Source organism: Pinus tabuliformis, chromosome 8 (assembly GCF_031772625.1).
Source record: "Pinus tabuliformis cultivar Carrire ecotype Pingquan chromosome 8, CPIR1, whole genome shotgun sequence".
Classification (NCBI taxonomy): Eukaryota; Viridiplantae; Streptophyta; class Pinopsida; order Pinales; family Pinaceae; genus Pinus; species Pinus tabuliformis.
In genome coordinates this window covers 1,624,833,398-1,624,905,486 of record NC_142294.1, presented here as the reverse complement: position 1 = coordinate 1,624,905,486, position 72,089 = coordinate 1,624,833,398, and positions in this window count along the sequence as shown.

Genomic DNA, 72,089 nt, shown 5'->3' with positions numbered 1-72,089 from the left:
CCATACAATCCTCTAATCACAAATCTGTTGGGCCCACTCTTGGTTCCCATTTCATGTTTACCTCCTTTGTCTTTAGTTGGAACACTTCCACCCATCCTGTCGACGACTAACAGGTCATGGGACTTTTTAGACACTTTTGGTTCCCCACCACTTCCCTAATCGACAGTCAATACCACACCTTTGATCATGAACCATGCTAACCCATTTGTCCCAGGTACAACCCCTAACATGACACCCTCCACGAGTGGAACCCAATCTGTTCTGGGTTCCGCCCCTTTAGTGTCAAACTCTATACCTTTGACAAGTGCTACATATAGTGCTCCTTATAACGCTTAATATAGCACAGTTAGTGTGGGTCCCTTCAACAAACAATATGGTTGGAATCCATTGTATAGTTCTAACTCCTAGATTCAAGTATCTAGGGGCACTCCCAATATGCATATATCGGTCGGGAACGTAATAGTTCCCCCTCCGTTTTCAGGCATGCATGGTTAGTCACTGATTGACATGAGCACTCCTTATGCTAGTAAAGGACTTATGGTTAGTTTTTTCATGAGTGGGAATCCTCAAAGAGGTCCCAATCAATCCATGGGGGCACCCTAATCACAACCTCAAATGAGTCAAGGGGGCATTGCTTATCCTGGGGGAAACTCTATACCCTAGCCTGACAATTCCTATGGAAATCCACATTACAATACCATACCCCAAGACACCTACTATACCATGCAACCTGTGTATAATATTGGGAATCACACAATGGGAGGACTGCAAGGATCCTCATGTCATATGTCATCGCCTCGTTCTGATTTGGGGGCATCACACACTCTACCTTTCTTGGCAACACTTGATATCCCCAACTTGTACAAACTTACAAATGACCCCATCTATCATAACTTACTTTGGCTACCAATCCCACATAAAATACTGACACACATCCCTAATTTTGAAGGGAAACAAGGGGAGGGCCCAGGTACACATATCACCACCTATCATCTTTGGTGTGTTTCTAACTCCATGGTGGATGATAGTATCCGGTTACATATTTTTCCCTGCACCATTACTAGAAACACAGCAAAGTGGTACATCGAGTTACCACGCACGTCAGTCAATACATTTGATGCTCTAGCAATGGAATTCTTAAAGCACTTCCAACTACCCATCTTCTATGAAACTGTGATGGGACTCCTCACTTCATTACCTCAGGATATCGCCACCCACATCTCTACTCATATACATGAATGGAGACATAGGCGGAGGTTAGTCAAAGCTCCCCTCCTAGACTATCTATTAGCGAATTGGTTCTGCAAGTCTCTACTCCCCCAAATCACTAAGGGTGTTACCTTAGGTGGTTCGAACGCAGAAGACTAATCCATACATCGTGCCCAACACTTAGATCTGATATATTCGTAGTCTAACACTCTATATGATGTAATTCCCAATGCCCCTTGAAACTCCAATGCTCCTGCTACTCAACAACCCAGAGTGCATGCCGATGGGATTATCGGTGGAACCTCTGGGGCTTCTGTAAAACAACTCAACGGTCACATTACCCAGATGTCAGTGGACCCCTCTACCAAATCGACCACTCTTCCTACCACCACGATCAACTCTATGTAGTCTACGAAAAAACCTGGTGGTAAGAACAAGAAAAACAAGCAAAAGACAACTCCTTCTGAAGAGCAATCAACAGAGTAGAAAAACCCAAAGTAGAAGGCTGTTGCACCCCCTAACGATGGAAAGGATGAACCCACCAGATTCCCTTGAAAAATCGGTGCTAAAGAGCACATGACCTATCACTGCCTGTGTCTTCAAGGATGCACAAATTCCATTGAAATAGCATACTGGTAGGACCCCTGCTGTCGTGAATAATCCTTTCCCTACTCAGTAGTAGCATCACCTTATCGAAAACCAACCGCACGCCCCGCAAGGAGGCAACAGTGGTTCATAACATCCTTCAACTGGTGAAGGACTCTCTACCGTTTACACCTTTGAAATGGTAGATCTACAGACCAGAGCCAAATCTTATGGAGCTCCTGTCACTCATGTAGAGGAACCCTCATCAAGTCAAAACCCACCACTGCCTAACAATCTTTATATCGAAAGGCCAATTGCTAACCTTGTGATTCACCCCCTAAAGGGGCACTTAGATGCACAACGCACAATATATCTGCACGTGCCGCCCAAAAAATACAACATTGTAGAAGACTTGGTGCAAGCATTGTCAACTATGTCAGTGCTGAAAGTATTACAAACATGTCCAGCACAAAGGAAAGATCTGCTTTTGGCCATTGGTGGTATCAACCGTCAAGATTCCATGCTTGCAATTTTCAACATGGAAAAGTGTAAACCTCCCCTTTCTCACTAGCTTGCATTTTAGGTGCAAATATTTTCGAAAGGTAAGGCATACATAGAACTGTCATTGACGAAGGTGCTTCTACCTGCACAATGTTGGCTTCATGTTGGCTCGCTTTGGGTTCTCCAACCCTATCCCTACCGTCAAATTCCCTTAAAGCTTTTGACGACCACGCTTTCATCCAAATAGGTTACCTAGCTAGCTACCCCATCACCTTGCATGAGAAAATGGTAATGGTGGACATCGAAGTTGTAGATAGAAAGCTCAACTATAATCTACTTTTGGGTTGCAGTTGGACTTATGCCATGAATGCCATTGTGTCTACTATCTTTCAAATCATCCTATTTCCATTGGATGGAAAGATAGTCATAATGGACCAGCTGTCCTTTTGCACCCCCGATTATTCCCCGTTACCCAGCGGCTCTGTACCCTTAGTGGGTGGTGTACCTGAATCCTATGTCAGTATCGATACTGGTCTACTGAAGGGCTCTTCCCTAATGGGTTGTTTCTCTTGTTGGCATTATGGTTCAAGTGTTGTCCTTGATGGCAACTCACTCAGTGGATGGTACAGGTGCTCAAAGGTTAGTACAGGTGATGACAACTTAATCAGAAGACAAATCTCAGTACAGCATGGCAAGAAAGCTCATACACGCTGTTTCGTTAAGCCCAAGTCGCGTGTACACGCAAGTTCGATTCAGAAAAAGCGCGTGTATGTGGAAAGGTTCCCTTGGTTCATGGTGGTTAGACCTTGGAAGTTGTGCCTATGATTTCGGACCATTATGTCTCGACGGGCGTGTCGATCCCTAGTTTTAAAGTTGATGGTATTGTGTTACTATGGTTTTGGCTCTTGGTATTGAGAAAGGCCTAAGGCTATATAAGGAGAAGAAGATCATTAGGCAAAGATTATCTTTCGACAAGGCATGAATATCTAAGAGAGAAAGAGATCTGATATGCAGGTTCTGAGTTGGTTGATCTGAGCTAAGGAGAGATCTCATCGGTTGATGGAGAACTAGATCTAAGGAGAGATCGGGATCAAATGGTTTGAAATGCACTATCATGATATGGTTGATTATGCGTATTTCTAGATCTGCATATTGTCTCAATGTTACGTTCTGAGTCCAACTAATATCTGGTACAGCTGCAAATTTAGAAAAGTTTATTTTTAGATCTGTACGCAGGTTGGCTTCGGTAAAAGCGCGTGTATACGCGGTTTTTGCTCATTAAAGTAGCGTATATCTTTTGAAGCTTGATTTGGGTTTACAGTGGGGTCTGACTGTTATTACAGAGTTCTGTAGTCTGCTCTGTGTTCTGGTAACTGGTGATTGACAGGGTTCAGTGGTTCAGTGATTTAAAGTTGGGTTGTTTTGTACTTCAATGATCTGTTGTGAAAATTGAATGAATTGTGGTCTTCAGATTGTAATGTTGTGCTTCAGGAATATCCAAGTCTGAAAATGTATGAAAAGTGATACCTGGAAGAAGAAAGATTGTAGGTCAGCACCTACATACTAGTATCTTGGCTAGTACAAAAGCAAAGGGGGTTGGAGCTCCCTTCCAAGGAAGTTTGGAGAACGAGAGAAGGTTGAAGCCTTCTGCAGGTTGTAGCCTGCGTACTGGTATAAGGCTGCACCAGTACAAAAGATTGTAAACTGAAGTTTCATATTAAGAAAGATAGAGACAACTTGCAGCAGGTGGTTTTCACCCACATTGGGTTTCCACCTTATATCTTGGTGTTCATGTGTGTGGCTTTTTATCTGTTCTGTTATACTGCACATGCTTACTGTTAATATGATGAATAATGTCCTGATGCACTTAATTGAAGAATAAGCCAGCTAAATTGAGAGTTTTCTGCTTATACGCTGTTTTACTTCATCACAGTAGCGTGTACACGCTGGTTCACTTAACTGAAGTAGCGTATATGTTTTTGGGTATTTAAAAGTTTGATTAATCTGATAATACTGATTCACCCCCCCTCTCAGTATTATTTCCAACAATTGGTATCAGAGCAGGTCCTTCAGAGAAGCTTGATCGCTTGAAGGAAGATCATTCATCATGAGCAACTACGAGAAAGAAGCATCAATCAGGCCACCGGTTTTTGATGGAACAAATTTCAATTATTGGAAGGTAAGAGTTACTGCATATCTTCAATCTCTTGGTACAGAAGTTTGGGACATTGTAGAAAAAGGCTATGCTTTTCCTTCAGCTACTCCTACAGATCCAGATGAGAAAAGGGCATATGAAACAAATGCAAAAGCAGTCGCTACCCTATTAGGAAGTATATCTCAAACAGAATTCATGAAGGTCATGCACTTCAAATCAGCAAAAGAAATATGGGACAAAATGATCACTAGCTATGAAGGAGATGAACAGGTAAAGGAAGCTAAACTTCAAACACTCAGGATTCAATATGAGACTCTCAGGATGTATAATGATGAAAGTGTGGCTAATTATTTTCTCCGGGTAGATGAGATTGTTAATTGTATGAAAAATTTGGGTGAAGAAGTAAAAGAAACTATAGTTGTTCAAAAGGTTCTAAGATCTTTATCTCCCAAGTTTGAATCTAAAGTATCTGCAATAGAAGAAAAAGAAAATCTCCGTGTTCTCACTATGTCTCAGCTACATGGAATTCTAACCGCTTATGAAATGAGAAAGGGAGGTCCATCTGACAGAAGGGAAGCTGCTTTTAAGGCATCAGGAAAAGAAGATTACTATGAAGCAAGACAAGTTCCAGAAGAAGAGGAAGAAGAATCAAATTTTGTCAGAAATCTTCAAAGGGGTTCTGGAAGGTTCAGAGGTAAGCTACCTTTCAAATGTTTTGCTTGTGGGAAAGTAGGTCATTATGCTGCAAAATGTCCTTATAAGGAAAAAGGAAAAGAACCTGCTAGATGGAACAAGAAACAAAGTGCAAATAGGAAAAGCTACTACACACATGAAGATAGTGATGGCTTATCAAACAGTGATGAAGATGAACAAGGTAATAAATATAAGCTGTTAATGGCATTTGAAGATGATGATTATGAGGATGCTATAGATGTGGATAATCTCTATAATGAAATCACTAGACTCAAGAGAAGCATAGAAGAAAGGAATGTGATTATTGATACTTTGCAATTTCAGATTGATGAAAAGGAAAAACATCTTGAAAAACTAGAAGGTGAAATTGTTGGTCTCAGAAAAGAAATTGAGAAAACAAAAACTATTAATCTTAAATTTGTCAAAGGATCTGAAACCTTGGATGAGATTATTAGTGTGCAGCGGTCTCCTCTAAACAAAACAGGTTTGGGCTATAATGGAGAAACCTCTCAAGCATCCACCTCAAAAAGTTATCTTGATGCAGCAAGAGGAAATGAGCGGAAGAACAATGAAGATAATCAGGTAAAGCAGGGACGAGTTACAAACAGAAACTACCAGGGACAATCCTCCTTAAGGATGAACAAAAGCTACAACCAACCACAGGTAAAATCTTCTCAGTTTGGCTCAAGAATAGATGAAAATAGAAATTACAATCAGTTGGCTGGTAGATTCAATAACCGCAGAAGCTTCTTCAATGGACAATGCTTTTCTTGCCACAACTTTGGTCACAGAGCAGCTCAATGTGTTGCATATAAAACAATCATGACTAGGGAAGCTCAAAAACAAAGAAGTACGACAGGGATTACAAAAGGGACCTATAACAACTTTTCGGTGCTTGAAAATGAAGTTGAATGTTCTATTTGCAATAATTTTGGTCATAAAGACTCTGAATGCAGGAGCAGGTTTCAGGAGAAAAAGGAACAAGCCACAAGCACCAAAACATGGAGAATAAAGGAACCTCAAACAGAAAGATGTGGGATAGCATTTTATGCAGAAGGACAAGAAAATCTATGGTACATTGACAGTGGATGTTCGAAACATATGACAGGTGATAAAGAAAAACTTGAATCTTATTCTACTTTAGAAAAGGGAAAGAAAGTCTCGTTTGGAAATGATACTCCTGCAACTATAAAAGGAAAAGGTATTGCTCCTTTAAAAGAAAAAGTCAAGGCTGGAAATGTTTTGTATGTTGATGGATTGAAACATAATCTTCTAAGTGTCAGCCAGATGTGTGATCAAAAAACAGAGGTTATTTTCAGATCGAATGGATGTCTTGTTCGTGATCTTGATACAGGTGAAACAATTCTCAAAGGCAAAAGAACTCCAAATAATCTGTACATATTTGAAGAAGAACAACAACAATGCTATCTTAGCAAGGATGAAGAGCACTGGTTATGGCATCGAAGGTTGGGACATCTAAGCTTCTCACAAATAAGGAAAGCATGCAAATATCAGGCAGTTCGCGATCTTCCAGATATCAAAATTCCAGACAACACCATATGCAAATCTTGTCAGTTTGGAAAGCAGACCAGAACTAACTTTCCAGAGAAGGAAGGATCAGCTAGCTTGCCTCTTGAGCTAGTCCATACAGATGTATGTGGTCCATTTAGGAAAAGGTCACCTCGAGGAGAAGAATATCTGATATTATTCATTGATGATTTCTCAAGGTTTGTTTGGTTAGGGCTTATGAAGCACAAAGATGAAGCATTCGAAAAATTCAAATCCTTCAAAGCATTGGCCGAAAATGAATCAGGACACAAAATCAAGTGCCTCAGATCTGACAGAGGTGGGGAGTTCACATCAAATGAATTTTTTGATTTCTGTGATGAACATGGGATAAGAAGAGAATTCTCTACAGCTAGAACTCCTCAGCAAAATGGGGTTGTGGAAAGAATGAACAGAACTATCCAACAAATGGCTCGTGCTATGCTCGATGAATCAGGTACTCCTGCAACCTTCTGGGGAGAAGCCGCACATGCTGCTGTTATCATTCTTAACAAAACAAATGTCCGAGTAAACAGCACTCAAACACCTCATGAGCTTTGGAGTGGTAAAACTCCTTCCGTGAAGCATTTCAAAATCTTTGGGAGCAAATGTTATATTAAGAACACTGAAGAGCAACTTGGCAAACTTGAACCTAGAGCAGATGAGGGCATCCTTCTTGGTTATTCTCCACATAGCAAAGCATACAAGTGCTACAATAAAAGACTTGGCAGAATTGTTGACAGTATTGATATAGTGGTTGATGAGAAGGGATATATTCCTAGGCAAGTTCATCATGAAGAAGATGAAGGTTACTCTCAAAGGAGAAATGATGAAGAAGAAGAACCTCAAGAAGAAGAAGAATCTCAAGAAGAACCAGAGGAGCAGACAAGAATAGAAGAGAAGACTCCATCCAGATATGTCCAAAAGAATCATCCAGAAACTCAGATTGTGGGGCAGAAAGAAGCAGGAGTACAAACAAGAAGGACACTTGCAGAAGCTTCAAGCTACTTGGCTCTACTCTCCTCCATTGAACCACAAAATGTGAAAGAAGCATGCAAAGATGAATATTGGGTCAAAGCAATGGATGAAGAACTTGAGCAAATCGAAAGGAACAACACTTGGGAATTAGTTCCTAGACCAAAAGATAAGAATGTAATAGGAACAAAATGGGTCTTCAAGAATAAGTTAAATGAAAATGGAGAAGTAATTAGAAACAAGGCCAGACTTGTTTGTAAAGGGTATGCACAGCAAGAAGGAATAGATTTTGAAGAGACCTTTGCTCCTGTGGCAAGACTAGAGGCCATCCGAATGTTCCTTGCTCTCTCAAGCTTTCAAAACTTCAAGGTATTTCAAATGGACGTGAAATCAGCCTTCCTGAATGGAGACTTAGAAGAAGAAGTATATATTGAACAGCCAGATGGGTTCATTCTTGGGAATGATCCAAACCTTGTATGCAGATTGAAAAAGGCTCTCTATGGGCTCAAACAAGCCCCAAGGGCTTGGTACTATCGGTTGGACAAATATCTTCACCAACAAGGCTTTTCAAAAGGATCAGCAGATAGCAATCTCTATATAAAAGTTGAAAATAACAAATTGCTAATTCTTGTTGTTTATGTAGATGATATTATTTTTGGCAGCAATGAAGAAACTATGAGTCAAAACTTTGCCTTGGTTATGCAGAAAGAGTTCGAAATGTCACTTCTTGGAGAATTGACATATTTTCTTGGATTGCAAATCCAACAAAATGAAGGAGGTATCTTCTTGTCTCAAACCAAATACCTCAAGCAGATCTTGAAGAAGTATGGCATGGAAGAATCAAAACCAGTATGTACACCCATGGTTACAGGATGCAGCCTCAGTGCAAATGATGAATCAGCAGCAGTTCACCAACCCACTTATAGATCCATGATTGGGAGTTTGCTTTATTTGGCAGGTACTCGACCAGATATTACTCATGCAGTAGGGATGGTTGGAAGATTTCAAGCCAACCCAAAGGAAACCCATCTTCAGGCAGTCAAAAGAATCTTCAAATATCTTCAAGGGACCCAAAACTATGGCTTATGGTATCCTAGAAATACAGATCTCACTCTTCATGCTTACACAGATGCAGATTGGGCTGGAAGTGTGGATGATAGGAAAAGCACAAGTGGAGGTGCTTTCTTCATGGGTTCCAGATTAGTGTCTTGGTTCAGCAAAAAGCAAAGTTCGATTGCCTTATCTACAGCTGAAGCAGAATATGTGGCTGCAGCATCTTGTTGCACACAACTTCTTTGGATGATGCAGACCTTGCAGGACTTTCAAATCACTTGCACTCCACCTGTCTCTATCTTATGTGATAATACAAGTGCAATCAGCATTTCAAAGAATCCAGTCATGCACTCAAAGACCAAGCACATACCAATCAAGTACCATTTTCTTCGGGAACAAGTGCTTGAGCAGAAGGTCAAATTGGAGTATGTTCCTTCTAAGGAGCAAGTTGCTGATATTCTCACAAAACCACTGCCCAGGGAAACTTTTGAATATCTCAGACAAAAACTGGGAGTAGTTGATGCTTCATCCTGTTGTTGAAATTTGTTTGTTCTACAGAAAAGTTGGTATACGCAGGTTACTGAAGGGATATGTGCGTATACACGCGGATTTATGGTGAGTAAGTCGCGTGTATGATGGACGCTTGTTGCAGAAAGAATATCCGCGTACATACGCTGTTTTATACAGGATAAAACGTGTATATGAAGTTCTGAACAGCAAAGGAAAACTCTGAAGTTCTGAACAGCAATAGGAATGTCAGAAGTTTTCAGGCTCAGTTTCAGGGAGTGCAACAGGCACAGGTTCAGGGGGAGCAGCTCCAAAGTCTCATAAAGCATTGTTGGCATTCAGATGTTTTGGTTGATTGGTTTAAGAAGGAGCTCAAAAAGAAGTTGCTGATCTAAAAAGATGATTATTAGATGCTGCTGATGTCTTTTCTAAGTCTTGGTCTAGATCTGTTATCTCTATGTCATGTATCTCTCTTGTCTCTTTTATGGTGTCAAGGTCATGTAACGGCCTTTGTTGGTTTCCCCACTATGCCTGGGATGAATGATGAAATGTTCATGTATTATCATGGTTAGGTGGATGAGTCTATATTGATGTATCCCCACTTGGTTGGGTGGATGAGTCATTTTTTTTTGAATATCCTCACTTAGTTGAAAGATGGATGTATGTATGAGTCTTTGGTGATAGGACGGTCTTTTATGATGTATAGAGTCATGTTCTTCTTGAAGAACATCTTTTGCAGATCTTGCCTACAGTCAGGAAGAGCATGAACGGCACACTTCAGCAGCACAGAGATTCAGCATGTACTCCGAGGGAGCATGGACAGATTGGTACACCTTGGCATATACAAAGGGGGAGTTTATTCAGAGATTTTAGCAGGTACTCAGGGGGAGTATGGACAGAGGAATGATTCAGCAAAGGAAGAAAATATCTTGGTCCACCCTTTGCCCTTGATGTCAAAGGGGGAGAGTGATTTGGTGTTGTTGCCATCAAGTCCAAAGGGGGAGATTGTTGGCATTATGGTTCAAGTGTTGTCCTTGATGGCAACTCACTCAGTGGATGGTACAGGTGCTCAAAGGTTAGTACAGGTGATGACAACTTAATCAGAAGACAGATCTCAGTACAGCATGGCAAGAAAGCTCATACACGCTGTTTCGTTAAGCCCAAGTCGCGTGTACACGCAAGTTCGATTCAGAAAAAGCGCGTGTATGTGGAAAGGTTCCCTTGGTTCATGGTGGTTAGACCTTGGAAGTTGTGCCTATGATTTCGGACCATTATGTCTCGACGGGCGTGTCGATCCCTAGTTTTAAAGTTGATGGTATTGTGTTACTATGGTTTTGGCTCTTGGTATTGAGAAAGGCCTAAGGCTATATAAGGAGAAGAAGATCATTAGGCAAAGATTATCTTTCGACAAGGCATGAATATCTAAGAGAGAAAGAGATCTGATATGCAGGTTCTGAGTTGGTTGATCTGAGCTAAGGAGAGATCTCATCGGTTGATGGAGAACTAGATCTAAGGAGAGATCGGGATCAAATGGTTTGAAATGCACTATCATGATATGGTTGATTATGCGTATTTCTAGATCTGCATATTGTCGCAATGTTACGTTCTGAGTCCAACTAATATCTGGTACAGCTGCAAATTTAGAAAAGTTTATTTTTAGATCTGTACGCAGGTTGGCTTCGGTAAAAGCGCGTGTATACGCGGTTTTTGCTCATTAAAGTAGCGTATATCTTTTGAAGCTTGATTTGGGTTTACAGTGGGGTCTGACTGTTATTACAGAGTTCTGTAGTCTGCTCTGTGTTCTGGTAACTGGTGATTGACAGGGTTCAGTGGTTCAGTGATTCAAAGTTGGGTTGTTTTGTACTTCAATGATCTGTTGTGAAAATTGAATGAATTGTGGTCTTCAGATTGTAATGTTGTGCTTCAGGAATATCCAAGTCTGAAAATGTATGAAAAGTGATACCTGGAAGAAGAAAGATTGTAGGTCAGCACCTACATACTAGTATCTTGGCTAGTACAAAAGCAAAGGGGGTTGGAGCTCCCTTCCAAGGAAGTTTGGAGAACGAGAGAAGGTTGAAGCCTTCTGCAGGTTGCAGCCTGCGTACTGGTATAAGGCTGCACCAGTACAAAAGATTGTAAACTGAAGTTTCATATTAAGAAAGATAGAGACAACTTGCAGCAGGTGGTTTTCACCCACATTGGGTTTCCACCTTATATCTTGGTGTTCATGTGTGTGGCTTTTTATCTGTTCTGTTATACTGCACATGCTTACTGTTAATGTGATGAATAATGTCCTGATGCACTTAATTGAAGAATAAGCCAGCTAAATTGAGAGTTTTCTGCTTATACGCTGTTTTACTTCATCACAGTAGCGTGTACACGCTGGTTCACTTAACTGAAGTAGCGTATATGTTTTTGGGTATTTAAAAGTTTGATTAATCTGATAATACTGATTCACCCCCCCCTCTCAGTATTATTTCCAACATCTCTCTTCTGACTCCAAAAGTTCCAAAGATAGTCAATATGTTCTCATCCATTCCTCACAATCCGACTGATCCTTGGATCCTATTGGGACCTTCAGACATTGACACTTACGAAGAACAAATGTCGTTGTCACTAGCTCAATTGGCCTACCAAGCCATTCTACCTGCATCTGAGTCTTCAGTCACTTTGGTCATGACGAATGGTACCACTAGCCCTCCCATAATTGCTCCTTGTTTCAATCCCCTCAATCAAGTCCTACCTATGGACGAAGCTATTAGAAAGATCATGAGCTTCGAATAGTGACCTTGGGAGGACTCACACCATCGCGTTTCGATATCTAATTCAGACATGATGTATCTTCAAATCCTGTCACCTGATGCACCTAAAATCATTTCCTCATCATATACGACTATCCAAACTTTTGGCTCGAAAGGAAACATGGGAAATATTTCAAAAACATTGCTCATCGATATTTCTGTCACAACAGGCATCGTGGAAAATATACAGATTGGAGCCAACTACAATCCTAAGAAAATTGCCAGCTTCACCTACCCATTTAAATATTTCCACGATGTTTTCCCTTGGTCTTATGAGGAAATGCATGGCATATACCCCTCTATTGTCAAGCATGAGATCAAGAAGTGTTGACCATTCGTTTTACGGTTTTTTTCTTGCTTGTTAATTCAAAAAATCCTTGAGTCTCCTTCTTCAGGCTTGTTAAACTACCACGAAGAAGAATGAGCATTCTTTTTATCGTATTTTTCTTGCTCAATAATCCAAAAAACCTCGAGTCTCCCTCTTTGGGCTCATTAAAATACTACAAAGAAGATATGAGCATAATCTTTTATGGGATCTTTTCTCGCTCTAAAACTGAAAAAATCCCTGATTTTTTCATCGTTGCGCTCATTAAACACATATGACAATGGTTTAAGCAACTCTTTTTCGCTCTTTTTCTAGCTCATTAAACTGAAAAAGATCATTTGAACATTCTTTTTAGGTGCTTTTTTCTCGCTCATAAAACTGAAAAAATACCAAGTTCCTTCTTCAGACTCGTTAAACACTTATGAAGAAGCTGCAAGCATTCTTTTAGGTACATTTCTTGCTCATTAAACCAAAAAATCTCGAGTTTTAGTCACTGGACTCGTTAAAAATCTATGCCAACAACAACAGAACTTGCTTTTTCGGGACCATTTCTCGCTCTTAAAATCGAAAAATCCCCAAGTTTTTCCCTTCTTCGGGCTCGTCAAATCTGCGAAGAAGGAATGAGTAGTTCTTTTGCCTCTTTTTCCTTGATCACTAAACTGAAAAAGATACCTTGAGTTTTCTTCATTTGACTTGTTAAAATTCGATGAAGGTATTGAGTTTATCATCGCGTGACTCATTAAAAATTCACGACGAATATCGAGCTTAGTCCGTATCCTCGTACTTGTAAGAAAATGAGGTCAACATCTATTGAGAATAGGTTTCTGTTCATCCAGACTCAATAGATTAACTCATGGAAAAGTAATCGTTCCAGGTATACTGTTAAACTTTTGTCACACCCGATTAAAAACTATGACAAAGGGACCATCGTGGAGTCATTCTTCACAATCTTTTCAGACTCTATAAATATGAAAAGATCACCGAGCTGTCTTGTCTGGACTCATTAAATTACACAGATAAGGTATAAAGTCAATCTTTTTACGATCCTTTTCAGACTCTTAAAACATGAAAATATCGACGAGTTTGCCTATCTGGACTCATTAAAATAATTAGATAAGGCATAGAGTTGCTCTTTTTGCGCTCCTTTTCAAACTCTTAAAATATGAAAAGATTGATGAGTTTACTTGCCTAGACTCACTAAACTAATCAGACGGGGAAAGTAGACAATACGACTGTGTTCAGTATTTGAAAGCGTGGTTTGGTAGCAGTCATTCCCTTGAACATGGCACTCCCTCAGATAAACCTTCCTTGTGACAGACTCTCAATATGAATCCTACCATCCTACGAGTTTAGCCTAAATACCCCGATGTTCTTGCATCTCTGTATCCAAACACACTTTGGTGTTCATGAGTCTAGTGCTGCATGGTTAAAACCATTGTTGTGCCTTCTATTGTTCAAGGGCTAACCTCTTGTTTCCTCCATCAACAATTCAAGCATATCCTTTCATCATGCCCTCTGTCGTTGTGATCCAATGCTCAAAGATTCCTCAAAAAACAAATCATTCTTATCCCGTTTCGTGTCGATTGATGTAGGACACATTATTGCCTACCTTTCGACAGGTCTCTTTCTATCAACTTCAACACTCTATCTAAGAAGACAACCCAGAAACACATTCAGTGCCTTGGTACTTGCAGACATTAGTGGTAGGTCACCTTGTGTTTGATCAGGGGTTCTCATTATTGGCTCTTGGTTAAGCGATTCTACGAGTGTTCGATGACAAAAACATTTTTCACACTCGCCAGATTGTACTCTGCATCTTGGAGACCATCACCATTATTGGTGGCCTTCCTTGTGTTTGTTAATGGTATCCATTATTGACTGGTAATTAGATGATTTCATGCATGTTCGACATAAACGCATACATTCACATGCATCGATCTATGCTATTCAGTGAAGTGGAAATCAAGACCTTCGGTAGAGGCTTGCATCACTCAACCTTGTTTCCTCTCGCAAGTTGCGTATATTTTTTTTTGGAGACAACTCATCAGAATGATGCTATTATGACATCAGTTCTGCATTGTGCTTATTGGCAGCCAACATCATCATATCTATTTTATGAGAAAATCACTTTGAAATGGCTACTAAGTGTTGGAATGCCCAACTCAGGACATAATTTTAGTTGTTTTATATATATGTGTTGTATCAGGTTTCCCGTATTGCCCGAAGCTATGATAATCTATCTCTTTTTGTCAAAGAAGAAAAATAATAGTTAAGTAAAGTATTTCAGCCATTGTCATAGCCTCTAATCTCACACTTTAGGGAGCATTTGTTATACAACAAAATGACCTCCTCATCAGCTCAGAGGGGAAAGACATGATGGCTGAAGCAATGACCAAGTTCACAAGCCTTGTTTCCAAGCTAATGTTACCTATACACTGACAACATGCTTTATAAAGCTTCTCTGCAAGCCTAAGGGAGCGTTAGTGACCCAAGTAACTCTACTTTTTAGTTTCGGGACAATGTTAGTGAACCCTAATGAGGATCTGAAGGTCAAAGGAGTGAATTGACAAAGAAATATCCCTACATTCTCTCCTAAATCTACTCAGAAAAGAAAAGAAACATCAAAGTTCAACCTCTTTGAGGGATTTCAAATCCTAATGAAGAAGGGAAATGGGAAAGAGCTCAAAAGAATGGAAACATCATTTCTTTTACCTAAGGAAACTCATGGAGAAACTTGGCAACCATAACCTTGAATGCTACAGAAGCAGAGCTAGGGCTATTGTGATAGAGGTTAGATCATTTCAAAGGATAGCTTACTTGATTTTCAAGCAGAGTCTTAGACCTAAACATAAGAAGTTGGTAAGAAGGGAGAGAGAGAGAGGAGCTAGAGGGGTAAGGGAAGGCTGATGCAACCGATGGTTGTAATCACTCTTTCGACATTAATATAGAGCTGCAGTTGTACTACCTACTCCATGGTGTTGGTACTATAATTGATTTATTTGTTTGTTCAATTCATTTTAGCATGAGTAGCTTAGTTATGTTCAACTAGATGTCTTTTGTATATTCATGCATTAATTGTCAAGGTTTTATGCTATGATTACGCTTGTCTCTTCTATGTGTAGGACTTGATTTGGAGCCGGCTCAGGGGACTTCCACCTAGCTGCATTGTGCTCTCCAGCAAATCTACACGGAGACTCGAGGTAACAAATCTATTTTCCTTTGATAGTTAGTTATTGAGCATGGACATGCATGTAGCTTTGTGATGGCTGCAAATAATCTTACAGTCTGCCAATGGTCCCGGGAAGATATTTGAGGGTTTCTTCATTCTCCATACATCGTGCATTTAATCCTATAGCAGCTTGACAATAGAAAGAGTAGCTTTTTGTAAATAATAAGCTCCAGGAAACAGGAAGATTCATGGGCCAAGGTTTCATCACTTCAGTTGGAATTGGCTACTGCAATTTGAGATCTAGAACTTGAGAGGCAACAATTGCGATGTGCTCAGGAGAATTATGTTATTTGTCAAACAAACTACAAGCATTTCATTCTACTTGAAGAGATTGTTGCATTGGAACAAAAGTAGTAGGAACTGTTGCAAGGGATGTCCATAATTCTAGAGGATGGCACCCTTGAAACTCATAGAACTAAAAGGGAATAAGAAACTTTTGATCTAGCAAAGATGGAAGTATGAGCAACTAATTCTGTTGATGATTCCGGTGGTGTTGAAAATTGCAAAATGAATAAAACAAAAAATGGAGACACACACAAGGATGGGGAAAATGGTGACATAGAGGGATAAGACTGCACAAACATACTATGCTTCATGAGAAATCATATTTGCACTAAGCAAGTGCTTGCAACTGAATTAGAGGCAACACTGTTGCCTGAAAGTAAAAAATGAGATCATCAAAATTCAAGTGTCAACCAACAAGCATGTCAATGCTAGGATAATTTGGTAAATAATGGCCCTAATTGTGATTGTGTTACTAGGATTTGTCTATCAGACTTCGTCACTTGTCAACTCTATTAGTTTTGTTCTTCAAAAAAACCTGATGTAATTATGAGTGATTCAGAAGAAGAAATGGAAGATGGCCTGAACCTTGGTTCACAAGCTACCACAGGGGTTGGTGGTTTAGATAATCATGTTCAAGGTGCATTAACAACACTAAATACACCTGAAAATTTACCATAGGGCAATGGATTTCCATTGATTCATAATAATTTGTCCATGTATCCCATGCCCTTAAGAAAAGAGAGCTCTGAATCATGTTCAAGGCATGGAGGTGCTCTGCGCTTTGCCCTGTCAGAAATACATGTATTTTTTTATTACTGAGTTTGGCTATATTGTCTCACTGTGCAAGATTTACTTTAGTATATAAGAGATCATAGAGTATTTGGTTATTCCAGTCCTTGCAAAAAATCCACCGAATTATTTTTGTGTAATTTCTACTTATAATTCATAGGTTTTAAAGTAAAGTCTACTTATTTTCATAACTTAAGGGGTTTCACCGATCCAAAAATAGACAATGATTAAATGGAACAAGAGTTTACTAAGGGTGACATCACCATTGGGACTTTGGATCATGGGGCCAAGTGAGGTGTAGAGGATTCTCGCGATGGCACTGAGAGACGCAATGTTGGCCTTCTGAGCATCTAAGTCTCCCATTCATATTTTTTTCACTTTCTCCTTCAATGTGATAAATGGCCTCTCAAACTCATCAAATTCCAACACCATGCCTGAAAATAGTAACAAAATGCAACACAGAGATTAAAGCCTAAACATACAAGTGATTAAAGCCTAAACATACAAGTTTGGATGCAAAAAATAGTGGATGTTGAACTAGAGACCTGAGATGTGTGTACTCCTCTCTGTGTCGAAGACTAAAAATGGGGGAAACGCAATGAAGTTAAACATGAAACATACCTTGGCACCATCAACGGACTAAAGATTGCATGGGGTTCGATACTGGGTTTGCTACTGATAAAATCCTCATTCGTAAATCTCTTCAATCTAGTTTTCACTCCCGCCTGTGATCTCTTCAATCTAGTTTTCACTCCGGCCTACTGAAAAGTGAATAGACACTACCTGTTCTAGAACATTAAATGAATATTAGGGTTGGGAGGGGTTTCGTAAAGAAAAATTAACGCTTAATTTTTTTAAATATGCCAAAATTTTCCTCCATAACTCAAGTAAGAGCATAATGAAGGGGAGGTTTTCCCAACAGGCAACAAGCGGCATCCATAAGGTAGGCCTACTCCTTCAAAGACAATTCTCCAGGGGATTTTAGTTTTATTCTCTGAGGCATTTTAGATCCTGTATGCTTTACCTTTCATTTTTCCTTGACCTATGCGACATAAATTGCTAGATTTCTTATATTCTCATTTTGGGCTTACGCCACTAAGGAAAGGTGAAGTAACCAAGGAAAGAAATATCTCGAAGCTTCAATCAGAACTGTAGCAATCACTTGGTCAATAGGATGCACTTCAAAGAAATATCCTAACTGCTTCAATTGAAACTGTAGCTTCCACTTGGTCAATAGGATGCGCTTCCACATGGTTAGCTGGATCTACATACATTATTTTATGTTCACTTAAATATAAAGCACCCAAGCAACAAAGCAGAAAGGCTTGTCAGGGAGGTGTGCCAAGGCCCCATTTCTTTATCATTTGACCTGTGTTGTACAACATGGACTCCCTAGTAGCTTCGCAATAGACAAAGGCATGAAAAGCTTAAATCTAGAAAGTTAATCTTTATACAAATGTACTAAGGTAAACACACCGTAAAAGGGTACATAGATACTGAAAAAGGAAATAGTAGCAAATAAACATCAAGATAGTGCCCAAACTATCACATATGGAAAAATACATTAAACCCATGTAAAGCTCAGAAGCTCCACAACAGAGACAATAAGTATAGATATATGTTGCCCTACATATTTAGGTCACAAATTCTGTCTGCTTACATTATTTTATTTTCACTTTCATACTAATTTTTGAGCTTCATTTGATAAACTAGTGCCCATTTCCACTTTCATACTAAGTTTTTAGCTTCATTTGATAAACTAGCGCCCATTTTCACTTTCATACTAATTTTTTTAATTTCATTTTATAAACTAGCACCCTCGTGCGTGTTTTTGGTCGGGTTTGAAGGATCATCCTAACAATAATTTAATTTTAAGATTATCATTTCTATGTAGCAATTTTGTTGTTAAAGTGAAAGATCATCCTAACAATAATCTAATTTTAATATTATCGTTTTTATGTAGTGATTTTGTTGTTAAAGTCTATGGAGGTAGATGTATTGTATTTTTGGAAAATTTGAATGTTATTTTGTTATTAAAATTTATGGAGGTAGATATATAGTATTTTTGGAATTTGAATGTTATTAGAAGAAAACAAGTTCTTTGTATTGAAAAAATTAAGTGTAATAAGGAAACATGTGCTCTTAATTTGTTTGTATTGAAAATATTTAAGTGTTCTTGCATATTAGGTGGGTGTAAACAAAAGAGAGTCTATAGCAAATATTTAATAATTAAAAACATCTGTTAGTTTCCTAAAAGTTATATGACAAATTTGGAAGGAGTAGGGTATGTACCCTTATTTAGGTTAAATATATTCAAATTGTTGTGTGAATGGGTTTGTAGGACCTGATGTTTTTATCTTGAGAAAATGGAGTCCTCTCCAAGTCACTCGCATAATTTAGGTTGTCATAGGAAAAGTAGATGTTTTGCCTTAATATGTAAACATTTCATTTTAAGTAGTGTGATAATGTGGTTTCAATGAGGCATTAAAAGATGGAACTAACATGTAGGTTTGGGATGGTAGTGTTATGTTCTAATTGAGGCATGGGTGCATGTGCAAAAAGATTCTAACAAGGGTTGAAGAGGAGGAATAGTTAGAGGGGTTGGGGGGTTGTGGTCTCACTTAGAGGTGTAGACAAGCACGTTATGCACCATGAGAAGTTGTGAAGCTAGCTTAATACATTTGAAAAGTTGTGGGAAGGAAACTTGTTAGTGGTACTAAGTGAACATTCCTTGAGTGAAGTTTATATCGTCTCCTTGCACTACCACTTTTCAAGGTGAGGAAGAAATGTGAAATGTATGTGCAACCCACTAAAGTCATTGGCAAGGTTGTTGCAACATATATAGGTGGTTTTTTCGTGTTGCAAAAGGAGGTGTTGGAACTTGGAAGGTGACCATTCAAGTATGTTTCTCATGGAGTGTCAAGGAGGTGCAAGGATTTGATAAGGAGTGAATTACACAAATCTAAAAAAATAGGTCATATTAGGTTAGGATATTACTGTTTTTGGACATCCAAAGTTGAAGGTGCATTTTATGAAGGTGTAGTCTAAGTTCTTGGGTGTGGGTAACATATTACGAGTGTCGTGGACTTTTGGTTTGTGTTAGTGGTGTTAGTGCATTATGTTTGATGAGCACTAGCTAGAATGTGTTCCATGAAGGAAAAAAAGCCCATAAGTTTGAGATGGCTTGACCATTTTGGATTGTAAGGTGTCTTATGCCCTAGTTTTGAGGAGACAATTAGAGCCATCTTAGAGTGTGATGGTTTGTATCATGGACTTAGGTCCACTTGCATGGGTTGAGGTGTAAAGGGACCCCATGAGTTGAGGAAAATGATTCCAAATGCTTATCTATATAGAGTGTTTATGTTATAAGATTAATGATTTTTTGTTTGGGAATGGAAGAGGAAGATAAGAAAGAAGAGGCATTGAAGTTTGTCGTAAATTAATCAAATAAAGGGAAATGTATCCTTTTAGTAGGATTATTCAAGTTGCCTCTTCAATAGAACTAAATTTTAGTTGTAGCTAGGGAGTTGGCCTCTCAAGGCATTGATTGGGTACTCTAGAATTCCAAGACCTAACATATCCTGAATGGTCAAATAGATAGATTTGTCTTGGGCAAAGGTTGCAAAGGATAAGGTGCAAATCTCCCATTTTTAATGTGTGTTTTAAACCTTCCTTTTGAGAATGCTAAAAGCAAGGTCATGATCTTGAAAGGAAGTCCTTAGTTTTACCAAAACCAAATTCCAATTCTTAATCCATGGTGTGATTCTTTCTATTTGAGTTTGACATTGAATGTTGAGATCTATCTTTGGGTCCAATTATCACTATGTTGTTTCACTTATGTGTCGAGAAGGTATTCAGGGCTATAGAGCATAAGACAATTATTTTCCAATACCATTCCCTTGAAACCCTATAAAGAGATGATGTGCCTCATTTTTTTATTGCAATATTTTAGCCACAAGCTCTTCCTATGACGATGCCCTTGAAGGGAGGGTTTGTAAAGGAAGTGGAATCATGTTTAGTCAAGGGAGGGGTATAGATTGTAGGTGTCTCTAGAGATATTGATAAAGGTGAAGGCGAATGGAGTTTACCTCTTACTGCAATGCCTTCTATTCCCCCATTCGAGGTGCTAAGGGGAATTGACTTTAAGGTTCATAGGTGAAATCCCATGAAGATCTTAAAAATGAGAAGGTAGGTCTGATTTAGCATAGGATTGACTCTTCAATGGTTGACTTTTTGGGTGATATTTCCTAGTAAATGGAAAAAATTGAAGCCGTACCACTTATATATTAAGTAGATTATGAGAAAATATTTCCTAAGATTCAAAAAGTCTCTCCATATTTTGTCCATGAGATCCATGGAAACTATGTTCAAGTGTCGGTAACTTGTGTTAAGATATCTTCTTTAATTCAGGGAACCTATACTTCTTCAACTAGTGGTAATTAATATGTGCAAACTAATCAGCTAACATATGTGTTAACTGATCGGATCATGGACACAGAGATCAAGAAAATTCATCAGGAGAAGATCCAATTGTATCGAGTTGTCAAAGTTGGCCAACTCTTGCACCAAGGCAAGTGGTTCACCAGGGGGTAAGTTCAACAGAAGTTTTCCCATCTCATGGAGGCACTCAATGAAATGGGGAACATTTCTTCCTAAGGGGGAGGAGGATCCAGGTGGATATTGGTGGCCACCCGCCTATTCCACTTTGACCCCCACCATGGTTTCTTTCAGTTTTTCAGTTTCCTTAATTGTAGCACAAGTTTCTTTTTTTAGCAATTTTTCACGTCTCGAACTTCCGGAGTCGTTTTGAGTCCCTAAACGACATTTTTTGGAAAACAGGAAAAAGTGAATCTTCAACTAGCGTGAGGGAGTGACATGGCATGCTAGGAAGTGCTAAATCATGCTAGAGTGCCACGGTGACATGTGGCCAAGATGTGTTAGGTGCTAAGGTGTGCGAACATGTGCTAGGAAGTGTTGGGGAGTGTCAAGGAAACAAAAGGGATCACTAAGTCAATTAATGGATGGAAATTAATGAATAAGAGTTCGTGACAGGAAGTGTCAATGAGCTCTAGGTCTTCTAAGGAGGGAGTGACAAGGTATGTTGGGTAGTGCTAAGGCATGCAAGAGTCCAAAGAAACATGCCAAGATGTGTCAGGTGCTATGGTGTGCTAATGCATATCAAGAAGTATTATGGAGTGCCAGGGAAACACAAGGGAGTGCTAGTTTCAAATACATGGAAATGAATGAATAAGAGTGTGTGAGGGAGTTCCAGTAGTTATAGGTGTGCTAAGGACAGAGTGAAAAGGCATGTTAGGTAGTGCTAAGGAATGCTAGAGTGCTAGGGCAGCATGGCAAGATTGTGACAAATTCAAGGGTGTGGTAATGCATGTCAGGGAGTGTTAGGGAGTGTCCCCTTGCCTTCATTTGAGGTTGAGCAAGCTGAAGATTTTTTGTATGGTAGTTTGGATAGCCAAATGTGTTGTTCCCCATGAAGTTAGTGAGGTTCAACAAAACAAATAGGAGAGGCTTTTAGTAATCGCATAGTTGATGAGGTGGTTAAACTGAACTATCCACCATGGAAGGGCACCACCATGAGAGTAGTTATGGTTGAGAGTTATGCAAACACCAATTCCTTATTGCCTACTATTATGGTCCATTATGCGAACCCCTACTTCATTGTAAATAGTTAGCATGATAGTTACTCGAGTATATCCCACTCATTTAACATTTTGCCATAGTGTCAAAACATAATTTTGAGTGGTTTAATGAGGAATCGCACATTGGCGATATCAAATGGGAAAACTGGCATTTCCAGGGGTTCCCATAATAGTGGTAGGATGCCTTCAATTGATAGGCTCAACGAAACTTCCATCGAGACATTGAAATTTACTCATGCAGCTATGATGATCCACAACCAAAATACGAACCCATCCTTCCTTCCTTACCTCTAGCTGCAGGGTTTCAACCCATTAAGTATTATATGGAGGGAGGTCGGAGGCTTGTCAGAGCCATTAAGCATGTCCTATTGATTTATGAGGGTTCCACCCCATGTTAAGGTGTGTGTCTATGCAAGAGGAGGTTTTCAAAACCATTCAATGTGTCTAATGTGCCATATGATACTATTCTTTTTAATAGTCTCCACATCAAAGACAATTTACATCACTGATAAGTATCTCCTTGGCCTAGGCATAAGAAACCCATACCATATATGTTAGGGATGAATGTAGGCCTCCTATGTGTGTGTGGATGCTGGTCTAGCCTTTTGCAATAGGCAGAGATAGAGCTTGCCCAATATCTACGTTTTACTTATCTTCCATTAAGGGACAACAATAAGTTGATATGGCATAAAAGAAGCTAAGCACCAACAAGGGGTGCAAACAAGTTCATCCAACATATAGCATTAGCCAATTGGGATGATGTTACCACTACTAATTGATTAGATTCAACCAAGAATTCCTTCTTACTAGCTAAGGTTCACAGTGCAAACCTCTTCTCATCCTTACAACAGTGATGAAAGGAATCCATCAGTGGGACTAGATCATCTTATCGTAAATCAAAACCCTTATCATTTGGCATTTTTCAATAGCCAAAATCTATTTTGGATGTATCTATTGAGTGATGAAATTGGTATGTGTTTACTATTAATCTCATCATCCTTTTTCTTTATTCTTATCTTTTGTATATCTTAATGCATTAATCTATTGAGGAGTTATGGTAAGAAATGAAGGAATTATTTTCAGTTATGATTTAGCTAAATTTTACCCTTCTTTATGGAGGAAAAAAACAAAAGGGACAATTGATGTTCCCTAATGAAGGAACAACAAAAACCAATAAGCAATGGAAGGAATGCGACAGTTGTGAACAAGGCTAAAGGCAAATCAGAAGGATCAGCGTGAGAAAGGAAAGGATGTCTGAAGTTAGAAATCTATTGCGAATCCCTCAGGATTGAGAGATCCTGAGGGATCACATTTACCATTTATCTTTCACCCTTTCTGATTATAAAAGGAGACGTTTGTAAGAAGAAAGGGAGGAATCTCTATTATTATTGAAATTGTAATTTTAATTACGGACTCTCGCTGTTGAGAGGAACACGAATATACTGCAATTCTCTTTAGTTCAATGATTAATACATAAGTGAAGTTGTTGTTCCCTCGCGTTATCTGAAGTAACTTAGCAGTGTTCACTGGAGGCTAAGGGCCCAGCCTCTGTTGGATTTAACTGCTTTGTTTGTGCCATACATTTCTTATTCTCACAAGGGAGATGGTTTGATAGTTTTCTTGATTTATGTGATTTTATCTCCTTCCCTGTTTATTGTTTTCTTGTATTGACAAAATATCTCTTCTTTACATGATTTACAGCACTGTCGATTTCGTTTTTCTTCATTGCAAATTGAATTACTTTCAAATTGATTTAATCAACTGTAAAGGGTTTAATTATCACTATTGGACTTTCAGATTGATATCATTGCTATTTGGATTATTTAATGAATATTGAGTTTGACTTATATTAAATTAGTTAAGAAGAGATGAATTATCACTACTATACTCTCAACTGATGCTGTTGTTACATGAATTGCTGTAAGATTTGATTTCGTTAGAGGATTGAGTTTTCTTTAATTGCGATTGGAATTTATTAGATGCATCCGTTTACTCTTGTATTAAAGGATCTATACTACAATTTAGGAAACATTACTCTCTGAATTAATAGCAGCCACATGCTATGTACACTCTTGAAATAATAGGACTTGCCCGCGTTGATAATTAATGTGGGATAATTAGGAGTTTTAAAAGGCACATTTTATCACTCAACATTTTGGCGCCATTGCCACGGAGAGTGTAGCCATTTACAAAGAGTGATGTACATCTGATAATTTTTGTTGAAGAAGAATTGGGTATTGAAAACGGAAGGTAAGAACCTACGTAATGAGCAAGTAAAGTGCTTGCTCCTCCACCTACATTTTAGCACAATTACAGAAAATTGAGGTAGGTGTTTGATGCTTGTTTGCTGAGAGAGAACTAGGTATTAAAAATGGAAGGTAAGAACCTCCATACAGAGCACGTAAAATGCTTGCTCCCCCGCCCGCTTTCCAATAGAATTTTTAGGAACTTAGGGTAGAGATAAACATTTGAATTGTTTGCATGAATGACTAAGAAGAAAAAACCCGAAAAAAATCCAATTCCACTACCCAAACCTGAAAAATCTAAGGGACCGGTGACCCTTGGACGATCAACTTTCATAGACGACATCTTAAAGAAAGCTAAATCTCAGCCATCAGTAGGTCCCTGAAACATTGCTTCCAGACAACCTACTGTCTCCCTTCGGGCCACAGGCTCACCATCTGTAGCCTACACTGAGGTCCACAACAAAATGGTAGGAACTAAGCAGAGTTTTCAAGAAATTGAAAATTCGTGCCCAATTTCCTCACAAGAAGGGAATTCTTGTAATATTTGTGAAGGAGGAGGAGAAACAGGGGAAACAGAGGAATGAAGATCCCCTTAGGTAGTAATTGAGCAAGGAACACCCATTAACCTAGAATGAGGGAGTGTTATTAAGATCATTTCCAACCCTTCTAGACAGCCTAGGGATAACTCTCCAACTCCAAAAATCCCAGAAGGGTATTGGCATATATTTGATCAAATGGCCAACAATCTGCAAGCACCCTAAACCTCTACATTACAGTATCCCATCGTTGACACAGCCGTCAATTCAGCCATGTAATCCATCCATCTACAAAATATTCCCACCTTTCATGGAATCACATCAGAGGATCCATATGCATTTCTATTTGAATTTGATGTATTATGTCAGGGTTATGATTACACCACCGACCCCCAGAAACTAAAGTTGTTTCCCTCCACGTTAAAAGGAGTAGCCCTGCGTTGGTTTATGGGGCTAGGTGGGGGAACCATAAATGATTGGGATCAAATGAAAAATGCTTTCCTTAAAAATATCAGGACTATTGCAAATCTAGGGAACTGAAAGACGAAATATTCCAAACGGTAGCAAGACCTAGTGAAAGTTTGGAAGAGTATGTGGAGCGCTTCCAATATAACCTCCAAAGGTCTCCCTATGCAAATCTGTTGTTGCCTAATAATGTGCTAAAAACTACACTGATTAAAGGGATGAAAGAACAATGGATAGAGACATTGAATATTATGGGTAAAGGTGATATATATATCAAGAAGACTATGTTAATATTACTAAATTGTGTATTAGGTGCTCAAGAGGCAGTAAGAGATTAAAACTAGCAAAATGTGCTATGACCACCAGGGATAGTAAAATCTTTAGCAAAAGCATTACTCAGGAAGAAATCGGCAACCTGCTGGAGGATTTCAAAACATATATCTTGGGTACTTTGATGACGTAATTAGACATCATGCGAGCCAAGCAGAAGCAGGTTGAAGCAGAACAAAACCTGGTGATCTTCTACCCTAGATGTAGGAAAAAGCATAGTCATAAAGAATGCCCGCTAGATATGGTACAAACCTGTGCCATATGTACTAAAGATCACACTACAGGAAGCTGCCCATATCTCCCAAGGTTAAAAGAAATATTTAAGGAGGCAGAGGAAGAAACAGAACCAGTCTACTTGCTAAATCAGTGTCGCCAATGGAAAGCATGACAAACAGGTATGCCTACTAACCCATATTCTTCCTTTCAGCCCTCACTATATAATTCTCAACAATAGACAGGAGATACGTGGCAAAACCAACCACCTTTTCCTAACTGGTCACAACAACCATTCTCTATGCCATCTTGGTCCAACCAATCAAACCAAAATAATAGTTGGCCAAATTCCCCTTACTTCCCACCATTTTGGAAAAACAATATATATCCAACCCAATGGCCACCCTCCACTTCATAGAACCAGAACTGGCAGTCAAGCTAGCAAAGACCTACAAACTAGCCACCAGGAACAATCCCCCTGTCTCAACCTACACTACTAGCACCTTACAAATTGTGACAAAACCCTCAAACCAATCTACGATCACAACTCCCAGCCCAACCCAACCCAAATCCCAATAATAGACCCGTCTAGTCTGTACAAATTATTGAAGGACCAGAGCCAAAAACAGATTTGAGGGAGTGCAATGAACTCAAATTAAGGTCTGGGAGGATAATTGAGTCAGAGGGGGACAAAAACATACAAATAGAAGATCTATTACCTATAGAACAAACACCTCAAATGGAGAATATGGTTAAATAGAAAAGCCATGATCAAACTATTATCTCTTCTCCAACATTCCCAAAGAGATTGATTATACCCCATGCAATAGAATATATTGATTTCGATCTTCTTGGAGAATTAAAAAATATTTTTGTAAAAATACCCCTCCTCCATGCTATTTAGGACCTTCTCATTTATGTAAAAACTATTAAAGAATTGTGTACTAAAAAGCCTAAGAGGAAAATAAAAACAACCCCAATTGTCCACGTAGTTGGAACTTTGTCTGATTTATTATCAAGAAGAGAAACACCGGTGAAATATGAGGACCCAGGAAACCCTATAGTCACGGTGCAAATAAATGGATGTTCCTTCCCCAATGCATTAGTTGATTTAGGAGTAGCCATCAATATACTCACAAAACAAACCTGTCAAAAACTTGGGATTACAGCCTTGGATCTAACTACAACCCTACTGGAACTTGCTGACCGATCGGTTGTCAAACCGGAAGGGACATTACAGGATGTAATGGTGTCTGTAGATACTTGGGAATACCTAGCAGATTTCCTGATTATCAATCCTAGAAACCTGCTAGATGGACATCCTCTAATTCTATGTAGACCTTGGCTAGCAACCGCAGATGCTTACATAAGTTGTCGAACAAGTAGCATGATGATAGCAAGAGGAAGTAATGTGAAGAACCTAGCTTTATATCCTCCAGCTCAGCCAAGCCTAACAATAATAAAAACTAGAAAAGAAATAGTATCATATTTAACTGAAAAGGTTCAATCACCGCTAACTGTAGAAGATGCTCTTGACTTTAAGGATCAAACAGAAGATGACATCATTAACACTTACATTAACCAACCAGATGCCATATCCAATCTAAAATGTCACATGATTGAAGAAGCCCTGGATAACGAAATGGAATAAGATCCCTTAAAATATATTAATGACCAGACAATACCAAAAACTACTATTTATAATAGTAAAACCATTGAAATTGAACTAGGGAAAGTCCTAAACATCAACAAAAACCTGACTCATGACCAGGAGCAGAGGTTTGTTCAACTCCTTAGAATATATAAATGGGCTTTTGCTTGGGATTACCTGGACATGAAAGGGATTGATCCCCAATTATGCATGCACCACATCTATACAAAGAGAGATGTGAGGCCCATTCGACAACCGCAATGGAGGTTAAACCCTCACCTTAAAGATGTTGTTAAAGATGAACTACAAAAAATGTTAGATGTAAATTTCAACTATCCCATATTTGATAGCAAATGGGTTTCTCCATTAGTTTTCATGCCTAAAAAGAATGGAAAGTGGTGTATATGTGTCAATTATAGAGAGCTTAATAAAGCAACCCAAAAAGACCATTTTCCCCTCCCGTTCATCAACTGGGTCTTGGACACATTGGCAGGTAAAAAATTATTCTCTTTCCTATATGGCTTTAGCAGCTACATTCAAATCCGAATTGCCCTTGAAGACCAAGATAAGACTACCTTCACCTGCCCTTGGGGAACATTTGCTTACAAGATCTTACCTTTTGCACTATGCAATGCACTTGCTACATTCCAGATGGCTATACTTAGCATTTTTTCAGACTTGATAAATGAAGGGCTCGAGGTGTACATGGATGACTTTACACCCTATGGATATGACTTCGAGCCGACATTACAAATGATAGAGAAAGTTATGCAAAGATGCATTGCTACCAGGCTCTGTTTAAGCCATGAAAATTTCCACATGATGATGACCAAGGGACTCATCCTGGGTCACTACATCTCAGCAACTGGAATTTAGGTAGATCCAACAAAAATTCAGATAATTCTCTTAATACCTACCCCATCCACACAAACTGAGGTATGTAGTTTTTTTGGATTTTCTGGATATTATAGAATATTTATAAAGAATTTCTCCCAAATTGCTGCACCATTATATGCATTAACAAGGAATATTGATTTCATTTGGACTGACAAATGTGACATTGCTTTTGAATATTTAAAATGGCTAGTATCAACAACCCCAGTATTACGGGGCCCAAACTAAGATTTTCCATTTCAGATCTCATCTGATGCATCGGACACAACCATTGGAGCAATTCTCAGCCAGGAGGAAGATAAGAAACCATATGCAATATACTACATTAGCGAAAATCTATCTCTTGCTGAGTTGAATTACACTGTGTCCGAAAAAGAATTTATGGTTGTAATCTATGCTATTAACAAATTCAGAGATTATATAACAAGATACCCTGTGGTTTTGTATACTGATCACTCTGCTATTAAATATCTAGCTAATAAACCTATTATGAATGGAAGAGGGCCAATATGGTTGATCCTTTTGCAGGAATTCAACATAACAATTAAGGATCGACCAAGAAAGGAAAATCCAGTGGCAAACTTCCTCTCACATATACCAAAGACAGAAGACTTGGTAGTAGTAGAAGACTAGTTCCTTGTTGAGCACTTATTTGCCGTAACCGTGAAAACACCATGGTACACGGATGTTGTGAACTACCTAGCAGTGGGAAAATTACCCAAGCACCTGGCGCCCAGTGAAAGAAAACAAATAGCATAATGCAACACTCGGTTCTCCTAGATCTGAGGATACCTCTTTCACACAGGAGCCAATATGCATATCCGAAGGTGTGTCAGGGAAGACAAAATCTTTGACATCCTAAAAGCTTGCCACGATGGAACTTGCTATGGACATTTTGCTAACCGCAGGACTGGTCACAAAGTCTTACAGATGGGATATTATTTTCCCACCATTTTTAAGGATGCTAAGAAGTTTGTGTAGGCATGCGATAATTGCCAAAGAATGGGTCGCCCTGGACAGTCTGACGAAATGCCCTTGCATCCACAGTTAGTCATTTAACCTTTTGAACGATGGGCAATGGACATTATCAACCCAATAAACCCATCATTTAATCAAAAGGCATATATACTAGTTGCAATAGAATATGTGATGAAATGGGTAGAGGCAGAAGCATTACCATGGGAAACGGAGGATTCAATAATCGACTTTATTTTCCAGATTTTCGTGTGGTATGGCTTGTCTAGAGAAATAATAATGAATGGAGGGCCGCAATTTGTAGGCCATAAGATGGCCGCAACATTAAAAAATGATCATATCATGCACAGAATCACATCTCCATACCACCCACAGGCAAACAACCAAGTAGAAAGTACTAATAAAGTAGTCAAGGCTATACTGACAAAGAAAGGCGCATATCATAGATGTGAGTAGGCTACCCAATTGCTAGAAGCCCTGTGGGCATATCGCTCAACATGGAGAAACACCACAGGATACTCCCCATAACAGTTAGTGTTTGGCAAAGAACCTATCTTCCCAATAGAATTTGAAATTCATACATTGAGGATAGCTTAAGAAGTAGGTTTGGACCTGAATGAAGCACAGATTAACAGACTACATCAAATTAACGAATTGGATGAAATTCGGCTATCAACACTTCAACATACTGCATGGATCCAACAACGAAGAGAAAAATGGCATGATGCCCTCATCAAGAAGAAGATATTTCATGAAGGTGATTGGGCATTGCTGTATGATTCTAGGTTCCAGGATTTCCCGGGCAAACTCCATACCAGATGGTTATGTCCTTATGAGATAAAGGAGGTGCACCATAACGAAACCCTTACATTAACCACCATTGATGGTTTTGGTTACTCTTTTAAAGCAAATGGGCATAGAGTTCACCTCTACCATAAACCACTTACAAGGGAGTCCTTTTTCCAGCACATACGTGAAGATCCCACAATAAAAATTCTTGTTAAGGAAGGCAATCCTCCCATAACACCTGTCCAGTGAAGATTTTTTTTTTTTTTGAAACCTGTACATAAATTTATCTTTTTTTTTTTTTCTATTTGATTGGATTTGCTTGGACAATAGACTATATATTAGTTTTTTTATTTTTCCTTTGTTGTTCCCTCTAGGAAATAGTTGTTATTCCCTACAGGGAACAACAATGTTCGTTTGTATTTTGATTAGCTGTTCCTTACAGAGAACAGTTGTTGTTACCTACTGGGAACAACAATTTTTGTGTATATTTCACTTTTCTATTCCCTCTAAGTAAATAGCTACTATTCCCTACAGGGACCAACAATTTTTGTGTGAATTTTGTTGTGCTGTTACCTCTAAGGAATAGGTGTTGTTACCTCTAAGGAACAACCACTGTTCCCTCCAAGGAATAGCATTTTTGGCGTGCAATTTTTCTTCTTTCTATTCCCTACAAGGAACAGCCGTTGTTACCTCTAAGGAACAACCACTATTCCCTCTAAGGAACAACTGTTGTTTCCTATAAGGAACAAAAATTCTTGCGTATATTTTCTTTGTTGTTCCCTACAGGGAAGAGCTACTATTCCATACAGGGAACAACAATATATATATATATATATATATATATATATATATATATATATATATATCTTTAGCTTGTATTTCCCTTGTTGCTTCTTTACAGCGAACATTAATTTTCGTATGCATTACCTTTGTTGTTCCCTGTATTTCATAGCACAACACCTTTTGTGTGGAGTTTTCTTTTGCTATTTCATAGCACTTTGTGAGTATTTTTTTTGGAGAACACCCTTTCTTCCCTTTGCATGACCATCCCTGCTCACTCTTTATAACCCTCTTAATGGCATGAAAGGTACAATACATATTTAAGGACAACAAATATGGAGTCTAGTGGAACAGGAAAATACCTTGAATACTATCATCTTTAACAAGATTGCTTTGTGATGATCAAAAAAGGAAAGGACATAGTTATCTATATCACTTCACTGTTCTCACTTTCACTATAAGCCAAATTGATTGATTATCTATACCATGCTGGTTCACCCTTTCCTGTATAACCATCTCTGTGTATTATCAATAAGATTATGGGTATATTTTTATATTGATATGTCAAACTTCTTCCGCCATCCCTACTCTTAAGGAGTGATGATCCACCCTCTATGTTCAATATATATATATATATATATATTCACTAACAAGTTTTATGATGTTTTTCCATAGATGGAAGATAGGGGGTCTCATCACGAGCCATCCTACCATGATCATAAGGAAGTAGCGAAGTGGCATTCCCACTATGGTCACCACACCAGGGATATGATCCAATGGATGTATAAACAAACAAAGTCCTTGGAAACAGGAGGTCTCATCATGAGCTGGCCTGACCACTTTCGCTCCTTCCCAGTGAATGGCAATGTGTTCACCTGGTTACCAAGCCAACACATTGGTCTCTATTATGGACTTCATAAGACACTTCCCCAAATTATACATAGAGGACCATGGTTCCAAGGGTTAGAAAGAAACTCTGTCGAGGCTATGGACGCATGCAGGCAACAGAAGCTATGCTGATGGTATTGAAGCTTTATTTTACATCAATGATTATTATAATACCCTATTCTTATGATTTTGTTTTATGGAGAGACTATGTCCCTAAAGTCCCTTGAACATCTATGCATGAGTAATTTTGTACAAAATCAATCACAACAATTTACGTGGGATAATGCAGTAAAGTAGTATTTCTAGCACATAACTGTCCCTCTTTCGTTATCATATCACATCACGATAGCCTATCAGTTATTGATAATTCTCAAGTACAAGCCTTGAGTTCACCACTCCAATATTCATTATGATCCTTGCATCAATAAGCGTACCTTGCTAATACATCACCCCTGTACTTTGCCGCCAATACTTTACCCCTTCATTCGTTCGGTCATAGGCGACTTATCATTTCGAAGGGGGGTGGGGACCTCCAACGTACTTATGTATATGCTATCAGCTTTTCATTGGGTTTTGTAGAATGATACGACATTCTATGATCATAAAGCATGTGGTATGATGACAATCCTCAATAACGATATGCATATTTATGAAGTATCACCCGATATATCCATTATAACAATTTGTTGTTCCATCACTTGACTCTATTTTTTGCTATGTTATCCCTGTGACATTAACCGTTTGTAGAATTCAGGCAGTATAGGAGGAAGAACAGTGTGCAGAGAACCACTAATACTGGCTATTTTTGATGCAGCCAGAGAAATTTTAGCTCGAGCTGGGTGGATAACATACTTTACGTGATTTCAGCCACCCAACAAGGAAATTGAAATAGAATTCCTATGAAATCTACAGAATTGACAGTCCATGCTAAGGGGCAGGAAAATCACAATATCAGATGCTGTGATAGCAGAGGTATCTGGGTTGCTGGCTGAAGGATCTTTATGGGCTAACAAACGTTTGAAATTTCATGATGCAATCGAAGCCTTTAAGGATGAATGACAGGAGCTGATCATCAAGGGAAAAGGCATTCGACCATCATCCCTTGGAGAACCATGGGGATAACTAGCAAGAATTGTCCAAAATTACATCACATGCGACAGGCACAAAGACATGGTAAGGCCGCGTCAACTTAAACTCTTAGCAGTTCTGAAACAAAAGTGCTCTATAAATTTACCTGCATTATTGAATTTTCTACTGCATGACACCGCTAAAAGGATAAGAAGGTCCCAACATATAGAAACTGTAGTAAGCCACCACTATTTGATTAGACTGATAATTAGCTACAACCTCACCCAGCAACAATCAAGTTGGGAGGAACTAATATTTGCTATTGAAGGAGGTTTAGCTCTGCTTGCACCTAACCTTATTCCGAAAAGGAAGAGGACAACCGTTGTAAGGAACATACCCCAAAAGCGTAGACACTTCTCAATGCTAAGATCAAGAATAGGAGTGGCAGAGAATCCTCAAGGTAATGTCAGCCAACCCATAGAATTGTCTAGCCTAGGAAGTGAACAACACTGCAGATACAAGGCGAGGATAACCCTGAATCGGACCATGAGGAAGAAACAGGGCGTTCTAAAGATGAACCAAGAAATGAATTGGGACTTCCTTCAACACCAAGCATGATTCCCCAAGGTGATTTATTGCATGATATCTAATTGGCCTAGATCCTGACCAATATGAATGATTTCATACGACCTGAAAGCCCACTCAATATTAATTTGGGAGAAACTTAATCTTTAGAAAACTCTGGCCACGATAGGATTATATCAGAAAATGTAAGCTACGAAACAGAAACAGGGGCATAGGCCATTCAAGAAGAGGTGAACCAACCTGTGACATGCCTCTAGGAGAACCCAGTCAAGCAGGCGAAAATACCGACAATATAGGCCAAACAGAAGGAGTAGAAATAATCCAGGAAACTAATTATCAATCTGGAGACACAGACCTATTAGAACAAAGTCAGGATGAGCAGCCAGGGTCTTTAGAAGCAGAAATTATTGATAGAATAGTTTCTCCTTTGAAAAAGCATAGAGCCAAAATAAAGAAGCTTAAGAAAGAACAACAGAAGCTTCGGAAAACTATAAAAAGGCTCAGAAGAAAAATAAAGGAGATCACAGTGGGAAAGGTCCCGAACAAAACCCCAGAGACAAAAAACGCAGCAGTTTAGACTGAATTGCATGAAGGTAAGGATACAGGGACTCAAACTGAGCTCATACTTACTCAACCTGCTAAGGAACAACACACAATTCTTGCAGAGGTAGCTACCCAGATAGAGGCTATACCTTCCTACAATTTAATTGTTTAGACGAAGGTGGTACCCTCCTACAACGTGGCTACCCAGATGGAGGTTTGAACCTCCCATAATAAAGAAATGAAGACAGTAGGCATCCCTTCTCATAGTAGAAGTACTCAGACAACCATTCAAGCCAACGATGTTATGATAAGCAATGACCCCACTATAGTGAATCTTCAAGAGGAATTAGCATAGGCTCGGCTTGCCTTAGAATGGCTTGAACAAGAAACTGTCTCCCAGCAAAAATACCAAGAATTGCAGAGGTAGCTTTGGGACATGAACACAACAAAAAGTGAGGCTTTTGACCAATGCCGAAAGGCAGAAGAGAAATTGGAGAGAACCAAGCTTAGGCTAGATAAGGTCATAATTCAAATAAACACTCTCTGCTCGCTATATACAAATGTCTTGGCATGCAGATCCCCTACCAATAATTATGCCTTGTTTTTTGCTAGAAAGATACTTGCTATTGAAAATCAAATACATGAGAACTGTAAAACCAATAGAATTAAAAACAACTGAAGATTTTATAAATTCTTGCAAACAGCATGGGGTAAAAGTTCTATAGCCCCATTATTTGGTATCCTACTGAAGGTTATCGGGCTATATACGAAATTCCTGAAGGACAGACAGGGCCCATCTTCGAGCTCTTGGCCCATAATCATGGCTTTAAACCACTTTACAATGTTCCTTCTCTAGCCTACTCCTTAACTTCTATGCATACAAATTACTTGCTTTTAATGAGGCCATGAAATAGGGTAAGTAGGGGAGTATGTTGAGTCACGAAATGGGTATGTGTTTACTATTAATCTCATCATCCTTTTTCTTTATTCTTATCTTTTCTACATCTTAATGCATTAATCTATTGAGGAATTATGGTGAGAAATGAGGAATTATTTGCAATTATGTTTTAGCTAAGTTTTACCCTTCTTTATGCAAGAAAACAACAAAAGGGACAATTGTTTTTCCCTAACGAAGGAACAGCAAAATCCAATAAGCAACGGAAGGAATGCGACAGTTGCGGACAAGGCTAAAGGAAAATCAGAAGGATTAGCATAGGAAAAGAAATGATGTTTGAAGTTAGAAATCTATTGCGAATCCCTCAAGATCGAGAGATCCTGAGGAATCGCATTTACCATTTATCTTTCACCCTTTCTGATTATAAAAGGAGACGTTTGTAAGAAGAAAGGGAGTAATGTTTGTTATTATTGAAATTCTAATTTTAATTACGGACTCTCGTTGTTGAGAGGAAGACGAATATATTGTAATTCTCGTTAGTTCAATGATTAATACATAAGTGAAGTTGTTTTTCCCTCGCGTTATCTGAAGTAACTTAGCAGTGTTCGCTGGTGGCTAAGGGCCTGGCCTCTGGTGGATTTAACTGCTTTCTTTGTGCCATAAATTTTTTATTCTTACAAGTGTGATGGTTTTATAGTTTTCTTGCTTTATGTGATTTTATCTCCTTCGTTGTTTATTGTTTTCTTTTATTGACATAATATCTTTGCTTTATATGATTTACAACATTGTCGATTATGTTTGCCTTCATTGCGGATTGAATTACTTTCGAATTGATTTAATCAACTGTAAAGGGTTTAATTATCACTATTGGACTCTCAAATTGATATCATTTTTGTTTGGATTATTTAATGAAGATTGAGTTTGACTTAGATTAAATCAGTTAAGAAGAGATGAGTTATCACTACTGTACTCTCAACTGATGGCATTGTTACTTGAATTGCTGTAAGATTTGATTTTGTTAGAGGATTGAGTTTTCTTTAATTGCAATTGGTATTTATTAGATGCATGTGTTTACTCTTGTATTAAAAATCTATACTACGATTTAGGAAACATTACTCTCTAAATTAATAGCAGCCACATACTGTGTACACTCTTGAAATAAGAGGACTTGCTCGGGTTGATAATTAATGTGGGATAACTAGGAGTTTTAAAAGGCACCTTTTATCACTCAACACCTATATGTGTGTGGATGTTGGTCTAACCTTTTGTGATAGGTAGAGATATAGCTTGCCCGATATCTATGTTTTACTCGTCTTCCATTAAGGGACAACAATAAGCTGATATGGCATCAAGGAAGCTAAGCACCAAAAAGGGGTGCAAACAAGTTCATCCAACATATAGCATTAGACAATTGGGATGATGTTACCACTACTAGTTGATTACATTCAACCAAGAATTCCTTCCTGCTAGCTAAGGTTCGCAGTGCAATCCTCTTCTCAGCCTCACAACGATGATGAAAAGAATCCATCAGTGGGACTAGATCATCTTATCGTAAATAAAACCCCTTACCATTTGGCATTTTACAATAGCCAAAATCTATTTTCGATGTATCTAATGACCATTATTTTTCTTCATTGAAGATAAAAAAAGAATATTCTTCTTATTTAGTTAGAATGGAATTTCCTAAAATTGATCTCTGGGGATATCCCATAGTCAACCAGAGAAATTCCAAATATATGTGATATAGACAACCTATTTGAGGTGTCCTTGATGAGATGAGTAAGCGCCATCCCATAGTAGATCTGCTAGTAGTGTCCCAAGATGAGCCCTACTATATTATAGCAAATTTTCTGCTCATGAGATAAAAATATGTTGTTGTTCAGTGTTACACATCCAACATGCATAAGTCCTATGTAATCAAGAGGTAGGTGATCTCCTTAGCACATGCACATCATTCCCAAGACCTACCTCTGTTTGTTTGAATGTGTCGAACCAACAATCGCAAAAGAAGGCTAAACAAATGGCATGTGCCCAATAAATTTGTATTTTCTAGGTTCCTTTAAATGAGTAAATGTTTAGGGCTTTGGTCCAAGAATAATATAGAACATTCTCATTTCAATCTTAAAAAATATAAAAATATAAAAATTCTCATTTCTATAACTTTTTGAAATTCAACTTGGTGGACCTCCAACTTGGCATGGTTGACCTCAAGTTGGAGAAAGGCAGACTTTGGGTTGGGCACAATATTGTTTTGCTAATGAATTGGTTGGGTTCCCAAGTTGCAAAAAAAGTAAGGTTATCTGTGAGGGTATTAGTGTCAGTCAGTTCAGTGTATCACCGGTGATCAAATATGCTCTTACAAGGTGTTCTTAGGGTGTCATGTCAATTTTTTGTCATTTCTTTGAGTATTCAAATAAATATTTGGTCACTGGCTAGTGTGTCTAGGGTTATTTTCACTCTCTCAGGAATTTTGTATGCCGATCACTTTCATCACTCAGTTGAGTCTACCATCATGAAAACATCATTAATATCACTTCAGTCACATTATCATGGTCTCCATTTAGCTTAATGTCACTATTAGGTCATTAGGGTTAAGGTCACAAAATCAATCATTTCATGTATAAATTTGGCAAATGAGGAGTAGAAATAGGTAAGTTTGTTCTATAACACTTGATTCCAAATGTAATTTATGTTTTTATATGTAATAATGTTCCTAAGGTTCTAAAGTTACAAGAAGAGGTCCTAAGGCTACAAAACTAAAGAAGAAAGTCAATTGGTGAGGTGGGCCATCCTACCTCATTAATCACTTAGACACCAAAAGAAAATTTTAAAAGCTCATGGAGGAGCTCATTCACACTCATTTTCACTTTTCTACCATCCTAGGATCGAGATCCCCCCTCTCCTTTGTCAAAAATTATGATTCTATAGCCCTCACTGGAAAAAATGACTCTCACTACGCACAGAGAGCCTTCGCTGTACACCTAGACAACATGCTACACATAGGAAACCTTCACTCTGCACAGGGAAAACTTGTCCAAAATTGTTGTTTGACCACCAAAATTCATTTTTCAAAGCTTCTCTTCATTCATTCATCCTCCGAGTTCTATAACAAGTATGTTTAATAATTTTCATGCCCTCCTTTGCCTCATATGTGAACAAAATGATCAAATACTTCTTCTTCTAGGGTTTACATGATTTTCATGGTTTTAATCCTCAAATGATGAATTGCTTCCCTAAACCCTAGATCCCTTGTCCCTAAACCTATATTTGCAGCTAATACACCATTTCCATCCATCACAAAGCCTTATCCCCTCATTTTCTATCATTTTCCTCTAAACCCTAATCTATCCTCTGTCTTTCTAGGATAGGCTTGTGTTTTGGCCTTTTCCACCCCCTCCCCTCACTCATTTCCCAAAATTTCTTTCTTCCCTACTCCCTGACATCATCCCCTACCCTCTTAAATCTCCTTACAAATTTAGGCAACTCCTAAGTCCATCATACCACCTCATTCCCTTACAGCAACAAATTTCACTATTTTTGCTTGCCTTTCACCTAGGGTTTGAAGTATGGAGCCTGACTCATCACCATCAGAGAAGAGTGAAGTACAACAAGGGGGGAAATATACTAAGGTTTGAGCCCTATAATTGCAATAAAATCACCTCCTCCCCATTTGTCATGAAATGATTTGAAGATGTCAATTATTTAGGATTTTGTCAAAGAGTGCAGGAAGTAGATTACCATGAGCATCTCACAGGTATATTTTCCCTCACCTTGAAGGAAGAGAAGATAACCATTACAGGAACTAATTTCATGTTTTCATTGGATGCCATCTCTCAAGCTACATGCATACCAAACCATGGTGAAAATTGGTTCAAAGGCATGAACCTAGACCTTGAAGAGTACAAACCGTACTTGAAATCACAATACAAATGAGCTCACTCACATGTTTTCCCATTCAGATACTTCTTGGAGAGGTATGCACCATTGATGAAGGTTGTCATGAACTTCTTCAAATGTGAGGGAAAATTTTCTAGGCTATATCAATACCATATAAGACTGATCATGCACTTTACAACTACCAAGTCTCTAAATTTGTCCAGCTACTTGTATCGGAGCCTAACCAAAATGTATGAAAGGGTGAAATTGAAAGGAAAAGTGCATTATCCCAGCCTCTTTCACCATAGCCTAATAAAGGTTATAGTACTCCATAAGTTGACAGAGAAGAATAGGACATGGGACACCTTCATTGAGGAAGCCTTGAAAACACATATAACCACTTCACGAAGGCAACACTAAACCATGTGAGTACATCCCATGGAGGTGGGGTAATCAAGAAAACATGATGAGGTTTCTAAGGCACCAAGGCCTAAGGTGAAAATGACATATCAAAGAGGCAAAAGGCTTGTGTTTTCTCCTCAAATTGAGGAAGGGGCCAAGCCTACTACATCAACAGAACAAGGATCACCATCATATCATGAGGCTTGTTTGCATGATGATGAGCCCATTGAGAATGACTTTGACCTAGTTGATTTGGAGGCACATGATGAGCACAAAAACCTACAACAATTCATCAAAGAGAAGTATTATCAGAGCATGGAGCTCAAGGAAAATTTTGAAAGGGCCAAATTCATCATTTCATTCCTTGAGCAAAAAAATAGTCAAGTTAAGGCAAAACAACTAGTCATGGAGAAAGAGCAATCCAAATCCAAGAAACAAGAGATGGAAGGCAAGGAAGTGGTGGAGCATGAGGACACTGAGAAGTATTAAGTACATGGCAAGGAATAGAACAAGGGAAATGGGTCTTAGGAAGGCACTTTAGAGGGAAAGAAAACAAAAGCCAACAATGGAAGAATTAACCTTTGAATATATGATTTCCATGGAAATAAATGAGGACAAGGATTTTTGGCTTGAAAAAGTAAATTACCACCTTGAGAAGCTCCTTGACAAGTCCAACGAGGATAACAAGTTGCAAAATTAAATGGCCATCCATTATTACACAAGGAATCAGGTTGCCAAGGTCAAAATCAAGCAGTTGAAGGAAAAACTCAAGGAAACCCTAATCAACCAAGAGAAGAAGGGTAAGTTAGATTTTCTTGCTGATGCATCCACGATTGCATAACATACCTCATCAAGCAACTTTGGACAAATTTTTGGAGGATTTGGAGAAAAAAATATGTATTGGTGCAGACTGGTGAAAACTTGAACTTTTTTGGCAATTTTCTGTCTAGGAGCGCAACGAGCTCATGTTGCGCTTCTTCCTCAGGGCTCCAAATGATGGAAAATAAGAATTTTTTGAAAGCGTACGACCCCCTCTCAAAATCCATTTTCCCATTTTCAAGTTCTAGGGCTTAGCTTTTGAGAAATTTGTAAAAAAGAGGCCAAAAATCACCATTCTGCCCCTCTTTTTCCATTTCATTGCGCACCTGGAGACATCTTGGGAGAATGGCCATATCTCAGCTAAAAATGGGTCCTTTTGAGTGAAAAATTACTCTAAAGATATTTAAACTCTCCCATATTTTGAGAAAAGGCTTCAGATCTAGATTTGGACTTCAGAAAGGCACTCCAAAATGGCCTCCAACAACTTGTTGTGAACTTGGAAATTTCTAAGATTTTTGTAAAATTTTCACTGTGTAATTTTTTGTAATTCCTAGTTTGACTTTGGTAAAAGTAAAAAGGGTGAAGTAGATGAATATGAGGGGTAAAAGTAAATGGAAATAATGGGTGTTTAGTCTTTGTAAGATGTTTTGACGTAAATTTGGCCTCATTTATGAGAGAGGTTGGAGTCAAAGTTAATTGCAGAAGTTGTTTTTAACTTCCCTAGACATTATGGTTTGGTTAGAACGCCTCATGGAACAATTCCTAGAGTCATGGATTCGACCCATAAGAGTGGGGAGATGTTGTTTTTGTCTTTATGTATTATTTTATCAGTGATAGAACGGGTTCGATTTCAGAGGAGAGAACTATTGTAGCTTGTACTTGGACATTTTCTGGAAATCAAAGGACACAATTTGCAGCTATTATCTAGAAATTCATGTGCAGTAAGTTTGTGATGTTGTTTTTGCTCTATTATAGCATTATATGAAACATATTCATATTCTCTTTCCATTCATCAATTATTCAATGGTTTTCCTTATAGCTTATAAACAAAATTCTTTGCGTAAAGCTCTGTTTTGATGGAAAAATTATTATGTGTTAGTTTCTTTCTTGCTTAATGAATTCATGTTTCATGCTCATTAAGACCTTTTGCTTCTTCTAAACACTACACTACACTGAAAAACCCTAAGATCCATCACAAAAGTAATGCTACCTTTCTCCTTTATATCTTTGCTAATGTAACCATTTGATCCTCTGACCTAGCTACCTAGTTTTTCTCCCTTATCCATCAACAAAACCATAAATTTTCCAAAACCCATTGGACCCTAGATATCTAGCCTAAAATCCTTTACATTCCAGTCATCTCTTGGCTGTGATTTCATAGAGATGTCCCTCTCTACTTTGGTAGGGCTAGCTACCAAACTAAAATCTTGGTTTTTGGTTACCTTCGTCAATCTCCTCATTAGCTCGGACATTGTGGAGGATAACAGAGGGCATGACAACTAGGGAGTGCCAAGATGTTCTAGTGAATGTAAGGTTCCCAAGTCATGGAAAAATTAATCCTAGTTGTGAGGTCATGACTACCAAGGTGTGTTAGGGAATGCTAGGGAATACTAACATGTTCCAGATAGTACGGAGACATGTCAAACAAGCTAAGATGTGTCAAGTGCTAAGGCATGCCAAGATCTACAATGGTGTGAGAATTCATGCCAAGGATTGTCAAGGCAACAAAAGGGAGGAACATGTTAAAGTACAAGGAAGTGAGCGCATAGTATGGTTAATAAATCATCAATTTACCTTTTCCATGAGGGGCATGCTAGGCACACCAAAACTAAGTTCCAATAGGTGCCAAGTGCCAAGTGTAAATGCATTCTAAGTGCCAAATATTCCTCCGCTTATTCTCATCTAGCTTCCAATAATTGATCTCAAATAACTTTAATATTAAACCTTGCTAAAGCATACCAAGTCATCTCAATGCATGACAAACATGCTAAGGCTTGCCAAGTGCCAATGTGTGTCAAGGAGTGTGATGCATGTTATGAAGTGGCAGAGCATATCGAAAAGTGCTAAGGTGTGCTAGAGAGTTCCAACGCATGCCGAGGAGTGTTAGGGAGTACTAGGAAAAAACAAGGGAGCACTAGGTCAAAATGCATGGAAGTGAATGAATATGAGGGTGTGTTGGGGAGTGTCAATGAGTGCTAGTTTTCATGCCAAGGAGGGAGTAACAAGGTATGCTGAGCATGGGTAAGGCATGCCAGGGAAAATTAGGGCATGTCAAGAAGTGCTACAATCCGCTAGGTAGTTCTGGGTTGTGCTAGCATGTGCCATATAGTGCCAAGGCATGCCAGGTGCTAAGAAATGCTAGGATGTGCAGGGTGCCAGAGTATATGAATATGCGTCAAGGAGTTTCAAGGAAACAAAAGGAATAACCAAGCTAAAATGTAAGGAGATGAACACATAAGAGGGCTAATAAGTCGGGACTTTATCTTTTTCAAAAGGGGCATGCTAGGCACACTAATAATATGTTCCAATACATGCCAAGTGCCAATGTGTGCCAAGTGCTAATGTTTGTCAATGTAATATTATGCCAAGGTGTTTCAGGGCATGCTAGGGACTACAGGGCATGCCAACACATGATAGGGGAGTGCTATGCTATGCTATGACATGCCAACATGTGCTTGGGCGTCCTACTCATGGCAAGATGTTCTTGGTACAAAGATGTTCCATGTACAAAGATGTTCCAAGACATACGGGGTGCCAAGGAATGTTAATGTATTGTTCCTAAACATGTTAAGGTCTGCCATGAGTGTTGAGGAGTGCTAGGTCTCTCTCATTAATAGAATTGACAGAGCTTGATTATGTATTAAATAATATAGTCCCTACACAAACTAGTGGAACTTTATTTAAAGGAAATTTTCTAGATAATAAACCTAATAGAGATGAATCATGTGTTCACTCATAGAAAAACTATATTCTTATGACTTGAGGGAAATGATACACACTAATTACTTCTTAACAAATTGACTAAGTATAACCACTATGAATTTGGACTCATAATGAAAAAGACTCCACAACAATGGTCTTAAATCGTTATCTTTTGAAAGAAATATAGTAACAGGTACACAGCGTCATCAAAAACTCATTGGAATGATCAATGATGATGAACATTTTTTGACCGTCACCAAAAGTAACCAAAAAGTGCATTGGTGAGGGTCAATAAAATATCATCACTAGAAGTGTCACCAAAGAGAGAATTAGTGATGGGCCTTTAATGACCCTCACCAAAAGTATCACCAAAGAGAGAATTAGTGACGAGCCTTTAACGGACCTCACCAAAAGTGTCAATGAAAATGGCTTTGATGACAAACCTTAAAGGACCATCACTATATAAACTTACAAAAACGTTTTTCTAAAGACAGTAAACATATGCAACATTGGTGAAGGACCTTAAACATCCATCACAAGAATGAAGCATCATCAAAAAATCATTGGAATGATCAATGATGACGAACATTTCTTTACTGTCACCAAAAGTGTCAGGGCAGGAGGTAACTCCTCAAATGAGATTATATTATTCATTTAGACTATTCATTATTATATACATGAGGGAGTGACTATTGAGTTTCATCTCCCGATGACTCTCCATTTTCTCTATTATTTATTTAAACGATTTACAATTATTCACCCAATACCTATGATTATGTGTCAACATTCCCCCTCTTAATTTGAAGGGATGTTGGTGATTCCAAGCATCGTTCTGAATATTTCAAGCTTTTCTCTTCCAAGCGTTTTGGTGAAGATGTCTACAATCTGCTCATTAGTGGAACAATGGCGAAAATGGATTGTTTTGGCCTCAACATGACGTCGAAGCAGATGATATTTTGTATTTATGTGCTTCGTTCGATCATGGAACTTTGGGTTCTTGGAAAAATTTATTGTTGAGGTATTTTCAATCATGAGTGGAGTCGAATGTACTTGTTTTACTTGCAAATCTTCCAGAATTTTCCTAATCCACACAATTTATTTTTTTGCCTCAACTGCTGCCACCTATTCTACCTCTGTTGTGGAATCTACTTGAACTGATTATTTGCGTGATCTCTAGGAGACAACTCCTGATCCAAGACTCATAGCATAACTAGAAGTAGATACCCCAGTTTATTTGTCTCCATCAAAGTCTGAATCAGAGTATCCAATCAAGTTTAAGTCACCCACCTGTGTATACTTGAGTGCAAAGTCTTGAGTTCCCTTCAAGTGCTTTAGAAATCTCTTTGCAGTACACCAATGTCCCTCACAAGGCTTTTGCATAAACCTGGAGAGGATTCTAACAATAAAAGAAATGTCCGGTCTGGTAGTAGTCAGGTAGTTGAGACTTCCTACAAGCTATCTATACTTTGTTGCATCGTCAATTTATTTTCCTTCAATGGATGTTAGCTTTAAGTTTTGTTCCATTGGAGTAGTCTGAGGATTTCATTTAGTCATGCCAAACCTATTCAATAGATCTCCAATGTACTTCTTTTGAGAAAGGAATATGGAATTCGGATGTTGAGTTACTTTAATACCAAGATAGTAATGAACATAGCCCAAATTAGTCATTTCAAAACCTTTCCTCAATTTCTTCTTTATGGATGCAATATAGCTCCCATTTTTCCTTTTCATCAAAATATCATGTACATATACCACAAGATATACAACTTTTTTGCCATTTTTCTTGACAAAAAAAGTTGCATCATCAGGATCATAATGTTTGAAATTGAGTTTCAGAAGATGCTCAGTTAGTTTTTCATACCATGCTAGCGGTGATTTTTTGAGGCCATACAAGGATTTCACAAGTTTGAATAGTTTATGTTCATGTACTTTCACAACAAATCCTTGAGGCTGGGACATAAAAACATTCTCTTTTATATATCCATTCAAGAAAGTAGTTTTTACATCCATTTGATGGACTTTCCAACCATTCTCCACTGCTAAGGCAAAGAGTGTCTAGATGGTATCCCATTTTTCTATGGGGGAAAAATTCTCCTCATAATCGACTACTTCCTTCTGAGCAAAACCTTTTCCTACAATCCTATCTTTGTGCTTTTCAAGTGAGCCATCAACTTTATACTTGTTCTAGTAGACCGACTTGCAGCCAATTGGTTTGGTTCCCAATGGAGGATCAACTAGCTTCCAAGTGCCATTCTTTATCAAGCATCATAATCCTTTTGCATTACTTCTTTCCATTCATCATGAGAAGCAACTTATTTGAAGGAAGTTGGTTCAAAATATGTAGACAAATTCAATTCACAATCATAAGAAACATCCATATCAACAGGTGAATCAGAGTCATCTACATCACCTCCATTTTTCCAGGTTGAATTTCTAGTTCCTGTCTTTCCAACCTCATCAAGATGAACACTTTCAAGTGTCTTTGTCAGCAACTTTGGGGGACCTTTCTCAGATGGTCTAGGCTGCTCAGTTGATTGAGTTGGGACTGAATCAACGTTGAGTCTCCAAATTCTATCAGTCACATCACTCAAAGTATCATCCGTTGCTGGAGTTTCATGCGGGGAAGAGAGTGCTTTAGAAGAAGATTCCACAGGTTGATCTAGTATAGGAATCCCCCCTTCAAGATGTGGAATCTGATTATAAAATTCTTGAAATGATTTTTCATTTGTGAATCTATCCAAGCAATCAAGTTGCCACTCAACAACATTGTCAGTTTTGGATGATTCAAGAAAGATTACATTTCTAGATACAACAAACTTTTTATTGACTTCATCATAGAGATGATATACTTTGGAGGTGTTTGAATACCCTGGGAAGATACACTTATGACTTCCTGCACCAATTTTGTTTCTATATACCTTTGGTATCAAGGCATAACATGTGAAACCAAAGACCCTGAGATGCTTTACCGAAGGAATGTGTCCATACCAAATTTCATAAGGAGTCTTGTTTCTAATAGAATTAGATGGACATCTATTCTTTACATATACAACACATAGAACTGCATCAGCCCAAAACATAAATTTTACATTTTTGAAAAACATTAGGGAGCACACCATTTTTAAGATTGTCCTATTCATTCTTTCAGCTACTCCATTATGTTGGGGATTTTAAGGCACATTTGTTTGATGTTTGATCCCATGTTGGTGAAGATAGTTGTCAAATTCATTTTAAGTGTATCCTTTTCCATTATCAATGCAAATAGAACCAATATGAGATTGTGCATTATTTCCAATCCATTTATGAAAGTTCTTGAATGTTTGAAAAGCATCAGATTTGTTCTTCAATAAATAAACCCAACACATTCTGGTGTAGTCATCAATAAATGTCATCATATATTTATTTCCATTTGCAGAAGGAATAGGCATTGGACCACATAAATCTGAATGAATGACTTCAAGTTTTCTATGTGCTCTGGAATGTGAATCATGAAAATACTATTTGCTATGCTTTCCTAGAATGCAAGCATCACATTGCTTAAGTTTCCTAGGAATTGTAGGCAAACCAGTAACACCATTTTTCTTCAACAAGAAAAGGTTGTCATAGTTCAAGTCTCCTAATTTAGGATGCCATAATAAACTTTATGGAAATGGACCTTCATCATAATGAGAATTGTATGAGAAATTTTGTGCACGAGCAGAGGTACCCTGCAGCTTGAGAAGCCTTTCTTCTTCTATCCTTGTCATGACAAGTGAGTGGTCTGATGCCTTTCTTACCTCAACCTTTCCATCAAACATGTGAATGGAGTGTCCTTGCTCATGGATGTGGACCAAGGACATCAAGTTTCTCCTCAATTATGGGAGATATAAAACATGATGCAAAAGAATGTCTAGAAGACCAAGCAATTTAAGCCTGATTGTGCCAAGGCCTGATGGCTTGATTTTTGATTTGTGTGCAAAGTATACTTATCCATCAACATTCTCAGTAAATTCTTGAAAACAATCTCTTCTAAAAGTCATGTGGCAAGTTGCTCCTGAATCAAGCAACCAATCATTTTTCCAAGAAGCAAGTGAAACATTAAATAAGTCTTCATTTACTCCAATATTGTAGTGTGCCACAACATAGTGAGTGGATTCAGGTGCTTTACCTCTATCTTTGTCATTAGTTTTACCTTTGGGTTGGTTTCTTTCCTTTTCAATTATGTCCCAAGGAAATTTGCTTGTGGATGCATCATGTGATCCATCTCTTTTGCAACATATGCAATGTAAATATGACTCTTCTCCTTGAGAGTGTCTACCCCCCCTACCTCTCAAATTTCTTATTCCTCTTCCTCTTCTACAACCTCTTCCTCTGGAATAATCTTGAGCAAGATTCTTCTCTCTATGTGCAAGACACATAGCCTCTTCAAAAGATTGAGGAGTTGTCTTCTTCCCAAAAGCTTTCTCTCTTTCAGTAAATTTTTTCATAAGGGAGTCAAAGGTAATATCTTTGAGGTTTCCATTTTCTTGCAATGACTCAAGATAATTCGAGTAAGTGGGATAAAGTGCCTTGATAAAAGTTATGAGAGGAATGTCTGGTTCAAAATTAGTGACATTGATATCATGCATGATAGATTTTACTTCTGATGTAAGAGAAAGAGGATCATCATTTTGTATTTCAAGGCTCAATAATTTAATCATGAGTTGAACCACTTCAAGTACAGAGTTTGAGTCATAGAGTTCCTTCTGTTTTTGTAAGGCTTCGAAAGCATTTGAAAATGGCGAAATATGGTGACTCACCTCTTCATTTACTGATGCTGCAGTCAATGCATAAGCCTTGTTGTTCTTATTTTCCAAATGGTGAATTACTTGTCTAAGGTACGATGTTCTAGTTCTTTGTCTCCATCTCCAACACACTCCTTTCCATAGCTCATTCAAAGTGAGAGTGTGTTTAATTTTCCTTGACCATTATGGATAGTTCTCTTTCCCAGAGGGAACTACTCCAACAATAGATATTAGTGAATGCATTCCCAAAAAAAAAATATGCTTTTGATTTCCAAAAAAAAACACAACCTTTCTAGATACCTTCTATTTAGGTGGAAAAGAATTCACTATATTAATACTTTTAATGTAGCATATATTCCTCCACTCACAAATATATTATACAATGGTTTCAACATATAAACCATATAATATATATCCGAAAAAAATACCATCCAAAATTCTCATTCTATTATCACCATTCAAAAATCTCAACGAATTTTAATAATACCACCATTTTCAAAGGAGTTGAATGAACTTCACACCATAGACATTCACCATACCTTGAACTTTTGTCTATGGAACTGTAGCAGCAAATTTGCAACCAGTTTGAAAAATACCCCAATAGTCTTCAACGTTGTGACAACTAGAGCTATGGGAGTGGAGATGAGGAACAAGATTTATATGTAGACTTCCAAAATATTCATATTGAAATATCAGCGTATACAACGTTTTGATATCAGACAAGTGTATGCAACATTTTGATATCAGACCAACAACATAATCATTCAATGCATATAAATAATTTGTACCAGCAGTATGCGGGGTTTTCCAGCTGTCTCCAAAAATTGATATAATGGAGGGTAGTTTGGTATTCTACCAAACTTAGACTGTACTCAGTCTAGCACTACACTCCAGGGAATGATAGAATCAAATGTAGTTGCAGTCACAGGGTTGGCCATAACACCATGCTTCTAGCTGCGCGACCCTTCTAGCACAAAATCACAACACTTCTCGGTATCACATGACCATTCCACGCAGCAACTAGCTCTAATATTCACAGGAGGCAAAGCAATTCCTTAATGCAGAAAATTGACCCTTCAGTACTCCCACTTCATTTAGCCTAGTGAATTCAATAATGCACAAAATCTTGTAGGGACAAGATAGAGAAAGCACCAGCATAGGTGTACAGGATGCAAAGAAGGTGACAATTCTGCAAAATTAGGAAGAACGTGAGGGAGTTACAAATGGAGGAAACCTAAAATTAGAACTGGATCTGGTATCATGTCAGGCCCAGAGGTAACTCCTCAAATGAGATTAAATTATTCATTTAGGTTGTTCATTATTATATACATGAGCGAGTGACTATTAAGTTTCATCTCCCGATGACTCTCCATTTTCTCTATTATTTATTTACACTATTTGCAGTTATTTATCCAATCCCTATGATTAGGTGTTAACAAAAAGTAACCAAAAAGAGCATTGGGGAGGGTCAATAAAAGATCATCACTAGAAGTGTCACCAAAGAGATAATTAGTGATGGGCCTTTAATGATCCTCACCAAAAGTGTCACCAAAGAGAGAATTAGTGATGGCCCTTTAACGACCCTCACTAAAAGTGTCATCGAAAATGGCTTTGGTGACAAACCTTAAAGAACCATCACTATATACACTTACAACAACACTTTTTTAAATACCGTCACCATATGTAACATTGGTGATGGACCTTAAAGGTCTGCCACAAGCATGACCATCACCAATGACTTTTCTTCTTGTAGTGTACAGGACTAATCCATCCTATCTAGAACACCCTAGAAGAGACTAAACTTCTATGTCAATTGAAAAAATTTTGTGTTCAAATCCCATTCCTCCAAGATATCAAGGATGTTCCCATGTATAACAAGTTAATCATGTAAAAATGCTTAAAAAATTCTAGGAGGAGGAAGAAATACACCCCTAACATTAATGTCATTGGACAACTGTATGAATTAATGTTGGGGAGAGTGATTTTCCCAAAGTATCTAGACCCTAAAAGTCTTGTGGTAGATGTTCACATTTATGGTATCATTTTCCCCCATATCTTGATTGATCTTGGGGTTGCCATCTATGTGATGGCTAAGGAGACTATGCTTAAATGAAATCTCCAAGGATCATTAAGGAAGACCACAAGAGTCTTGCAGCTTGCAGATAGATCCGCAATAGCTCTTAAGGGAGTTGTTGAGGATTTGATGGTCTCCATTGATTCTTGGGAATACCCTTATGACTTCTTAGTTCTCCAACCTAAGACCATATTAAATTGCTATCTCATCCTTGGAAGGCCATGACTAGCCACTCATGATGCTTACATTAGTTGTAGGGCTAGGAATATGACCATTAAAAATGGGCATTTGTCCAAACAATTTGTCTTGTACCCTCCTACTCAACCATCTCTAGAGCATCACTTACCCTTATGGTTGGAAGAAGAGGAGGAAGATGAAGTATACCATGACACATCTTACCCAATCTGTACCTTAGATGCTACTATAGGAGGGTCGGCAACTTGATGAAGACAACTTGATTGATCAAATCCTCTAGAATCAATCCCCCAACACCATGTCTCTTGATGAGTTAGTAAAGAAAGTTAAAGATAACCCTTGGACTGATTTCCACCTAGCTTACTCAATTCCCATGTCAAGATGATAGAATTTGGTCTAGCTAAAACATTCAAAATAAACCCTTCTCTCTACACATCAAGAAATGGAGTTATGTGACATGGTAAGAGAGCATATTGTTGTTGGGAAAAGTATCCAATACGGAATAACCCTATCCCACTCTAAGGGTGATAGTACCTCAGCAACAACTGAATACAAAGCTATTCAAGATTACTTCTTTATGAGATGTAAGAGAGAGGAGAAAGGGATCCACTAACCGTTGTCTTCCGCTAATGGTTGATCCAATCTTCCCTCTTTGCTGCTTGCTCCCAGCTCCTTGCTCTTTCACTGGCCCAGCTACACAAAGATCCTGTAAAAGCAAAAGAAAGGGAAACTACAAGAAGCATACATCCATAATTGATTCAAGGATTAGAATAAATCAAATATGCAAGCATCAATACGCCACAAAGACACATGCATATAGAAGAACCTCAAATGCTTTATTAATGGAAGAAGTAAAGTTCTGAGAGTGTTACAACCATAAGAGGCCCAATCCAGCAACACCTCCCAGCAGAAAGAAATCTCCTCTTCACCTCCTTCAAAGCAATCACCCAATAGTTCTATGCACAAACCGACAGCACTTCCTTACATTCACAAAATTCCAGCCTCCCTAGACCTCATGAGAGAGCTCTATATATAGGAGTTTTGGAGAAAGGATGAGTCAGCTTGAGCTTGGCATGAAGCTGACTAGTGTCCTCTCCCACTTCAGTTATACTTCAGTTCTTGAGTCCACTTGGAGTTTCTTGCTTCCACTTGGAGATCTAGATCCTCTTACTCATCACAAGGCGAATTCCCTGATCCAAGTGTCATTTTGGAAGCTTCCTGGGCATTTGACACCTTGCAGAATGACTATGCCACTTGGCCAATCTCGCCCAGCGCAAGTAGCCTTCATTGCTTTTGACATTCAGCGCAGGTACAGAGTGGAGCAGTTGACATTCAGCGCAGATGCTCAGTGGAGCAGCTAACATGATCCAGAAATAGCTTGTTTTTGAGTGTTTTCAGGTGGAGAACTGATTTTCAGTGCTGTGGTTTGCTGACCTTGTTCCTCTAGGGGTAGGAACAACATGTTTAGGGACTTTGGATCCCTCAGATTATTGACATTTCATGCTTCATGCTGTAAGGCACAAAAATGTCTATAACAGTTGCCCCCTAAAGTATGAGGTCGTTTATCGGGTGAAATGCTTTATCAGGAGGATCCGAAGTTCATTCAATCGCTGAGAGGTGCCCTGTAATAAAATAAAATATAATACATTATTTTTCAATTTTCTTTCATGATCTAGCTGAGGCGGGCATTCCCATGCTCAGCTTTATAAATTCATTTTGGTACATAGAACAGACGATTGTCTGGTGGTAGACTGATAATTCTCTGCTGAAATTATCATCCTTTGAGTAGGATGACCATCTGTTGCAATGATGTACATATCAAATGTCTTTATATTTCCTGAATATATATCGCAGCCCGGATGGATGAAACTAGATCCGGGGTCTTCAAAACTCGTTTGATCTTCACTCTAAGTACAAGTCGATCCATGTGAGAATTGTGCTGAAGTCGAACATGGAAAGACATCGCTTGATTACCGGTCAATAATGTAAACCGTTAGCAAGCGCGAGAGGAATCACCAATAATGACAATGACCCTCAAGGTATTGCAGTACAATTCACGTGGTGTGAATAAAGGACTTGGCGTCGAACACCACGCAAAATCTTCTGGTCGAAGGTCATTGATGTATACCTGTCGCCGGAAGTGAGAAACTTGCCATTGAGGCATGCAAGCTTCAAAGTACTGGGGGGTTTGTTCCTAGATCAACTTCTTGGATAATGAGCTGAAGTCAACAAGAAGTGATCCGTCAAAGGAGGGCCTTAATGAATCCCACATCAGTGACACGAAACGGAGCTAATGATTTTAGTGGAGGTGAAAACGATCTGTGAAATATGATTCAGGGTGGCGATCATGAGTGGATGAAGGATAATGTATGGCAGTGGATGAGACACGGTTGACTCTTTCTGAACAACATCTCTTGAACATATAATGACACTGATGTGATGGATCGGTAGCATTACCCCAAATGTGGATGGTTTGGCGAGGACCATGGTGATGAGACCGGTGAATGAAACAACCCAACCCGATGTGATACGGAGGACAAAGTGTCATGTTCAAGACCGACTTGCTACCATTAAAGCTTTGAGGTTCTCCCAATTTTTCCCCAGTCATTTCTGACCAGTACCTCTTTATTTTTGTCAAGCTTGAGGAGGATAACATATGCTTGTTCTATAACCTGCCCTTCGGGCAAGCCCATCGCTATGTTTTAACGAGCTTAGCGATAGGGAAACTCGTTCTCGTCTAAAGACAAGTTTGTCGCTATTTAATCATTTTAACGAGTCTAACGACAAGGAAAACTCGGTCCTTTTCATTTTTAGAGAGTCTGAAAAGGTACAAAAAGTTAACTCCAAATTTCCTTTTTCGTCATCTAATCCCTTAAGTCCGAAAAAGTATAAAACAATACAGAAGGGATGAGTTTTTGATAATTTTAATGAGCCGAATAAAACAAGCGCTCGACCTTTTTGTGTAATAATCCCTCAGGTCCAAAAAGATTAAAATCTAGAGGAGGGATAGCTCTTTCAGTCCTTTTAACGAGCTGGAAGGCCAAAACTCAGCAAACTTTTCATATTTTACGAGTCAGATGAAAAGAGCTCAAAGAAGACTCGTCTTTTGAGGAACGAGTGATAAACAGGGATAGCAGCAGATTCCAGGTACAGGTTGGAATTTTCCAATCACGGCAGTGTCACAAGGATGGCTAAGTGAAATCACTCTTCGTAGTTGTTCCTCAAAATGGGTAAACAATCATATGGAGGTGAACGATTGGCCAAATGAAATGGAGGTGGCGGGTGTAAACACGACCAAGGCTTTTATGGCTAATAAATTTACGATCACAGTGGTTATTTACCGAGATGGGTTCATTTTTTAATGAGCTTGAATGCGCCAAAACACTGCTCAATGCTTATGTTTATTTTTTAACGAGCATGAATTCCGCGTTAAAACTGCTCGGATCTCGCTTTTCTATTTTTTAACGAGCATAAATTCCGCGGTAAAACTGCTCGATTATATGGTCAAATTTTGATTTTTTACCATTACTAGCTTTTCTCTTTTCAAATATAGTACTGCTTTTTCAATTGCTGCAACAAACTTTGTTAGAAATGAATAATATTTGCATGAAAATGAGATTATAACCCTAATATTTCACTTTGTACTACGTAAAAAGCCATTAAAAGGTGTTTTTACCTCTCATTTACCATTTCATTTGCATTTGGTTTGTTGGAGCTCTGGAGGTGCCTCTTCCCCTTGATTTTCACCAGCTGATTCTGGGAGATTCTGCGGACGATTTTCAGCGCCGTCTGGACCAAGTAGGAGCTAAACCCTAGCTCTTTCTTTTCACGGTTTCATTTTCCTGTTTTTTGCCTGTTTTCCGGTCTTTCTGAGCCCCTGGGGTTTTACCAGGGTGCCCTAGGTTCAGCGCAGGTTCCCCATTCGAAACCTGCGCTGAAGGTCAATCTGCCTTAAGGCAGTCTGACCCTCAGCGCAGGTAGAGGACCTTCTGCCCGCGCCGGGCTCAAAAAGATTGAGTTTTAAGGTCATTTTTGATGATTTTTTCGCCAGTTTTTCATCAAATCAGGAATTCACTCTTTCTCTTGTTTGCTTTGCAGGGAACCTTGAACAAAATGTCCCTTACATGGCGAGAACGAGAACATGAAGAGGAGGACATGATTGCCCTCCATGACCCGGTCACGGTGAACGCGCTGCGGAACTGTGGCCTGCTGAAGTTCTTCCGTATCTCTAGCATGAGAGCACAGATTTCTTTACTGCAGTACATGCTTGATGCTTGGGATCCTGGTAACCAAGTGTTCCAGATTAGGGGGAAAGACCATCCCCTTGACCATAGAGGACATGTACTTCTTGACTGGATTGTCAAGACGAGGTGCCCCCATTTCCTTATCAGGTACGGCCCGGGGGACTGATTCCACCAGAGATTATGTCCGCTAGTATTGCAGGGAAGGTTCTCAGCCGAGCAGAGACGGCAAGATTGTTATCCGTGAGATTACTGATCGGGCTCTCAGGTCCATTTTGTTCACTATTGGTAGGATGGCCGGCAGCGCAGCTTTACATGTTGCCAACAGGTCTTATATGCAGCACGCCGTGGAGTGCCTCCAACCGAAAGTATTCAACTGGTGTGATGCAGTACTAGTTCAGATAAAAAGTCAACTGACCAAGGTAAAGGACGGGAAGCTGAAGAACTTTGGATTTGGTTCTATTCTGACTGCCTTCGTCTTGGAGAAAATCCCACTGATGCAGCCTCAGTACATCATACTTGACTTGCCTTCTCTGACCGAGCCACGCATGCAGAGGTGGGTTGACCACATGTCTAGGCATGCAGGTCAACCTCAGATTACTTTCACTGAGGCCTTCTTTAGGTGGTTCGAGCGCCAGGAGATGGCGTTTTCTGAGTATCCATATGTGGGTATGGATTTCCGAGGTGATCCGGATTTGGTGTTACCGGATGGTGAGCAGTGGGGTGCCATTGGTAAACTCTTTCACCATATTACTATTTATTGTTCTTACTCATAATGTTGTTGTGCTTTATTCTATCAAGACTTTTAATTGTACTCTTGTGTGCATGCAGATATTGGTCCTGTTAGTCCAGCAGTTCGTCCGAGATCGCCAGCTGCTGCCCCGGCAGGGGAGCCTGCTAGGAGAGTTGTTATTCGTGATCTTGATGACACTGAGACCCTTACAGCTGTGCAAGAGCAGGTTGAGAGCCTTACTTGTGGCCTTCCAGATGTACAGATTGACGAGTTACCTTTACAGCTGCAGCGGCATACCATTGGTGTGCCTAGACGATGGACTCGTCTCTTGCGCATGATCGCACAGGCCGTGACGTACTATCATGAGCACCACTAGGCTAGGGTGCCCCCTAGCATCTTTTTGAGTTTTTAAGTCATATGACCAATTTTGTCTTGGTTACAGAACATTATGTATGAACTTATATAAACAGCTTATACGTATTTTGATTTTCGGGTTTTATTCTGGTTGATTTATGTGATCCATATGTACAATCTTTAATGATGTGTCCTTTTTATAAATGTTGCAAATGTCTATCTAACACATAGTTTGCTAATGAGTCAGTTAATGTGTTTAAGTTTCTTGAAATATGTTAATATTGAATTGAATCAAATTGTCTTTCCAAGATCTTAACCCTTAGGAACATGCGATAAATAGCTGGATTGCGAACAGAATATATACCATTGAGCTGTAGTATTACAAGCTGTGAGTCTAGCCTGACAATTAGTCGGCGTATGCCACGTGTGATGGCATCAGAGAGTAGTTCTATCAACGCGCTATACTCAATGATGTTATTCGTTGATTGCCCAATACATACACCTCTGAAACTTACTAACTCGCCGCTTGGATCAAAAATGGCCCAGGCTGCGGAGGACAGGTTTCGCGAACTACGACTCGCTTCGTCGACATATCCAACACATGTCTCCAGAAGGTTCGACATCTGCAACGGAAAAAGGTGGATCACTCGACCAGAACAAACACTTTAGCGAAAACAAAATACAACAAAAGCATGCAGGTTACTATTTAAGCATAGTAACGCTTGAGCTACAACCTGTTGCAGGGCTGCGCCAGTGGAATTCCATCGTAATCCATTAACTTGTAGGCTCCTTTTGCTAACACCCTTTTAACAATATAGGGGTCCATCCATAAGGACTTGAATTTTCCTGCTCCCAATTTATCGGATTCTTGGTCATAAAGCGGGACCAAATCACCTTCTGAGAAGACGCGGGGTTTGACATTTTTGTCGAACTGAGCCTTGACTCGTTTCTTATGAGCTTCATTAGCCAAAGCGGCGTCACGACGGGTTTCATCCAACTGGATTAATTCCAAGAAACGAGCCTCTTCTTCTGAGGTTCCGGGGAGAAGATCGATTGCGAGTTTAAGCGATGAAATTTCACACTGGATTGGTAAGACTGCTTCTAGGCCATACACCAGTTGAAAAGGTGTGAACCCGGTTGCGTTCTTTACCGAGGTCCGGTAAGCCCACAAAGCTGAGTACAGGATTAGGTGCCATCTTCTTTTATGAACCCCGATCATCCTTTGCAACATATGCTTTAGGACTTTGTTGATTGCCTCAACTTGTCCGTTGGCTTGCGGATAATATGGGGTAGAGCTGTCGTGAGATAGCCCTAGCTTGGCAGCTAATTCGACCATCATGTGATTGCGAAAATGCGACCCATGATCTGTAACTATAGCTTGTGGTACGAACCTGGTGACTACATGATTGAAAAAGAAAAGGGCAGCTGTTTCACCAGTGTTATCCAATGTAGGCATCGCCTCGGCCCATTTGGTAAAATAGTCAACAGCGACTATAATATACCCATGCCCCCCGGTCGAGGTGGGGTTACATTGCATGAAATCAATGCCCCACTTGGCGAAGGGCCCAACAACAACTATCGGCTGTAAAGGTGCGGGTGGTCGTCTGGTTTTGCTATCAAAGATTTGACAAGCATGGCAACTTCTGACTGCGGTTATGCAATCTTTGAACATGGTCGGCCAGAAGTATCCTGCTCGTAAGATTCTTTGTGCTGTTGCATATCCAGACTGATGCCCCCCACACGTGCCTGAATGACAATCATTCAAGGCTTTTTTGGCCTCCTCATGGGTAAGGCACCTCCTCAGAACTGTATCGACACCACGATGGTAAAGTGTATCACCGACGATCATGTAGTCTTTTGCTTGGTATCGTATACGTTTTTGTTCGGAGCGAGAGGTGTTAGGCCTGAACTTTTGGGTTTGGAGATAAACTATGATATCTCCATACCACTCATCGCTTACAGATATCATAAACAAACTTTCGTCCATGATTGACTCTTCCGATGTTTCATCGTTGGACGATGATGGGAGATCGCATAATAATTCTGCGAAAACTAGGGCCTTCTTTGATTTGGATTTTACAAATTCCAGATCAAAATCTTGAAGGATCGCTATCCATTTTGAATATTTGCCCCCCAGCAACTGTCGCGACAGTATGTAAGTCATGGGGTTGCAATCTGACAAGATGGTAGTTTTCCGAAAGAGGACATAATGTCGAAACCTTTGAATCGCTTGAACAGCTGCAAGTGCTAGTTTTTCTACATAAGAATATTTACTTTCTGTATCGTTTAAGTTTTTACTTAAATAATAGATAGGATGTTCAATTCCATCGACTTCTTGAACTAAAACCATTGCAATGGTCGTATCTGCTGCAGCCAGATACAGGTTAAAATCTCTTTGATAGTCTGGGGCATACATTAATGATGCTTTTACTAGACAATCTTTCAGAGCATCAAAGGAAGCTTGCGCCACCTGGTCCCAGACAAAAGGTACATCCTTTTTCAAAAGACGAGTATAACCCTTAGCAAGTTCTGCGTAATTTGGAATGAACCTCCTCAGAAAGTTTGCTTTCCCTTGGAGTTTCTGAATCTGAAGCAAATTTGAAGGTGGAGGCAAATTAATGATTGCCTGAACCTTACAAGGGTCGAGACAAATCCCATCTTTAGAGACTACAAAGCCAAGTAAACGACTAGAACCGTCGCAAAACACACATTTGTACGGATTGAGTCTTATCTTGTAGTGTCGGCAACGTAGAAATATCGCTCTTAAATGCTGCGGATGATCAGTCCGCTTTCGCGAATGAGCCGGAAGATCATCGAGATAAGGTTGAACGATGTTCTTGATGTCATGGAAGGCATAATTCATTGCCCTTTGAAACGTCGCCCCTGCGTTCTTTAAACCAAAGGGTAATTTTCGATAAGCGAATGTGCCCCACGGACAAATAAATGCAGTCTTTGACTGGTCCTGTGGGTGGATATTTATTTGATTATACCCGGAAAATCCATCCATAAATGAAAAGATTTCACATCCGGCGCATTCATCAATTATCTGGTCGATGAAGGGTGTAGGGTAGTTGTCCTTAGGAAAAGCTTGGTTTACATCCCTATAATCGACACACACTCTAATCGTCCCTTGTTTTTTCATAACAGGGACAATATTCGATACCCAATCGGTTAGAGGAACCGGGTAGATGAATCCAGCATGGAGGAGTTTTTCAACTTCCGCCTTAATGGCAGCGGCTTTCTTCGGGTGCACTTGCCGAAGTCGTTGCCTTACTGGTTTGACATCAGGATACATTTTAATTTCATGTTCAACGATACTCGAGTCAATGCCTGGCATTTCATCATATGACCAAGCAAAGACATCTCTAAATTCGCGAAAAAGAGCGTTATATATTTCCAGTTCTGAAGGGGAACAACCTTTACCGACGTGAATATTCTCTACAACATCTGTTTTAGTCGAGATATTTATGGCTATAGTCTCTTCAATATTGGATAGGTTTCGCTCGGAATCCACCGTATTTACAGTATTTGTTAGGAATTCAACTACTGAAGGGTGATAAAGGTCACCTTGAGTATCTTCTTCATATTCCGGAAGAAGGGAATGATGGTGGTGATCATTCCATGGTGCCCCCTCAATCATCATTGATTGCAAGATTCCTTCGTCTGTCCCATGTACTTTCGACCAAGGATCTAATGGGGTTCCATATTCTCTAGACCTATCTACCCAAACGCTTGACGAGCGTTGATTTGGGCTCGCCTCCCATGCTTGAAACATTGATTGCTACAATATTTCTAAAGGGCTTGGGGGCAAAACCATTGAATGATCCATGTGGACCTTCGTGGAAGATATCATGTTGCAGGTTGCTACAAACGGTACATTTCCTATGTAAATAGGAGGTGGTAGCGCGAAAGTTCCCATCAATGTGGGGTCTTTCAATAATCCTACTCCGATATCTTGAATTGAATGGTTGCTCTCATGGATCATGGGAATGCTTCCTATAACTTGCGAACCATTAGGCAGGAAATTCTGTTGGTCGACGATCGTAATCCCTCCTTCAAATGGGAATGCGATCTTCCTAAAATAAGTCGACACGACAGCTGCCATGGCATAAATCCATGGTCTACCCAGTAGGATGTTATAGTCAAGATTTCCATCAATGACTTCTACATCAATTTCTACTGTTTTTCCTCCTAGTTCAACTTTCAAGTTATTAAGGATACCGTAAGGGGTATAAGTCCTTCCGTCGAAAGCTTTTAATGTCGTCGAAGAGCATGACAAGGTTGGAGATCCTAAAGTTTTCCAGCAACTCATTGACATAATACATGTCGAGGCTCCCTCATCAATTATTGTTCTGTGAACAGTTTTGTTGAGTGCTTTCACTTGAATAAGGAAAGCTAGCTGAGCTGGTAACTGAGGATCATATCCCTTGTGATCAAAGGATACAAGATTGGAATCCTTAGGATCAACCCCACCAATTGCCGATAACAATGCCTGCCTTTGGGTTGGACAATTTTGTAGCACTTCAAGAGTCGACATAGCGGATGGCGATTGGGCCAAATCTCCCACTATGTTATAATGTTGCGCCGCTCTGGCGCGAGGATTAAATGTTGACTTGTGTACTACACCCTTTGGCGGTTTTATTGTTAATTTAGGGATGGTGGGCGTTACAACTTCTGTCGAAGTTGTTGTCGAACTACTTGGTTGATCTTTACCTTTTTCGTTAGACAGCTGAGGATTACCATAATCTTTGTTCCTTGTCGAAATCAAAGCATCATTCTGCTGTTTCGAAACCGACAACATAAGGACTTGCGACGGGGAAGCATTTCCACTATCAACCAGATTTTGACCTGGGTTGGGAAACGGATCAGTCAACACAGCTGAGGTTTGGGAACTTTTAAAGAACCTTTTAAGGTCAGCTTTGTAAGGACAATCCCTTGTCTAGTGATCTTCGTCACATATCATACATGGACTGTTTGGTTTCCCTTTTCCAGGAGGGTTTGAAGAATTTTTTCCCGGGGATGACTCACCCTGTTTCTTCTTCTTCCCTTTGTTTTGCTTCTTCTTTCTTCCTGGTTGATTGGTTTCTTTGCCTTTATCTTCCGATACGGCATTTACTTCCGAAGCAAGAATTTCTTCTTTTGCATTTTGATCTGAATTCTTACAGGCTTTCTTTGACGAAGCCTTCATCGATTTCGCGTTTGTTGTGCCAATCACGCCATCACCGGCATGAGAGTCACTATTTGATTTAGGAGGGGGAGGAATTGAAAACTCTGGTCTAGGGGCATCAGGTATTTTGTCATAGAGTGTGCCGGACTAAGTATAAACTAAGTCCAAATATTGTGCATGAGCAATCACTTGCTCCTCTGTTACGACTCCCCCCTTGGCCACATCTTCCGTAATAGCCGGAAGTAACGACTTTATAAACCATTCAGCTAATAGCTGATCGGGAACATATTTTTTCACCATCCTACGACGACGACGCCACTCATGTATATGATAAGATATATGGGTAGCAGTTGTCTGTTTGAAGTTGGTTAATATTTCTGTTCCCGTTTCATACCTTATCGGTAATTGAAAGTGGGTTAAGAAAGTCGTGGCTAGGGAACTAAAGTTGTCGAAAGAGGCTCTTGGAAATTCAATATACCATTTAGCCGCTGGACCTGTCAATGTCCTCTGAAAAAGGCGAAGTCTTATCGAATCGTCATTAAGGGTGTTCGACGAACACCACAGATGAAAAGTCATCACGTGATTCGATGGGTCTTCACCTGGATTTCCATTGAATTTAGGAATGTCAGACGGAAGTTTATGAGGAATCGCTGGCCACCAAGGGGCATAAGCAATCGGATCGTTCGTCAACCGGTGTAAATCGGGTAACTCTAAAGTTGCCACGAATGGTAACTGTTGATTCAGGTTAGGTGAAGCGTAACCAGGGTACGATGGAATCGCTTGAGCAGTGGGTCTTTGCACACCAGCATAATGTAATTGATGTTGGTATGACTGATACGGTTGGTGGACTTGACCACTGTAAAGTGGTTGGTTTTGACCATTTTGGATATACGGTTGTCCACTGTTCGCAAAGATCTGCTGCTCAGAACCTTGGTACACTTGCTGGAATTGTGGTTGTCGGTATTGTACAAGCCATGGTTGTGACGCCATGTTCTGTTGCGCCATGCTAACCATAGGACCAAGGTGTGGGGTAATTGTACCCATTTGTACTTGTGTCGTCCCACCAGTTGGCGATTGTGGTTGTGACCCATGGTCAAGCGACTGTTGCATTACAACCTGAGAAATCTGAGGTTGACATGTAACAGGCATCGCTTGAACTTGCGACACGGTTACAATATCCGGTGTGGTTGGGATGTTCGTCACAGGTACACACTGTTGCATAGAATATACAATCCTTGGTTGTTGAGGTAGCATAGGTACCCAACTACTTGATGCAATTCCAGTATAACCTGAATACTGTTGAGAACTGCCATATGGATATCCTCCCGGAGGAGGTAATGAAAGGGCATACTGCCCCCCATATGGTAGCAATCCAGAACTCAGAGGGATTGTTAGTCCTTGAGGACTAGATGGCCCAAATTGACCTCCATGAGGATCAATCTGTCGAGTTTCAACATAAGAATTACGGGTATTACTCCGGATGAACAAACTGGAACAGACCATACTATCGAAATAGTCCCTTGGTGGACTCCTTCTAGCTGTTGAGAGCTAGTTGGGACAGCTGGTATGTTGGCAAACATCGTTGGAGTGACGACAGGGGCTTCTGCTGTCGCTGTGTCATTTGACACAGTCCTAGACGATGACGGTTGTTCAGACATTTTAAGCCTATCCAATAGATTGCCTAGCGATTCTACAGGGACTTCCACTTGTGGTGGATTAACCTCTGATGAAGGAAATAGAGTGATCCCGACTCCAAAATGGGTTGGAGTACTTGCTTGCGAATCCTCTGCAATTTCCTCTATCGCAATCAAACCCGGTGGAAGAGGAAGACCGTCAGGTCCGTAAAATATTTCTGGTGCCGAAGAAGTGGTTGTTTCGACAGTGACAGTTGTTTGAGGAACAAAACTCTCTGGACCGGTTACAGATGGAACTGGTTCAGTTATACAAGTATTTGCCCCCAGACTAGGATCAGTATTACTATCCTTCTGTGGCTGTTGAACTTCTTCTATAGAGGCAGGGTTTCCAGAAATGTTAGGAGTAACCGGAACCTCAGATGCAGTTGGAACACTTGTTCTAACTTTCAAAGGAGATTTTGAACCGGTTAAACGAGTTCGCTTTGCCCGTACTGTTTTCGATTCCGGGGACAAAGACGGTTGACTCGTAAGCCTCTGCGAATGACGGGGTTTCAATTGACTTTCTTCCACGATTGCGGATTACTCGATCAACTAAAATATTAAAATGGGAAATTTGTGTTTCCGAATTGAATGAATTTTATTAGACGCTTTTAGACACAACTTGCTTTTTCACTTTTTAAGAGTCGAGAAAAAGCTAAAGATGACTCTAGTCTCCTTCGATGTATTAACGAGCCCGAAGTGACAAATGCTCGGTTGGACTTTTTCAATTATAGAGTTTGAAAAAGGCCAAAAGAAACTGCTCTAGAGATCTAGGCAGAGGGTGTGCCAAACCTTTCGCAAAACCACAGAATACGTTTTACGGTACGAGTGGTCGATCTTCGTGAATGCTGTGTTCACTGCATTGTGATTAGTAGGGCGGCCGACCCGGTTTCCTATGGATAAAGGCTTTATTCCTATAGGGGTCTCCCAATATATACGCAATGGTACGTGGGAGCACAAGTCCGTATTAGTGCAACTGACTCTCAGGAGGAATCACCCACCTTCGTCGAGATCAACAGTCACTACGTTTAACGACGCTAGAACACGTCTCTAGCTTAGACCTCTGGATGTTTGCGTTATGTTTCAAAGCGTTGTTAGGTTCATTCAATATATTTTAAGTTGATCTTTTTAAAGTTTGCCTTTCAAGGTTCACCACGAGATGTATTGATACAAATTCCTAAATGCAGTCTAAGATGAGAAGCAAGCTTTTTCAATCTTTTTGACTTATGAAAATCTTAACTACTGAGGGAAAAGAGAGACAAAATCTTTTCACACAGATCAAAGAGCACTCGCTAATGCACTTTTTCCCTAAATCAACATACAAACTTATATGCAAAATGCAAAAATGCAAGTATTTCTTTTCCTTTTCTTAATGTTTGTGCGACACAAAAAGAAAGCTGTTGTATAACTTTGAATTCAATTTCAAGTGAAAGCAAACAAGTTCGTCCAAAATCAAAAGACACCTTAAGATTTACTTGTTTCGACACTAGAAATATATAAACTCAAACCAAATGACGAAAGAAAAAGCTCAATCAGCTATGAACAACAAACAAACTAACTCTTAAGATCAAAACGACACTTTATCACAGGTCTAGATCTAAGAGGTCACAGCAAGACTAGTTCACTTTCGTTATGGGAAACTGTAAATGATATAAGAAATACACAAAGAACAAACACAGTTTCTTTATACAACCGAGGCGGAATAGTGGCAAGGAAAGTTGGTTTCAGATAGTCACATTGACTGGTAACAGGCAGCAAAACAAGAGTGAAAACAGGGCAAGAAACAGCAGGAAACCCCAGTAGCACAAAGCAAGACTGGTCCAGCGCAGGTGGGACACTGTCTGTTTGACCTTCAGCGCAGGTAGCCCCTTCGGGAACTGCACTGAAATGCAGACAGCCTTTGTACAGCCTGCACTGAAGAACGAAACTTTCCTTTCTCTTGGTTTCCGGGTCACAGATTGCTCAAAAATTCACAGTTTTGGCTCAAATCAGAAGCTATCAGTCAAGGACACACTAAGGGATGATAAGGAGGATGAAAAGATATCACTAAGAGTTTATTAGAGTCCTTGTGGATCAGCTCTTCAAATCATAAACTTGCCCAGAAACTGAACTAGACTAGCTGCCCTCTACTTTGTATTTGAAGGATCCAAATACAGTTCGATTCGGTACTCCCTTTGTTTATGAAATGAATAGCAAAAACACAAACAACCAACAAGATACGATCCCCAGTGGAGTCACCAATTTGTTGTTGGGAAAAGTATCCAATACGGAATAACCCTATCCCACTCTAAGGGTGATAGTACCTCAGCAACAACTGAATACAAAGCTATTCAAGATTACTTCTTTATGAGATGTAAGAGAGAGGAGAAAGGGATCCACTAACCGTTGTCTTCTGCTAATGGTTGATCCAATCTTCCCTCTTTGCTGCTTGCTCCCAGCTCCTTGCTCTTTCACTGGCCCAGCTACACAAAGATCCTGTAAAAGCACAAGAAAGGGAAACTACAAGAAGCATACATCCATAATTGATTCAAGGATTAGAATAAATCAAATATACAAGCATCAATACGCCACAAAGACACATGCATATAGAAGAACCTCAAATGCTTTATTAATGGAAGAAGTAAAGTTCTGAGAGTGTTACAACCATAAGAGGCCCAATCCAGCAACACCTCCCAGCAGAAAGAAATCTCCTCTTCACCTCCTTCAAAGCAATCACCCAATAGTTCTATGCACAAACCAACAGCACTTCCTTACATTCACAAAATTCCAGCCTCCCTAGACCTCATGAGAGAGCTCTATATATAGGAGTTTTGGAGAAAGGATGAGTCAGCTTGAGCTTGGCATGAAGCTAACTAGTTTCCTCTCCCACTTCAGTTATACTTTAGTTCTTGAGTCCACTTGGAGTTTCTTGCTTCCACTTGGATATCTAGATCCTCTTACTCATCACAAGGCGAATTCCCTGATCCAAGTGTCATTTTGGAAGCTTCCTGGGCATTTGACACCTTGCAGAATGACTGTGCCACTTGGCCAATCTCGCCCAGCGCAGGTAGCCTTCATTGCTTTTGACATTCAGCGCAGGTACATAGTGGAGCAGTTGACATTCAGCGCAGATGCTCAGTGGAGCAGCTGACATGATCCAGAAATAGCTTGTTTTTGAGTGTTTTCAGGTGGAGAACTGATTTTCAGTGCTGTGGTTTGCTGACCTTGTTCCTCTAGGGGTAGGAACAACATGTTTAGGGACTTTGGATCCCTCAGATTATTGACATTTCATGCTTCATGCTGTAAGGCACAAAAATGTCTATAACACATATGGATGTGTTTGCCTGGAGTTATAAGGAAATGAAGGGAGTGCACCCTTCGGTGTGTACTCACCACATTTACATCAAGGAATGTTGCAAGCCAGTGTGCCAACCTTAGAGGAGAATGAACCCAGCCCTCAAAGTCATAGTTAAAGAATAACTGCGGAAGTTGTTGGATGCAGGGTTCATTTACCCAATCTCATATAGTGAGTGGGTGTCTCCTCTAGTTCTGGTCCCAAATAATAATGGAAATTTGAGGATCTATGTGAAGTACAGAGAATTAAACAAATACACTAAAAGATACCATTTCCCTCTACCTTTCATTGATCAAGTCTTGGATGGTCTTGCAGGAAAGAAGTTCTTCTCTTTTATGGATGTATTCAGTGGTTATAATAATATCTAGATAAACCCAGGGGACCAATATAAAACATCCTTCTCTTGTCCTTGGGGCACCTTTTCTTATACGGTCCTTCCTTTTGGATTATGTAATTCCCTTTCCACTTTTCAGAAGGAAGTTCTGAGAATCTTTGCGGAGATAGTCGATTACTCTATAGAAATATATATGGATGATTTCACTCCCTATGGGTGTGATTTCTTGGAGGATCTCTCCGACTTGGGGAAATGATTAAATAAGTGCATAGAAATGAACCTATCCCTTAGTCTTGAGAAGTGTGATTTCTTGATGAATGTAGTGACTATTATAGATCATTCAATATCCCATGAAGGACTACAAGTGGACCCAAATAAAATTTCTATCATAAAGGGGGTCCCTACTCTTTAGAAGAAAAGAGATGTTAGATGCTTCTTGGACTTATCTAGATACTATAGGAGATTCATAAAGGATTTTAGTAAAGTAGCCTCACCATTGTTTGGACTACTAGCCAAGAACTCAAACTTTTGCTGGTTAGAAAGCTGCCAAGTGGCCATAGAAACCTTAAAGGACAAGTTGACTACTACACCCATACTCCGAGGCTGAAAATGAGCTCTTCATTTCAACATCCATGGTGATCCCTATAAAAAATCTATAGGAGCATCCCTAGGCCATATAGAGTACAAGTTTCCTTATGCCATTTACTTCATTAGGGAAAATTTGTCCAAGGCTAAATTGAACTATATTGTAACTGAAAAAGAGCTCCTAGTTGTTGTCCATTCCTTGAACAAATTTAGACACTACATTGTTGGTTACCAGACCTTTGTACATACTGACCATCTTGCTATTAAATATTTGATGAAAAAGCCTCATTTAAATTCCATGATTATCAGATGGTTCTTTTATTAAAACAGTTTGATCTAACTATCATCCTTAAGCCTGGTAGAGAAAATGTAGTTGCATATTTTTTGTGTATACCTTCTTTACCTGTAGGTGAGGAAGGAATGGTTGATGATTAGCTGTCAAATGAGAATTTATTTTCTATTTTAATTTTCTCTCCATGGTTTGCTGACATAGCCAACAACCTAGTGGCTACACAGTTCCCCCCAAATCTGTCCTCCAAGGAAAAACATAGAATTGTAAGAAAGAATGTCCCATTCACATGGATGGGGGTCAATCTCTTCATGCTAGGCACAGATCAAATTTTGAGGAGACGTTTCAGGGAGGAGGAAGTCTTTGACATCCTTGTGGACTTTCATGATGGGCCTTATGGAGGTCACTTTGTAGCCAAGAGGACAACCTTCAAGGTACTGCAAGCTGGCTACTACTAGCCTACTCTCCATGAAGATGCAAGAAGATACACCAGTTGAAGTGATGAGTGCCAAAGAATGGGGAAACCTACTCCCATGGATGAAATGCATTTGCAACCTCAAGTGACTCTTAAGAGATTTGATAAGTGGGGCATGGATTTCATTGGGTTCATTGATCGACTATCAGGGAAGAAAAAGTACATAATTGTATGCATTGATTATTTGACAAAGTGGGATGAAACCAATGCTGTCAAGGTAGCAATAGAAGAGAAAGTGGTTGAGTTGTTAAGGGAGAATGTATTTTACAAGTTTGGGTACTCTAGAGAGCTAGTCACTAACCAGGGAGCTTAATTCACATCTCACCCGATTGAGAATTTGTTGAGGAAGCATAAGATAAAACACAAGAAGTCAAGTGCTTATCATCCTTAGGCCAATGGACAAGTAGAGGTTACTAACAGAGAATTGGAAGGAATTCTCACCAAGTTTATTAGCAAAAATATAAAATATTGGTATGGAAGACTAGTGGAGGCCACTTGAGCCTATAATACAACCTGGAAGACAAACACTATCTTCACCCCTTATCACTTGGTCTATGGGAAGAAGGTTATTCTCTCCATTGGCTTTGAGTACAATATTTTGAGAATGGAAGCACATTTGGATTTGGATGTTACAAAGGCATGACAAGAGAGGCTACTCGACTCAATGGTTTGGATGAATTCAAGATGCAGGCCCTCCTACACACAAAATTTATTCAAGGACAAAGAAAGGTTTGGCATGAAAGAAACATGAAAGACAAAGTTTTTCAAGAAGGATATTGGGCTCTGATCTATGACTCTAGGTTCAAGGACTTCAAAGGTAAATTGATGACTAGGTGGGTGGGCCCATATATGATAGAAAAGTGCCATGAGAATGAGATTGTGCAAATAAGGACCATTGATGAAGAAGGTATCCCCTTTCTTATCAGTGGATACAAATTGAAAGCCTATAAAAGGCCTATGTCAAGGGAAGAGTTCATCAATACCATCAGTAAGGAAGTGAATTCTCTTGGAAGTGTCTCAACCTCTAGCTCACCAAGTTCTTGAAGACTAGTTTTATTTATTTTTTAAATCGAAACAAAGAAAAAAAAGAAAGAAAAAGCAATATGGGACCCAGCTGAAAACCTCTATGAGGCACCTAAGGCCAAGTTTTGGGTTGAAAAACTCCTTGAGGCATCCCAAGGGTGAAGAAAGAAAAATACAAAGATTCCTGGGTGAAAACCTCCCTTAAGGTGCCTAGGGAAGGAAAATAGGTTGAAAACCTCCTTTGAGGTGACTTGTGTGTCTTTCAAAAATAAAATAAAATAAATTCCATGGTAGGGACCTCAAACCTTCCCACTAATAAAATTTTGGGATTTTTATAGGTTTTTAAAGGCAACAAAGGACTCAAAGTTCAAGGGACAACAAGCTAGGAATCACACCAATTCTTCCTCCATTAATTTCACATCTTCCATGCCTACCATGTCCTCATCATCCATCCCCACATCCAGGCATCCAACACCAATTTTTTTTTATAGCTTCTACAGGGTTTCCTGTAGTACTACAGGATGTCCTAAAACACTATAGGAATGAAGTCCCGATTGAAAATGATGATGCAGACCTATTATAGCTTGAAAACGGGGACCATACACCTCACCACCTCTCACCCAACACTAACTCATGACCATACCACCCTCTATGTCCATCAAAAACCGCTTAGGAAAATGAAAAAGAAGAAGGAAAAGAAAGTCCAAGGAACATGCCATCATTGGCCTCACTCACTTTCACTCCATATACTTTAGTTCCATAGTTCCACTCCTACATCACCACCCATCCATCCTCAAGTGAAAAAAAAAAATGATGAAGAAAGACAACTACATGATTTCTTGTAGTAACTATAGGAAACAATGTAGCAGCCTGTGTTATCACAATAATGGCTTCCCCATGAATTCTCCTTCACCATCCATGCATGTAAAGAGCTCCAAGATCCCTGCAGACATTATGAATCCTATCTAGAGATCAATAATAGCAACAGATACTAAGCACCTACACATAACAACAAAGGAGACAACTACATCAACTGGAAGAAATCAACATAAAAGGGACTAAGCAAAAGCAATTACCTGAACAAAAAGAAGCACAACAGAGTCACCTTCCAGCATGCATCCAATAAGTGAAGGATGGCACAGGTATGGAACCTCATCCAAATTCTTCCCTAAGTATGATATGATAAAAGTGTAGGAGTATGAAAATGTTTGATTTTATAAGTTGGAGGTGGCCAGTTAACTTGGCCACCCTCAACTCGAAAACAAAAAGTGAACTCCTAGTTAGCATGCCATGTTGCAATGTCACATCAAGGAGAATGAATCGAAAATGTGGTCGATTTAAGTTGTGTGAGAGTGGGTGATGACTATGAGGGGAGGCTCCATGATAACCAATGGTGAGCCAATGGTCCCAAGGAGGAAATCATGTACACTACCAGCCAATGCAGTGCTCTAAGGAATATACCATAAATAACAAACATTCCCAAACTCTCATGCACCATCTGTTCATTTCAAGATGAGAGAATACTTGGACCACCTTGGAGATCCATCGAGGAAGAAAACCTGTTTTAGCCACCCTATAGGAAACAAAACTACAGGAACAGCAATAGGAAATGCTAGGAGCTACCAGAAGCATTGGAAATTCACAAAGAACTCTACAAGGGGGTGCCTAGGGTCAAGCCGTTCAACAATTATCCTCATCCAAAGCATCACAGTGAAAGGTAGGTGGCACATATTCCTTTTTTTATTTATTTAATAGCTAGGAAAAGGAAAAAATGTGAGTTTTCTAAGTGATTATAGTAGGCTTGGGGTTTTAGAGAGAATTGTGTGAAGTTAAAAATTGTGTGGAGATAGAAATAAAATTACCACCATCCACCAAGGTTCTAAACTCTCAGGCACCCTAGAAACACTAAGGCTAGCCTACCAACCACCCTAGAATCAGCTAACCAGAAAAGAGACATGAAAGGAGGATTTAACAGAAGGAAACCCATAGATACATCCAGCATACACCTCCATCCCCCTGTGGTACACATTTTTAGAAGGCATAACTGGTTTGGATTATTTGAGCTTCTCAGATGGTATGATGATGATGTAGCTCAAGAATTTTCCATGGACCTCAACCCTTAGGCTAGAACCAATGCTATTACTATGGTAAAAGGATTGTGAATTACAATTACTCCTGAGGTAATTACAAAAATCACTACACTTCCTCAAGGGATTGGATGGAGAAAGGAGGATAAGACTGCAAGAATTTTAACTAAGAAAAACTTCTTCTTAAGGGATGAAGAACCAATTGAGGAAAAAAATGTGATAAGAAGGGAAATATTTCCCTATCCTTGGGATTAGGTGAGCTATCATATTGTCAAATATATCTCTTATGAAGGGAGGCTTAGTACAATCTATGGCTACCAATTTAGACCCCCCCATGAGTTGAGATTTGGAGAGGAGATACCCATTGATAGAAGACTCAATATACCCTACTTATTGATGCAATCAATAATAGACATGAGTCTAAAGTTCCAAGAGGGAAAACGTCAAAAATTGGCACACCATGGACTTATTAAGCTAATACTAGATGAGCATTGAGCTAGCTAAGAATCCCTATTCAATGGTAAACATTTAGAGACGTGGATATAGAGGTGGTGATTGAATACAAGCCGTTGAATATGATAGAGACAATACCTTTAGTGGTGAAGAGGAGGCAAAAGAAGATGAAGAAGAGCCTAAAGAGGAGGCAGAAACAAATAAAACTTAGAAAAAAGAAACAAAAGAAGAAGGAGAAGATAAAAGTGAGGAGGAAGAAAATAAGGAAGAAGAAATCCCTGAGGAACATACTGCTACCTTGACTGCCCTAAGCACACTTGTCAAGTCAAAAGGGAAAAGACAGAGGCATAATCCCCTCTATTTCAAAACAAGGAGGAGCACCACGATCAAACAAGGGAAACCAAAAACACCCATCAAGACTCTAATCATAATTGAGGAGTCACCAAAAGAAAAAGAAAATCTGGTTTCCATGGAAATTAAAGGTGAAGAGGGCACATCAAAATAAGCTACCCCAAAGTCTCCTGTCACCTATGTTAGGAAATCTGTCACCAGATCAACATTAGCAAAGAAAGAAAAGTCACCTGTGACCCAATTTTAGAGAGGAAAAATCCTTCTATAGGATCCTCAAATAGTCCTACATGAAACTCTATTAGCACTATAGGAAAAACATGAAAAAGTATAGGAAGGACAACAACGATAGAGGGAAGGCAAGGAAGCAGAAACACAAGTGCAGGAGGGGGAAACTTCTCTAAGGACATCCAAGGGAGAGTTCCAAGAGCTGCATGACCATATCGCACAGCCAAATATGAGCTCTTATTACAGATTCATTGAGGGAGGCAGAGTAATACCACATAAATTTTCCATCCATCTCTTCTTTGAGCTTCAGAAAGAGAGAGGAAGGACACATCATTGTATGCAAATTTCAAAATCAAAGAAGGTAGAGGATGTGGGCCATATGGAAGAACAGGTCCTAGATATGGGAAGGAAGTTGAGTAAGATGAGAGACATGGAACAAATTATGAGATCTCAACTAGAGGTAGAAAACACATGGCTAAGGAGGTAGTTGCAAGAAAAAGAGAACCAATTGGCCACCATGGCAAGCCTCTCCATGGAGGAAATTCAA